At 43.6% G+C, this 72,089-nt stretch overlaps 2 protein-coding genes across 2 annotated transcripts; both read right to left on the bottom strand.

The window, feature by feature from the left end:
* Nucleotides 1–31,349: 31,349 nt before the first annotated feature.
* LOC143818400 (uncharacterized) lies at nucleotides 31,350–35,274 on the bottom strand. Its single transcript, XM_077299722.1, has 2 exons — nucleotides 35,181–35,274; nucleotides 31,350–31,878 (listed from the first exon to the last, which is right to left on the bottom strand). The coding sequence occupies exon 2, from the start codon at nucleotides 31,859–31,861 to the stop codon at nucleotides 31,457–31,459; it is 405 nt and encodes a 134-aa protein (XP_077155837.1). The 5' UTR covers nucleotides 31,862–31,878; nucleotides 35,181–35,274; the 3' UTR covers nucleotides 31,350–31,456.
* Nucleotides 35,275–66,737: 31,463 nt separating this feature from the next.
* On the bottom strand, nucleotides 66,738–70,805 carry KCTD12 (potassium channel tetramerization domain containing 12). The gene has a single exon (XM_077297222.1). The coding sequence runs from the start codon at nucleotides 70,546–70,548 to the stop codon at nucleotides 69,571–69,573; it is 978 nt and encodes a 325-aa protein (XP_077153337.1). The 5' UTR covers nucleotides 70,549–70,805; the 3' UTR covers nucleotides 66,738–69,570.
* Nucleotides 70,806–72,089: the final 1,284 nt, after the last annotated feature.

Genomic DNA, 72,089 nt, shown 5'->3' with positions numbered 1-72,089 from the left:
GACAGGAATGAAAAACTGTATTTTTATCACCTAAATGTCGCTAACTTCTTAACAGGCCGCTGTAGCCGGCAGACTCTAAGGCTGCTATTTGGCCATGAATTGCCATGGCAAACATCAGGACCACACAATCATGATCTTATGGTACCGATGGGGATAAAGAGGAAGCCTACACACTCTGTTAACCATTTATATGATGTAGTTACTATTGACAGCAGCATCTACGGGGTTAAACAGAAATGGACGGTGCCAACACTGATCGTGGCTGATGCAGCAAGTTGTCAGCTATAGTGTACAACCGACAGCTGCTGGACTGTCACCTGTATTGGGATGCTATTCTCTTATATCTCAGGTCAGTAAAAAGATGTATTGGTAGTCATTAAGGGGTTAAAATGCATGAAAAATGGAATGTATTCGAAATCCTCAGGCTGCATTCATACATCAATGTGTCACCCTCTGTAATGCAAGTATCAGCTGCGGGTCTCCTCACCTGAGCTGAACAGCTTCATAGGCAAATATCGGGATGTCGAGTTCGGGTTGGGGGACCTGTACATAGACTTTTTTTTAAACTTGATTTCCCTAGGTAATATTGTGAGTTCATGCATAAGTTCTTGATAGTTTTTGATAAAATGTACATTAATGGAGATCCTCTCCCAGGGCCCTTAACTATAGGGTATAGGGTTTTAGTCGACCCCGGGCCCTGGAGCCAAATATCAATTTGATCCATATGAAAAGACCAATACTACTAAAGACCTGTGATAGTTGTTGGCCCTGTTGGAGATACTGTATTGGGGCCACCCACTTGCTTTAGGTTATGCCATTGCCTTCTAACTCAACAGTTTGGAAAGTGTGCAACATGAGGCCTAGTCATTGTCTTAGGAATTGTCTTAGGCAAAGGTAATGTGTGTTGTGATGTCCAGGGCATACTCAACACTGAAAATCACTGCGCAGAGTGAGGATACAGGAAGAGCCAAAGAGGACAATGCACGCACAGTACCAATGGAATGAATAGGCCTAAAGGGAGTTGCATAGAGAATCAGATGACGTGCTACTTCAGCCGGATATGTGAGCAGTATAGTTCTTTTAACCCTATGTTTACTATGCACTTTGATCTGGAGATATCCAAGAAAATAATAAGAGAGATTCTGTTTGTATTGAAAATTTTTAATGCAAATTGAATTTTCTGGTCAAATTTGAGTAAACTGCTAAATTTAAACTTCAGTAGATTTCCTCAGCATGAGTTAATATTGTTTCAAAAAACTTTGCATACTTAGGGATGCACCGTTGTGCAGTTTTATATGTGAAGTAACATGTGTCTAATGTAATGTGATATAGTGTATTATAGTGATGTACAGGATATAACGTGTTAATGCATAATGTGAATATAGCATAAGGGTAAGCGTAGGACAGCATAGAATATAGCATAAGGATAATACGTTATTGAGTTAAATAGGAAATGGCTAAGGTTAGAATTAGTCTAGTGTGAGATGCTGATAAAAAGGGGACACTTCCTGATTAGAGGAAGTTCAGTGTCAGCCAGTGAAGTGTAAAGTCAGTTTAAGTTCAGGTGTGGCGGTGGGTTGATAGGGACAGCATGAGCCAAATGTTCAGGGCAAATAGAAATCCCTGATGGACTTTCCAACAGAATCTAGAGCCTAGGGCTCAGGCCAGGTCCCATGGAGCAGGCCTGGTATTCCGACATCACCAGATTGGTGGACATGGAGTTACATGGGGGTTGGGTGGCCAGTCCCGGGTGCACTGCCGCAGTGGACATTACATCCCTGAGGCTAATGGAATCTGCAGACCTGGGGGTAGTCTAGAATGAATGTGTGGCAGAACACAGGAGGAGTTGTACTAATGAGGAAGGAAGTCTGCATTGATGTTCCCATTCCCACTTGTACGCACCTGATGAACTTGGACTGTTTTGTAAAATTGTAAAAATTTGACTGTTGCAAAGAACCTTGTGTCCCATGCATTGTGTGCAGCAGCTCCTGAGGACGGAAGCCTGGAGGCGGCGGAGACCTGTAGCCTATAAGTGAGTGTAATGCACCCCAATCCCTACATAAAACTGGGACTGGGACAACCTTTGACTATAAAGTGCCAGAGCGCAACTGGACAGCAGATGGGTCACGACTACTGCTCTGCATCACTTTACACATCACTAGTACACTAGAAACTTTGCAATATACTTTATCAACATAGTTACATAGCTACATAGGTTGAAAAATGACCTATGTCCATCAAATTCAACCTTTCTCCATCAATTGCACATTTCGGCACTAATTTAACTATAGCCTGCAATGTTATGTTGAATAGCAATTTCCATAGAATTCTGAAATTCTTTAACAGAAAATAATTTTCACTTTCTGAACTCAATTTCTCCAGTTCTTAATGTAGATGTTGTTATTTCTTTGCAATGTCTGGGGGCCGGCGATGGTGGAGTGGGGCCAAAGAAGACATGGTTCCTTCCTTAGGAAGCCGACAACAACAGAAGTGGGGCAATGCTGTGGGCCGCGGGTGGGAGGAGGGCTAATCCCAGCGTGCTGGAGGCACGATGTTGGCGGAGAGGCAGAGCAGAGTCCGTTCCTCAGGGAGTCAAAGGCGGTAGAAGTGTGGTGATGCTGCGGGCCCTGTAAAGAACTTTTTCCTATTTAGTTGCCGGAATCGCCTTTCTTCCACCCGTAATGAGTGCCCCCTAGTCCTCAGTATGGTCTTTAGTAGGAATAAGTCATGTGCCAGTATTTTGACTGGCCACACACAAATTTATACATGTAAATGAGATCTCCTCGAGAACATCTTTTTTCTGAGTTAAACAAACCCAACTTTTCCAACCTTTCATCATATGAGAGGCTTTCTATCCCTTGTAATAATCTAGTTGCCCGTCTTTGAACTGCTTCTAACTTCTGAATATCCTTTTAAAATGTGGAGCCCAAAACTGGATCCCGTATTCTAGATGTGGTCTCATCAGTGATTTATAAAGGGGTAACAATACGTTGGGATCATGGGATTTTATCTTTCTTTTTATACATACTAAAATCTTGTTTGCTTTTGTCACTGCTGCTTGACATTGAGTACTGCTGCTCAGCTTACTTGTAACCAGCATACCAAAGTCCTGTTTTGTAGTCCCAAGTCCCATAAGATTACTCTGTACTAGGTGCATTACTCTACATTTATCCTCATTAAATCACATTTGCTAAGTGTTTGCCCATTCAGTCACCTTATTAAGATTGTTTTGCAATATTGTAATGTCAAGGTCAGTTGTTAATATCCTACATAGTTTGGTGTTATCAGCAAAGACTGACACTTTACTCTCAATCCCATCCACAAGGTCATTAATAAACAGGTTAAAAAGAATCAGTCCTAGCACAGATCCCTGCAGTACCGCACTGATGACTATATCCCATTTAGAGAACGTACTATTTATGACAACTCTTTGTTTCCTGTCATTTACCCAATTCCTTACCCATCTGCATATAGTTTCCCCAGTCCTTGCTTCTGTAGCTTCAGTATAAGACTGTTATGTGGTACAGTATCAAATGCCTTTGCAAAGTCCAGATAAATCACATCAGCCACATTACCAACATCCAGATTTGCACTTCCTCATAAAAACCTAACATGTTAGTTAGATACCACTTATTTTTCATGAATCCATGCTGGTTGTCAGTTATTATATTATCTACAATATTATTATTATTATTTCTTCAGGTCATTTCTTATAATACTCTGAAAAACTTTGCACACTACTGATGTCAGGCTTACAGGACGGTAGTTGCCTGGATTCACCTTCTTACCTTTCTTAAATATTGGTACCACGTGAGCCATCCTCCAATCCTGTGGCACCACCCCTGTTACAAGAGAGTGTAAGAATATGAGATACAGTGGTCTGTCAATTATTGAGCTCAATTCCCGCAGTTTCCATGGATGAATGTCATCTGGGCTGGGGAATTTGTCAATGTTTAAATTGTTCGGATGTAGATGTACTTCTTTTTGTGTTAAACTAGTTATATCAAGTTGTGAATATTGATTTTTGACTTGTTGAATGATCCCTGTAACAAACAGTTCATTGGTGAACACAGATGAAAAATGCCTGATTAATATCTCTGCCTTTTCTTTATCCTCTGTAATTTTCTTGTTATTGTCATCTATCTTTTAAGGGGCTGATATCATCAGTTTTTTTTCTTTTTGACATTGATGTATTTATAAAAAATGTTGGGATTTATTTTAATGTCGTGGGCGATTTGTTTCTCTGTAGATAACTTGCTATCTTGATTTCTTTTTTACATTTCTTAGTTAGATCTTTATAGTCCTGAAAGGCTATTTCATTATTCTCGGCTTTCAAGATTTTGAATGCCCTTTGTTTTTGTCTTATTAAACTTTGTACTGTCTTACTCATCCATAATGTTTTCTTTTTATTCCTTTAAATTTTATTACCAGAGGGTATATGTTTTTTGCAGGATTCTAATAGTAGTTCCTTAAAAAAGCCCCTTTTTTGTTCGGTAACCCCAGTTATCATGACGTGGTCAAAGTCTATATGATTAAGCTCTTCCTTAATTTGTTGAAATCGGCTTTCTTAAAGTTCCTTATTTTGGCATTTCCCCTTTTGAAAGTTTGATTGAAAGTTACTTTGAAACTTACCATGCTATGGTCATTGCTTCCCAAATGCTCCCGAACCTGTAGATCTGAAATTGTATGTGGTGTATTTGACAGAACCAGATCCAGCAGATTACCTCCCCTGGTTGGTTCATCAACCAGCTGAAAGAGGTAATTGTCATGAATTGTGGATAAGGAATTGGAGCTTTAAGCACAACTAGAAGATTCTATGTCCCATTGATTGTCTAGATTGTTAAAATCCCCCATTATATGAACCCTATTAATGTTTGCTGCCTTTTTAATTTGTTGCAGCATTTCATCCTCTACCTGTTCAGCTATATTAGGAGGCTTGTAGCAAACTCCATTTAGCAGCTTTCCATTATTGCTATCTCCGTGTACATTTACCCATAGTGACTCTACATCACTGTAACTCCCCCCAATGTCTTCATTGAGATCAGGTTTTAATGTGGATTTTACAAAAATGCACACCCCTCCAATTTTTTTATCTTTCCTGTCCTTTATAAATGTTATGTAATCTCTCTGTTTGCTACCCAGTCATGGCTCTCGTCAAGCCAGGTTTCCGTAATGCCCACCACATCATATTCTCTGACTGTCATAAGAGTCTCCAGTTCATTCATTCTGTTTGTTAGACTTCTTGCATTTGCCAGCAAACATTTAATATTATTAGCACATTTTTACTTCTACTCAGCTCCCTGCTTTCCTTGCATATCTCAGCCCCCTAAGTCCTCATTTACCCCTACTTCCTCCCTCTTTCTGTCTACTCTATCTATCCCCTTATTACCACAACTACCCTTCCACCTCCAAGATCCTAGTTTAAAAGCTCCTCCATCCGTCTGACCATTTTTACCTCAAGCACAGCTGCACCCTCCCCATTGAGGTGCAGAGCATCCCTACGATGGAGCCTGTAGCTGACAGCGAAGTAGGCCCAGTTGTCCTGGAACCCAAACCCTTCCTCTCTGCACCAATTTCTAAGACATTTATTTATCTACCTAAGCTCTTGCTGTCTTTCTAGTGATGCTTGTGGCACTGGCAGTGTTTCTGAAAATGCCACCTTGGTAGGTCCTGGCCTTCAGCTTCTCTACTAGTTCCCTGTAATCATTCTTAAAGATCTTTCACCTCCCTCCAACTTTGTCATTGGTACCAATGTGTAACTTGACTGCTGGGTTTTCCCCAGCCCCACCCAGCAACCTGTCTATCTGATCCACAAAACTGTTCGGCATTAACGGTCTCGGTAGCAGATGATCTGTCTGGCCTTTGTTGCACTAATACTTCCCTCCTTCCTACAGCAGTCGTTTTCCTGGTTGCTAGGAGAAATGTCCTGCTGCAGTGATCCCAGTCCTAGGCTCGCATTCCTAATAAACAGGCATATTTACTAGGTTGTGCCAGATCAGGACTGAGCTCCCTGGCACTTTTCCCCCTACCCCTTCTTGTAACATTTACCCAGCTGCGTACTTCTGTGTCCTGATTTTCCCCACTTCCACCCTCCTCCAAATCACTGGCCCCAGCCAACGTAAGCTCAGTGAGCTCTAAATTCCTCTCCAGGTTTGCAATGATCCTAAGTGTTGTCAGCTGCACATTTAGATCCATTACCTGGGCTTCCAAACATGTAAATCGCTGACATCGAGAGAAGACATATTCACACTCAAACGGCTGTTCAAGGCATGATACATCTGACAAGATGCACATCAGGTAGCATTGCCCATGGAGCACATACTAATGAGGATACACCATACAGATAAAAGAAAAATCAACCACCAAACTCTGCTCTCATGTTAAATTATGATATTGCATTTATCTATGGACTTATCTGCAGCCTCGGACTTAAAGACATCCGTCTTTCCGCTCAGCAGCCCTCGCTTAGAGTATCTGGAATTTGTAGTCCACCCAAAAGCACAGACAGGTGTTTCTGCTAGAAGGTTCTGGAACAAACACCTACCTCACAGATACCCGATCACATGCACCTTTTTTTAAACAAGCATTAACCAGCCCTCTGACAGACAACAACACAGATAATTCCCCAACAAACACCACAGTTACACAGTTATCACAACTATCATATTGCATTTAACTGTGGACTTATCTGCAGCCTCAGACTTAAAGACAGTCCTCTCTCCGCTCAGCAGCCCTCACTTAGAGTATCTGGAACTTGTAGTCCATCCAAAAGCACATACAGGTGTTTCTGCTAAAAAGAAATATTCATTTTTTCCCACTGCTACTTGAATTTTTTTTTTCACTCAGAAAAACAGCTAAAAGAAATCTTGCTCAAGTGGGCTAAGTGGGCTCAAAGGCTATCACTTATCTGACAAATTAGTAATTGCCACTACAGCGCAAGAAACCAGCTATAAAATTGTATCCAGGTGGTATCAGGTTCCCACCATTGGTGCTCTGAAGTCTCAGATCTATGTTGGAGGGGACACGGGGACAACGAAACATATTGGATGGTCCTGTTGAAATCTTTTAGCCTTTTGGGAAGGTGATTATTAGAGTAGGTCAGTAGCCCAAAAGGTGACTGGAACTCAATGGCTATAATAATATACATGGTTCCTATGTCCAGAATTGGATAGAAAAATATTTGCTGCATTACCTCCTTCAGGCAGCCAATAGATTTACTTTTTGTCATTCGAGATCTGTTGATGCAACATTAGCAGAGGGATGGTTTTTGGAAGTGGCACTAACCCAGCATATGTAGAAATTATGCTGTAGGTAGAAATTATGCCATCTGTTGGAGCTTTAAATATATATGTAAATTAATGGTTTCACCTTTCTCTCCTCGGCATCATACAGGAATATGTTAACACGGTAATATAATTTGAACCCCTTTGCATTATACCACAATCTACCACAACTATTTTATTAATTTCCATGATTGTTGGCGCTACTGACTTCTCAAGATTACTAATCATCTTTTCACAGAAGTTCTGTTCCCTTTGCTCTAAGGCCATGTGCACACGTTCAGGATTTTTTGCGGTTTTTTCGCGTTTTTTCGCTATAAAAACGTGAAAAAAAACGCTAACATATGCCTCCCATTATTTTCAGTGTATTCCGCTTTTTTTGTGCAAATGTAGCCTTTTTTTCCGTGAAAAAATTGCATCGCGGAAAAAAAAGCAACATGTTCATTAAAATGCAGAATTGCAGGGGATTCCGCACACCTAGGAGTCCATTGATCTGCTTACTTCCCGCACGGGGCTGTGCACACCATGCGGGAAGTAAGCAGATTATGTGCGGTTGGTACCCAGGGTGGAGGAGAGGAGACTCTCCTCCACGCACTGGGCACCATATAATTGGTCAAAAAAAAAGAATTAAAATAAAAAATAGTCATATACTCACCTTCGATGTCTTCCCGCCTCTTCACTGCACTCTGTCGCTTCGGTTCCTGTAGCTGGTGTGCGGTGAAGGACCTGCCGATGACGTCGCCGTCTTGTGATTGGTCGAGACCGGTCATGTGACCGCTCACGTGACCGCGACGTCATGGAAGGTCCTGCGCGCACACACCATCTATACGGAACGGACGCCGGTGAGGAGATCAGCTGTCTGCGGGTGAGTATAAGCATTTTTTTTATTTTTTTTATTTTTTTTAAACATTCTATCTTTTACTATAGATGCTGCAAAAGCAGCATCTATAGTAAAAAGTTGGTCACACTTGTCAAACGCTATGTTTGACAAGTGTGACCAACCTGTCAGTCAGTTTTCCAAGCGATGCTACAGATCGCTTGGAAAACTTTAGCATTCTGCAAGCTAATTACGCTTGCAGAATGCTAAAAAAAACCGCGAAAAAAACGGAAAAAAAAAAATGCGGATTTCTTGCAGAAAATTTCCGGTTTTCTTCAGGAAATTTCTGCAAGAAATCTGGACGTGTGCACATACCCTAATATTATACCCTTTTTTGCTACGTTGATAATTCTATTTAACATGCAGTCTGTACTTCAATACTATACTCATGACAAGAGAGGTGTGGTGCACTAGTCTTATTGTTCTCACTGTTTATCTCTTGATTTGGAATATCAAGTAGCATTTGCTCTACTATATGACCTATTGACTCTTGTTCTTTTTTAATGTTAATTACCAATATTCAACACTAGTGTATGTAAACCTCAATAACAACATAGATTCAACAAATTCTCAATATGGGAAAGAGAAAAACCGAGGCATCCATAAGATACTTTAAAATCTCTACCTGATGAACAAAAATGAATATCCCATGCTAATTGCAGTAAAATATAAAAACTTGCTGCAGACCTATGACAGTCAAAATGTATGAAATACCAGCAACAAACAATTACATAGGATAAAGTAAAGAGATAGTCATGAACCTTTAGAACTAAAGTCCAGGTTATGAGAAAATGTACATCGCAAAAAAAAAGTGCAAAGTGCTGAAGATCAATGGCCATAAATAGATCTATTGATCACCTTTAAAGCAAAATTGTGAACCTTTTAGTCAGTGAACCTAAGGCCAAACAAAAAATGTACTGATTACATATGACAGCATTAAAGTCCTATTTACAATTGCTCAAACCTAGTTAGATCTATATCAGGTGGATGTAACTTACATGCTATATCAGAAAATGCACATGTTGTGCCTGTGCCGCCACCCCGACAGCGCCGTTTCGCCTACCAGGCTTCTTCCATTTGGCCCTCACACCCCCTGACGAAGGCTGATGCCGAAACGTGCGTCGGAGTCGGGCGCATCCAGGAGATGGTCTTTCATACTACCCACAGGTAATGTTGTTTGTGGCCATAATTATAACATGACATATCAGCAGCATGCATTCTAGTCTTTGAATATTCATTAGCGTTTGCTATCTTTATGTTTAGTAACCCTGCACTTGCCGCATTATTTCCTGTGGATACTAATTTTTCTATTATTAGTGCCATGTATGTATTTATTTATTTATATTGTTGACCTATGCATTATCATGAGGCACCTTAATATATCGTATAAATACTTTTTCCATCTCCTGGTGTAGTGCCCCTCTGTTTGGTATCCCCCTCCCTCACCAGATGGTGTATCATATCTTTAATAAATATATCATTATTCAATTTGGGCATGGTTTCGGTTCCTTTTGTTCTCTTTCTATGTTTAGTTCCTAGTAGCTCTCCCTTTTAAAAGTAACAGCTTGTAAACGCTTTTGTAGCCAGCCAAGAGTCTTTCAATTCTTGTTTGAGGGATTTTCATCCATTCTTCCTTGAAAAATCCTTCTAGTTCTGGGAGATTCCTGAGTCATCTTGCATGCACTGATCTTTTGAGGTCTAGCCACAGATTTTCAATGATGTTCAGATCAAAGGACTGTAAGGGCAATTGTAAGTATGTTTGAGTTTGAGTGTGAGTATGCACCTTTTCACTGTGGATTGTGATGTTTGTTTAGGATCATTTTCCATTTGTAGAAGAAATCCTCTTTTCAACTTTGTGTTTTTTTACAGATGGTTGTTATGTTTGCATTAAGAATTTGATTAAATTTTATTGAGTTCGTTCTTCCCTCTACCCATGAAATATTCTCTGTACCATTGGCTACAGCACAACCCCAAAACATGATTGATCTACCCCCATTCTTAAGCCCTTAAGCCCCGAGGGTGGTTTGCACGTTAATGACAGGGCCAATTTTTACAATTCTGACCACTGTCCCTTTATGAGGTTATAACTCTGGAACGATTCAACGGATCTTGGTGATTCTGTCATGGTTTTCTCGTGACATATTGTACTTCATGATAGCGGTAAAATTTCTTCGATATAATTTGCGTTTATTTGTGAAAAAAACGGAAATTTGACTAAAATTTTGAAAATTTTGCAATTTTACAAATTTGAATTTTTATGCCCTTAAATAACAGAGATATCAGCACAATTTTGGAGCCAAAATTTTTTTTGGTTAGGGAGTTATAAGGGTTAAAAGTTGACCAGCAATTTCTCATTTTTACAACACCATTTTTTTTTAGGGACCACATCTCATTTGAAGTCATTTTGAGGGGTCTATATGATAGAAAATACGCAAGTGTGACACCATTCTAAAAACTGCACCCCTCAAGATGCTCAAAACCACATTCAAGAAGTTCATTAACCTTTCAGGTGTTTCACAGGAATTTTTGGAATGTTTAAATAAAAATGAACATTTAAATTTTTTTCACACAAAATTTGTTTCAGCTCCAATTTGTTTTATTTTACCAAGGGTAACAGGAGAAAATAGACCCCAAAAGTTGTTGTACAATTTGTCCTGAGTACGCTGATACCCCATATGTGGGGGTAAACCACTGTTTGGGCGCATGGCAGAGCTCGGAAGGGAAGGAGCGCCATTTGACTTTTCAATGCAAAATTGACTGGAATTGAGATGGGACGCCATGTGGCGTTTGGAGAGCCCCTGATGTGCCTAAACATTGAAACCCCTACAAGTGACACCATTTTGGAAAGTAGACCCCTTAAGGAACTTATCTAGATGTGTGGTGAGCACTTTGCCCCAACAAGTGCTTCACAGAAGTTTATAATGCAGAGCCATAAAAACAAAAAATCATATTTTTTCACAAAAATGAAATTTTCACCCCCAATTTTTTATTTTCCTAAGGGTAAGAGAAGAAATTGGACCCCAAAAGCTGTTGTGCAATTTGTCCTGAGTACGCTGATACCCCTTATGTGGGGGTAAACCACTGTTTGGGCGCATGGTAGAGCTCGGAAGGGAAGAAGCGACGTTTGACTTTTCAATGCAAAATTGACTGGAATTGAGATGGGACGCCATGTTGCGTTTGGAGAACCCCTGATGTGCCTAAACAATGAAATCTCCCACAAGTGACAGCATTTTGGAAAGTAGACCCCTAAGAACCTTATCTAGATGTGTGGTGTGCACTTTGACCCACCAAGTGCTTCACAGAAGTTTATAATGCAGAGCGGTAAAAATAAAAAATCATATGTTTTCACAAAAATTATTTTTCGTCCCCAATTTTTTGTTTTCCCAAGGGTAAGAGAAGAAATTGGACCCCAAAAATTGTTGTGCAATTAGCTCTGAGTACGCTGATACCCGATATGTGGGGATAAACGACTGTTTGGGCGCATGGCAGAGCTCGGAAGGGAAGGAGCGTTTGACTTTTCAAAGCAAAATTGACTGGAATTGAGATGGGACACCATGTCGCGTTTGGAGAGCTCCTGATGTGCCTAAACATTAAATCCCCCCACAAGTGACACCATTTTGGAAAGTAGACCCCCTAAGGAACTTACCTAGATGTGTTTTGAGAGCTTTGAACCCCCCAGTGTTTCACTACAGTTTATAATGCAGAGCCGTGAAAATAAAAATTATTTTTTTTTCACAAAAATGATTTTTTAGCCACCATTTTCCCAAGGGTAACAGGATAAATTGGACCCCAAAAGTTGTTGTCCAATTTGTCCTGAGTACGCTGGTACCCGATATGTGGGGGGAACCACCGTTTGGGCACATGACAGAGCTCGGAAGGGAAGGAGCGCCATTTGGAATGCAGACTTAGATGGATTTGTCTGCAGGCGTCACGTTGCATTTGCAGAGCTCCTGATGTACCCAAACAGTAGAAACCCCCCACAAGTGACCCCATATTGGAAAATAAACCTCCAAAGGAACTTATCTAGATGTGTTGTGAGAACTTTGATCCCCCAAGTATTTCACTACAGTTTATAACACAGAGCTGTGAAAAAAAAATTTTTTCCACAAAAATTATATTTTAGCCCCCAGTTTTGTATTTTCCCAAGGGTAACAGTTGAAATTGGACCCCAAAAGTTGTTGTCCAATTTGTCCTGAGTATGCTGATACCCCATATGTAGGGGGAACCACTGTTTGGGAGCATGGCAGAGCTTGGAAGGGAAGGAGCGCCATTTGGAATGCAGACTTAGATGGATTGGCCTGCAGGCATCACGTGGCATTTGCAGAGCCCCTGATGTACCCAAACAGTAGAAACCCCCATAAGTGACCCCATATTGGAAACTAGACTTCCCAAGGAACTTATCTAGATGTGTTGTGAGAACTTTGAACCCCCAAGTGTTTCAGTACAGTTTACAACGCAGAGCCGTGAAAATAAAAAATCTTTTTTTCCCACAAAAATGATTTTTAGCCCCCCAAAGTTTTATTTTCCCAAGGGTAACAAAAGAACTTGGACCCCAAAAGTTGTTGTCCAATTTTTCCCGAGTACGCTGATATCCCATATGTTGGAGTAAACCCCTGTTTGTGCATACGGGAGAGCTTGGAAGGGAAGGAGCACTGTTTTACGTTTTCAACGCAGAATTGGCTGGAATTGAGATCGGACGCCATGTCACATTTGGAGAGCCCCTGATGTGCCTAAACAGTGGAAACTCCCCAATTCTAACTGAAACCCTAATCCAAACACGCCCCTAACCCTAATCCCAACCACACCCCCAACCCTGACACACCCCTAACCCTGACACACCCCTAACTCTAATCCCAACCCTAATCCCAGCCGTAAATGTAATCCAAACCCTAACCCTATCTTTAGCCCCAACCCTAACCCTAACTTTAGCCCCAACGCTAACCCTAACTTTAGCCCTAACCCTAACTTTAGCCCCAACCCTAACCCTAACTTTATCCCCAACCCTAGCCCCAACCCTAACTCTAAACCTAGCCCTAACCCTAGCCCTAACCCTAACCCTAGCTCTAACCCTAACCCTAACCCTAGCTCTAACCCTAGCCCTAACCCTAACCCTAGCCCTAACCCTAGCCCTAACCCAAGCCCTAACCCTAGCACTAACGGGAAAATGGAAATAAATACATTTTTTTAATTTTATTATTTTCCCTAACTAAGGGGGTGATGAAGGGGGTTTGATTTACTTTTATAGCGTTTTTTATAGCGGATTTTTATGATTGGTAGCTGTCAAAACACTAAAAGACGCTTTTTATAGCAAAAAAGTTTTTGCGTCTCCACATTTTGAGACCTATAATTTTTCCATATTTTGGTCCACAAAGACATGTGAGGTCTTGTTTTTTGCGGGACGAGTTGATGTTTTTATTGGTAACATTTTCGGGCATGTCACATTTTTTGATCGCTTTTTATTCCAATTTTTGTGAGGCAGTATGACCAAAAACCAGCTATTCATGAATTTCTTTTGGGGGGGCGTTTATACCATTCCACATTTGGTAAAATTGATAAAGCAGTTTTATTCTTTGGGTCAGTACGATTATAGCGATACCTCATTTATATCATTTTTTTATGTTTTGGCGCTTTTATACGATAAAAACTATTTTATAGAAAAAATAATTATTTTGGCATCGCTTTATTCTGAGGACTACAACTTTTTTATTTTTTTGCTGATGATGCTGTATGGCAGCTCGTTTTTTGCGGGACAAGATGACGTTTTCAGCGGTACCATGGTTATTTACATCCATCTTTTTGATTGCGTGTTATTCCGCTTTTTGTTTGGCAGTATGATAATAAAGCGTTGTTTTTTGCCTCGTTTTTTTAACGGTGTTCACTGAAGGGGTTAACTAGTGGGACAGTTTTATAGGTCAGGTCATTACAGACGCAGTGATACTAAATATGTGTACTTTTATTGTTTTTTTTATTTAGATAAAGAAATGTATTTATGGGAATAATATTTTTTTTCTTTATTTAGGAATTTTTTTTATTTTTTTTTTACACATGTGGAAATTTTTTTTTTAACTTTTTTACTTTGTCCCAGGGGGGGAAAACACAGATCGCTGATCTGACAGTTTGAACAGCACTCTGTCAGATCAGCGATCTGACTTACAGCGCTGCAGGCTTACCAGCGCCTGCACTGAGCAGGCGCTTGGTAAGCCACCTCCCTGCAGGACCTGGATGCAGCCCCGCGGCCATTTTGGATCCGGGGCCTGCAGTAAGAGGAGGTAAGAGACGCTCGGAGCAACATGATCACATCACGTTGCTCCGAGGGTCTCAGGGAAGCCCGCAGGGAGCCCCCTCCCTGCGCGATGATTCCCTATACCGCCAAAACACTGCGATCATGTTTGATCACGGTGTGCCTGGGGTTAATGTGCCGGGGTCAGCACATAGTGCCGGATGTCAGCTGCGATAGCTGACACCCGACCGCGATCAGCCACGCTGCCCCATGAGCGCGGCTGATCGCATATGACGGGATAGTACGTCATATGGGATTAAGGGGTTAATAGTCGGTGAGATGCTTTTTTCCAGAAATTCTGTGCCCCTTTTTTTTACCACTAAGATAGTGGTGCTGTATGATGAGTGAGGAGGGGACGTGTTTGATGAGGGAATGAGGTGTGGAGAGATTAGAGGAGAGGCACTCTATTTTTTATTGTTTTCATTTTTTTCCCTTATTTTTATGTGTGTTGATTACAGCAGTGCAGAAAACATCCATAACGTCATGACACAAGATCTTCTGTGATTGGCTGCCAAAGCCACATGTCTGTGGCCATATAAAAAACTTACATCTTGTTTTGCTGGAACAATTTTCCCAGTGCAATAGTGCAGAGAAGCCATTCCTGCTAGTTCTTCAAGTGATCTGGTCAGTTAACTAGATAGGATCCTTGTAGAAAACTTGGCACTCAGGTAAACGATGTAAGCAGATAATTTTATTTTGTGCAGGCAATCCAAAAATAAAGAAACGTTTCGGTCCTACAATGACGTTCATCAGTCAAACAGATTGCAGTGTGCACAGGGTTACAGGCAGAAATGAATGCTCAGGATACCTAGCAGGATGTGCTGCATATCCTGAGTGTTCATTTCTAGCTCTAACCCTGTGCACAGTGCAATCTGTCTGACTGATGAAGGTCATTATAGGATTGAAACGTTTCTTATTTTTATTTGTGCAGGCAATCCAAAAATAATCTGCTTACATCATTTACCTGTGTGCCAAGATTTCTATAAGTTTTACATCAGATAGGATCCTATTTGGGCACAATCCACAGGAGTGCCGTAATTACCATTTTTGTGTTAGATAGGATCCTGTCCTGTGTGAAATCGATCTTCCAGCATCTAACTATATTATGCAAAAATTGTGCTGCAGTCTCAAGAGGCCCCATTTGCTAATCCCAATCAGTTGTGATAAAACTTTGTTTTAGTGAGAAATCAGAACGCCAGATTTCCACTTAAAAATTGTTAGGCCCAATATTGGGGTGCAGCCAGGAGGCCCAATTAGCTAATCCAAATAATTTGTGACAAAACTGTGTTTCAGTGAGAAATCAGAAGGCCAGATTTACACTTAAAAATCTTTAGGCCTAATATTGGGGTGCAGTCAGGGGGGCCAAATAGTTAGTCCAAATTGTTTGTTATTAAACAGTGTTTCAGTGAGAAATCAGAAGGCCAGATTTACACTTAAAAATTGTTAGGTATAACAGGGTTGTTTAGGCACACTATCTAAGAAAGTAAATAGTGATTGTTCATTTAGTGACAGATGACTGACAGCTGTGGGTCTAAGGTTGTGAAAAAGCAGATTACAAGAAGGGAAGGCTATATACAACATGAGTGGAAAAAAGCGAGGTCGTGGTAGAAAGTGGAATAGGCTTGGTGTTTGACGTGTACGTGGGTTAGGTGTTAATGTTAATGAAAGCTCCTCTAAACAAAAACTGTCTTGTCCTATCAAAAGACCATTGACAACATCTGTTACTGTACGGACTACTTTGGCAGTGGTACGCCTTGTAGATGAGGGCCAGAAAAAGCGTGTGCTTCAGTGGAAGGCATCAAGTGACCTCGCCTCCTCATCCTCCACCTTAACCTCACACACAGTACAATTCTCAGAGGTGGCTCCCAAATCACCCTTATTTCCTCCCGAATCAGAAATTTTCAAACGCTCAACTGATTGTGGGGAACCACAGATGAGCAATTCTGCAGAGCTTTTCACACATTCTATTCCATGGGCATCAGAGATCTGCTCCAAAGAATCACAGAATCCAACGGAGGAAAACATCTGCACTGATGCCCAAATTGTTTTCAATTTTGGATCTGGGGCTGGACGCCATAGGGTCCACGCAGAATCCAGACCCTCATCACCAGACATTAACCATCGGGGATGGGGGTGATCCTGATAAGACTCAGGTACCATAGGCGCACATGGACCGTAGTAAATCTCACTTGGTGTGAACCCAGAGGTATGCAGCTGAGTAGCTCAGCAGAGGAGATGGAGAAGGAGGAAGACGAGGAGGTTACATTACGGCTTCCCACACCAATACAATGTGATACAACCACGACAAGCACAGGATTGGTCACAAGTGTGCTGTTCACAGGGGTGGCAAGGGTTGCCTAGCCTGGGCCATTTTTGAAATCGCAAAGGATGTCCCAACTTACGTTATCTGCCAAATTTGCAAAAAAACTCAGTAGAGGCAAAAATTTGACAACTACATGCATGAACTGCCACATGTGAGATCAACATGCCTTAATGTTGGAATCTCACTGCGATAAAATGATTACTAGCAGTACTTACCAACCAGCGGCTGTTCTATCAACCACATCTGCTACTTCTTCCTTCTCCATCACTGTGGAAAGTCTTCTCAGGGATCTCCGGCTGCAGAAACTCTACTTGTTTACCCCTACATGATGAAATGCGGGGGAAGAAGGAGCTTACCACGCTGAGAATGTTTTGCTGGAAATTAGCCTGGAGTTCCTCCTGAGGGTGCCGTCTCCACTGGTGATCACAGGAAAGTTTAATGTTTTAACCACATTTCAATAAAAAATACATTTTATCCCTGGATGGCTGTGCCAGAATCTTTCACCATTTTTCGTTTGTTTACCCCCTACAGTACAGTTGGGGTGAGTAAGAACCTATCAGCTGTTACGGAAGTGAACATGACTGCTGTTTTTGTGTCACCACGCACAACACATCTTTCTCAATCTACCATAACATCTCCACCTGCACTTCAGGTGCAGGTGGAGATGTTATGGTGGATTGAGAAAGATGTGTTGTGCTTGGTGACACTCTTCCATCTTCTATCTGTTGGCCACAGAAATTCTGCCTTTCTGCCTAGTAGATACCGACGGTTTCAGAAAGTTGATAGCCCTCGTAGACACCCAGTACCAGTTGGCCGGTCACCATTACTTCTCTAGGAAAGCTGTGTCTGTGCTACACCTGCATGTCGCAGATAACATCACCTGCTCCCTGAAAAAATCTATGTCTATCCGGGTGATATCTGGACGAGCAAATATTTGCAGAGGCGTTACATCTCACTGACTGGGCACTGGGTGACTCTAGTGGCTGTCGGAGCAGGCAGTTAAGGGGCTGCTCCACAAGTCTTATAATCCCCAAGGCTTGCAGAACAAACCTCTGTATCTAACACTTATTCTATTGCTTCTGACTCCTCTAGCTCCTCTAAAGCCTCCATCTGTGCCCTTCTCCCTAAATCAGACACGCATTCCAACAGTGTAGATAGAATTTCCCCACTTCCATACTGTGCAGCCATGGCTCACCGCTGACAGGCAGTGTTCAATTTAATAAGCCTTTGATATCACAGTCACACAGCTCAAGAGTTGTGGACAGCTACCCAGGCCAAGTTAGAGCAATGGCTGAACTTGGAGCTAGGGAAGGCCGTGTGTGATAACGGTGTGAGCCTGGTGGCAGCACTATACCGGGGCAATTTCACACAGGTGCCTTGCATGGCTCACTTCCTCAACCTGGTGGTACAGCAATTTCCCCATCACAATCCTGGCCTGGATGCGTGGTCACTGTGTGCTCACTTACGATACTCGCACCCTGCAGGTCATCGACTTGCATCGCTAAAATGGTCTTTCAACCTACCGGTTAACTGTTTGATTTGCGATGTTCCAACATAGTGGAATTCCACTCTGCACATGTTGCAGCCACTGTGGCAGCAGTGATGATCCCTGGGTGCAGTGTGTCATTTGCATAGCCTGGGCCAATGCAATATGGACGTGGTGCAAATCACGCTTGCAGAGGGGGCTCAAATGAAGGACCTCTGCACCCTTCTGCACAATTTCAAAATGGAGATGGTTAGCACTGATGCTACCATCATCAGCATCACTATTCCAGTCATCTGCATGCTAGAGCACACTTTGAATAGTCTGGGTGAGGAGGTGGTGGTCCCAGAGGAAGAGGTTGAAGCAGAGAAGGATATAGAAGGGATAAAAATATCTCAAATTTCCGGACTGTCATCACACAGGTGGGTGCCATGGGGGGGGCATGCAGAGGAGCTCAGGATACCAGAAAAATAATTAGTGAAGGTGCAGGAGCTGAGGAACAAATGGAGGAGTAAGGTGTGATGGACGAGCAACACTAAGGAGATCAGGAGATGAAGAGGATATTGATCTTCTCTCTATTGTCCGACGTTAGTGGGAGGGGACAGAGGAAGCAACCTTGAATGTTACCCCACCACCAACACACCATGGACTTGGACCTTATGGAAGCGCCCAACCCATGAGCGCCTTCTTGCTGCACTATCTTCATCATCATGCATGTTTTATTAGAGTTAGAAATAGTGCTGAATATTGGGTTGCTACTCTGTTAGATCCATGGTACAAGAGCAAATTTAGCCAGATGCTTCCCCTCTGGAAAGGGGAGTGCATGCTGAAGTATAGAAACACGCTTGTAGACAATCTGAAGAGTGGTTTTCCCCAAGACAGAAGTAAGGCAGACAGTGTGTATCCCAGTTCTAGGCATCCAACCCCAGGAACATCAAGGCATCATCACAAAACATTAGCAGCAGCAGTAGTGTAAGTGGCATAAGCAATTTCTGCGAGTCATTTCACATATTTTTTAGACCAGCCATGGCACAAGCAGAACAAAGTGCAAGTCTGACACATTGTGAACGACTGGAGAGGATGGTGCAGGAGTATCTGGAGCTCAAAATCAGTGCCATCAGGATTTGGACCCTTTTGCATTTTTGTCTTAAAAAATGGATGACTGGCCTGAGCTCGCCTGTCGCCTTGAATGTTTTGTCATGCCTGGAAGTCAATGTTTTGTCAGAACGTGTCTTCAGCACTGATGGTGGTATCCTGATGGATAAGCATGATCGGCTGTCCCCTGAAAGTGTAGACCACTTAACTTTCATCAAAATGAACAAGTCATGGCTCTCCAATGACTTTTGCACACCGATTGCAATCTGGGCAGACAAGGCTATCATATTGTTTTCAGTGTCATGCATTGATCTTGTGTTATTGCAGTCTGTGACACCTTTGTTGTGGCTTCTGTGCCTTCTGTAGCTGCTGCTGCTGATGTTACAAACAATTTTTTGAAATGTGCAGATTCGAATTTGGGCCTCCATCCGGTGGGTTGCCTGTAGTAGAAGGTGTGTCAGAGGCCTATTATAATGCTTCTACTCTGTGGAAATTGATGCCACTGTTGTGGTGTGTGACAATATTTTTTTGAAATGTGGAGGATCCAGGTTGGTTCTCCATCTGATGGGTTGCCTATGTAAGTAGTGTTCCTAGACAGGCATGCTTATACTTTCTTTCAGTCAACTACCTTTCCTTAAATTTTTATACCAATATTACTGTATGAAACTGATATTTGGGCCATGGGAGAGTGGCTGGAAATAAAACTGGTGGTGTGAAGTATCAGGGATCCCAGGTAAGAAGGCTTACATTACCCCCTTAACCACCAGGTCCTCATTGAAACTTCAATTCCGAGCTGTAAATGCTGGCACAGAACCTGATATCTCATGCGTGGTCCACGGCTGACTGATGCTGTGCCATTTGCAAATTTCTATTTTCGGTCAATTGATGCCACTTTTTATGGTGTCTGCCCCTAATTTTAGCTGGTTGACAAGCTTTTTGTCACCCCTTAAGTTGTTGTGTATTAGTTTGGTTTGGCCTCCCATTGAATCTAATGGGATTCGGGTACGTTCAGTGAACATCTAAACGTTTGGCCAACGGAATCGAACCGAACCTTGAAAGGTTTGCTCATCTCTACACTGCCATGTAATGCTCCCCACATGTTTCTTAAACACAGGAAAGCAGGTATCCCTCATGTCTACGTGTACTGTGTAAATGGAACAACAGCCATATCTTTTAGCTTCACCCTGTAGCTTTTCAACAACTAAAAATCTGAAAAAAGTCTGCAGAGGGAAATACTTAAAAAAATCAAAAGTCTCTGGAAGATACAGATACGCTTTAAAGGGAAGCTGTCAGAACATGATCAAATAAACAGTTTGAAATAATTTACTAAGCACGAGGTAGACACATACTAAGACAAATGCATGGTTCACATTTAAAGTTCAGTAGATATGAAGGATTTTAATGTGATTATGTATGGGATCTTGAAACTGCTAAAAAAAGGAAAAAAAGCAGCAGTAGAGACTTTGATCCCACTTTCTGTGATTTTCAAAACAATAGGACCTTTCATAAATACTAAGTCTGTTCCCTTATTGCAATCAGCATGAAAACAAGATTTCATCCTTTTTGGCAATTTTCATCTGGTGACTTGGCAGAGATCCTTCATTTAATTACTAAACACCCATATGTTATCATTCAGTCCAGAGCAGCAAGCACTTTTTACACAAAGCTTTTTTATTGATTATTTTTTTATGAAACTAATGGTTACATAGCACTAGCACAGAAATTTTTTAAATTTAGCATTTCAATTTTTTTTGAACCAAGACTAAATTTGGAGAAAATTTGTCAGCATTACTTAAAAAGGATCGTTCTGCTCTCTTGACATTTCAGATAATTGTATTCCCATGAAACAACAATCCTGGAGCATATCTGAATTGTGCTCCTCTGTTTTGCTTCCTGAAAATTTATAAATAATTTATTTTTTTTCTCCAAAATTACAAGTTATCAACTGTCTGCCTTCAGATTACACAGGTCAACAAAAAAAAAATTTTTTTCTGGTGTCCAAAATATTTTAATGAATTTGGGGTATTTTTGGGGTGCTGATTCTGAATATGCTATCAGTTTTGCCAGATTGGCTCAAGTTTTTGACATTTTTGGTATCTTATTTATAGCACTTGTTGGTAAATGCGACGCATCATCTCATTAATTTCTTTGGATTAGTACTTGAACTGAGCAGTTCTCAATATAGTTTTGTGTTAATTAGTGTTCTAAAAGTTTGTTCATAGCTTGATTTTTGCACTAACTTTATGTTGTTGTCTGTTTTCCAGTGAAAAGCATGAACTCATCAAGAAGAAGTTGTCTTAACGATCCAGACTCATTCTGTTACATTTGTGGTGAATACACACTGCCAAAACATAGAAGAAACATAACAGACTTCGTAAAAAAAGTGTATTTTGCCTATTTTGGGGTTATGCTTGGGGACCAAGACAAGTTTTGGGCACCACACATAGTGTGCAAAGCATGTATCGAATTATTACGAAAATGGAGCAAAGGACAAAGAAAAAGCTTCAAATTTGGTGTTCCAATGGTGTGGAGAGAGCCAAAAAATCATCATGATGACTGTTATTTCTGTGCAGTGCAAGTGCAAGGATTCAATAAGCATAAGAAACGAAAATGGGAGTAACATGGAATCTGCAAGAAGGCCTGTCCCTCATTGTGAAGATGTGCCTGTACCTGTGTTTACCATAAATAACAGTCATCATGATGATTTTTTGGCTCTCTCCACACCATTGGAACACCAAATTTGAAGCTTTTTCTTTGTCCTTTGCTCCATTTTCGTAATAATTCGATACATGCTTTGCACACTATGTGTGGTGCCCAAAACTTGTCTTGGTCCCCAAGCATAACCCCAAAATAGGCAAAATACACTTTTTTTACGAAGTCTGTTATGTTTCTTCTATGTTTTGGCAGTGTGTATTCACCACAAATGTAACAGAATGAGTCTGGATCGTTAAGACAACTTCTTCTTGATGAGTTCATGCTTTTCACTGGAAAACAGACAACAACATAAAGTTAGTGCAAAAATCAAGCTATGAACAAACTTTTAGAACACTAATTAACACAAAACTATATTGAGAACTGCTCAGTTCAAGTACTAATCCAAAGAAATTAATGAGATGATGCGTCGCATTTACCAACAAGTGCTATAAATAAGATACCAAAAATCTCAAAAACTTGAGCCAATCTGGCAAAACTGATGACATATTCAGAATCAGCACCCCAAAAATACCCTAAATTCGATGAAATATCTTTGGCACCAAAAATGCTGTTGACCAGTGTTATCTATGACATAATGTAGCTATGTTTGACAGTCATATTGGTTTTTCTGGTCACTCAGAAAATTCATAACTAAACAAAATGTTTCTTAGTCTGTCACGGTTGTACCAGAAATATCAGGGTCTTCACTAAATTATCCTTATTTAAGGTTATATTAGTTTTACTTTATTTATTTAAGACTGCGGAGACCCGTGTGTCGTAAACAGTGCCTTACCCCCTCCCACCGGTCCCGTAAAGACAACACAGACAGGCCTAGATGGGTTGCACAGGTCGGTCACAGTTTATTAATTTGGCAAGCTGAGAGAGGCAATTACATTTCGCAACAGGCTCACCGCCGAAGGTCCTGTCTGCGACCAACAGGCAAGCAGCCAATGAGCGGTTACGAACCTTTGCCCCTCTACACTTCCACCAAGGAGAATCTTGTGTATGACCTACACAGGACTCTGACCCCACCCATCAGCATTAAGGCCTGTTCAACTCCATCTTGCAAACCTGACAGAAATATGTCGAGCCCAATGTCCATGAGATGAATACCGTCGGATCTCAATAGCCCTGAATTTTCTCCTTCCAGTTGGTGGTGGCGAACCACAATGCCATATTTTCCTTTTACGAATTTCGCCACTCTCACTTTGACCTTTTTTCTTGATCTCTCTATGGCTTTCGCATCCTTGGCCAGATAGCTCGTGGCACTATCTCTGGCCACACCAATATCATATTCGGTAAAAGACAGAAAAAGGACTCGATGTCTGCTGTCATCGCTGTACAGAGCTCAACACATTTTGGTTTATCCAGATTGTTGCCGACGGCATGTAACACTAATATCACTGGCCCTTTGGCCCACTTAGCGATGTTGACTATTTCCGGGAACATCTTTTGCCATTGTAGTCCTCTGATCCCTCTCCAGTTGACCTCCAGGTTTGGGAAGCCAAAATTTAAACCACCCGGCTGAAGTTCAGACCTTTTTTCAGCCCAGAAGACGTATGAGTGTCCAACTACCCAAACTGCGGGCTTACGGACGCCTGAAAGAGACAAGATGTGTTACTTGAGCAAATCAGGTCTTATATATCTGGTGAAGCATGCGGATTTCCAGCGACCCATTCTCTGCACTTCGGCCTTTGATACACCAGCTCTAGCTGCTTCGGTGGCAGCCCCTATTCGGAAGGATTGTGTCCCGTACTACTTTGGTTTACGCCGACTACTTCTAAGCACTGTTAAAAAAAATTCAGTGAAACTGATATATTTAATAAGAGGGGACCCGTCCGAGTGTGAGAGAAAGAATCTGCTTGTGTGTCTTATTACCATGTAGCGTCTGACTATGTTTAGTGGGCATAAGAGACCATCTGATGAATTCACGAGGACCCACATCCCTCTACCGTTGTGGTCACATATGGATTTACTCACTCTAATGCGCAGAGCGTCGCTGCTTATGACAAGGTCTTCATTGATTAAGCCACCTTCCGATGATGTTTTTGACCAAGGCACCAGTTCGCTAATACGAAGTACCTAGAAAAAAGCTATAGCACATGCAGCAAATACTAGGATTGACTCGCATTGCGACTTGCACACCGATAGAGAAATTGCGATAATATCCTGCAATAGACTCAATAAAATGGGGCAACGACATTCCTCACTAGGTTGAAGCCTTTTCCAGCCTTTAATGGCTTGTTTGATGAAAAAATATTTAGTTACGTCCACCCACCCCATTAGCTGGAAGAAAAAGGCTATTCCAGATAGATGTCGAGACGCCGATGTACCCGACGCTCTTCTCTGCTTGAGCCAATTCAAGAGCTCTACCGACACCTCGCATCTCGCCTGATCACACCTATCAACTGGCAGGGCCGGCGTCAGCACCCAGCGTGCCGGGGCCCTGAGCAGGCAGGGGTCCCACTTGCCTGCTCCGGGCCCCTGCACTTGCGATACTTACCTCTCCCAGTTCCAGCGCTGCAGCGTCTTGCATCCTCTGACGGTGACGTTCAGGTCAGAGGGTGCGATGATGTCACCAGTGCGTGCCCTCTGCCTGAGCAGTCACAGCACAGAGAGCAGGAAGACGCCGACGGTGAGGAGTCCAGAGCAGAGCAGCGTCAAGCAACGAGAGGTGAGTATTTCATTTTTTTAAATATCTGGAGCAATATATGGGGACCATCAGAAGGGGCCCATATATGGAGCATTATATGGGGCTAATTCTATATGGAGTATCTTATGGGGCCAATAATATAGGGAGCATCTTATGAAGCCAATTCTATAGGGAGCATTATATGGGGCCAATTTAATATGGAGACAATTTAATATGGAGCATCTTATGGGGCCAATTCAATATGGAGCAGTATATGGGGACAATTACATATGAAGCAGTGTATGGGGCCAAAAATATATGAAGCATCTTATGGGACTAATTATATATGGAGCATTTTATAAGGCGATTTATATATGGAGCATTATATGGGGCCCATTATACATGGAGCATCTTATGGGGCCAATTATTTTTGGAGCATTATATGGGACCCATTCTGTATGGAGCAATATATGGGGCTCAATATACTGTATGGGGCCGATCATATACTGTATGGAGCATTATATGAGGCCCATTATATATGGAGCAATAGATGGGGCCCATCATATACTGTATGGAGAATTATATGTGGCTCACTGTACTGTATGGAGCATTATATGGGGTCAATTTCGTATGGAGCAATATATGCGACTCATTCTGTATGGAGCACTCTGTGGTGCCCATTATACTGTATGGAGCAATATATGAGGCTCATTATTCTGTATGAAGCATAATATTGGGCTCATTATTCTGTTTGGAGCAATATATGGGGCTTATTATTCTGTATAGAGGACTATGTGGTGCCAATTATACTGTATGGAGCACTATATGGGGCCATTATACTGTATGGGGCAATATATGGGGCTCATTATTCTGTTTGGAGCAATATATGGGGCTCATTATTCTGTATAGAGGACTATACTGTCCGGTTTCTGAGCTAATGTAGAATGTACAATAGATATCACTCATGTAATGTAAGAAGTAAGTGAAATCTTTGGCATTGTACTATAGCTATATTTCTCTGCCGTATCGGTGCATTATGAATTGTGGTATGTGTTAAAGGGGCCCACCGGGACTCTTTCGCCCAGGGCCCATGAAAGCCTGGAGCTGGCCCTGTCAACTGGTATTCCCTGAATTAATGAGCACCACTCTTCCTACGCCTTACCATAAACCTGCCAGGTTGCCAGTGTAACCGAAGCGCGGGTTAATGGCATCAGTGATTGGCCACCATGTCCCAAATGGATGCTTGACACTGGACGCCCGATGGTTGTGCGTTGGAGAGGACTTTGAAGGCCTGCCAATCGGAAGATAACAGAGAGTTAACAAGATTATCATCTATGTCCGATGTTAATCTGGCATGACACCAGATGTTATGTTTTAGGCATAGTAATGCTAGGCGGCACAAAAGAGCGAGTAAAGGCGGGAATGCGGAAGACATGCTGCTTAAGCTCTTTGCGGTCAAAAATTTCTAGCAGGGCTGGGGTCCATAATGCGACCAATCACAAAGCCGGAACGTAATTTTAAAATCCTGAAGGACCTAAAATTACGTCACGGCTTGCTGTGATTGGTCACGTCGCGGCCACATGGGCGACGCGACCAATCACAAGCCGTGACGTCACGGGAGGCAGGACACGCGCGCATTTTAAAATGCGCGCGTGTCCAGCCTCCCGTGACGTCACGGCTTGTGATTGGTCGCGTCGCCCATGTGACCGCAACGCGACCAATCACAAAGCCGGAACGTAATTTTAAAATCCTGAAGGACCTGAAATTACGTCACGGCTTGCTGTGATTGGTCGCGTCGCGGCCACATGGGCGGCACGCGACCAATCACAAGCCGGGACTTCACGTAAGGAAGGAAACGCGCGAATTTTAAGCAAACAACGCTGCCGGTTCCCTCGGTGAGGTCCAGGCTGCGTCGGAGAGGTGAGTATAGCAATATTTTTTATTTTAATTCTTTATTTTACACATTAATGTTGTTTCGATACCGATACCCGATACCACAAAAATATCGGATCTCGGTATCGGAATTCCGATACAGCAAATATCGGCCGATACCCGATACTTGCGGTATCGGAATGCTCAACACTAGTTATAATGCTTGAATTATTTTACAGCTAAAAACACTGCTCTCAAAACATACAATATGTGATCATGAACTAAAATGCAAAGCTGTAGGCAATGCCTCTCAGATAATCCATCAGGCTTCTGTTATTGAAATCTTGCATGATACGTTTAACCCTTGCTGAAATTGCAGCATACTTTTTGTTTCTTGCAGCAATGGGATTTCCTGCTATTATCTGAATAATTTCAAAACTATGGAGCTCTTGCTGATGTTTCAGACAGTTAATGAACCGGTATATATTTTGGAAAAGAGTACCACATGTTTCTCGAAAGCTACGGTGCCATCCTTCGACATCATTATTTGTTCGCTGTTGATCATTCAATGTTCGTTCATACACATTCCAGAATTGAACTGGAAACAAAGGTGCTTGACGTCCTCTGCGATTCATTCGACCGATATAGCTGTCTTCAAAATAGTTGGCAATAGGTATTGCTTCTTGTGGAAAGTCAGGATCTTCCACCAATTCTTCAAATGATTGCACAACACAGTGGCGTATCCAGGGGGGGCAGCCAGGGCATGTGCCCCAGGCGCAGCCGACAGGGGGCACCAGCGGGCCGCCTGATGATGCAGCGGTCCAAGGAGGGGGTTGGCAGGGCCAGGGAGCGGGGGCTGTCTAATTATACTCACCTACTCCTGGCGCGGTCCCTGCAGGTCCCTGGCTGCCCGGCGCCCCGGCTTCTTCCTGTACTGATCGGTCACATGGTACCGCTCATTACAGTAATGAATATGCGGCTCCACCTCCCATAGGGGTGGAGCCACATATTCATTACTGTAATGAGCAGTAACAGTGACCGCTCAGTACAGGAAGAAGCAGCAGCTCTGGGGAAGCAGGGACTGCACCGTGCCAGGAGCAAGTGAGTATAACGGGGAGGGGAGCACTGCGCGATATTCACCTGCTCCTCGTTCCAGTCGCCGGTCCGTGTTCTACAGTGACGCTGAGGTCAGAGGGCGCGATTACGTAGTTAGTGCGCGCCCTCTGCCTAAACATCAATGCAGAGGAGGGGGGAGATGGAGTGGCGGCAGGAACGGAGTCAGGTGAATATTGAAAGTGCCGGGGGCCTGAGCAAGGTGAGTATGTGATTTTTTTTTAATCGCAGTAACAGCAAATGGGGCAAATATCTGTATGGGGCATCTTATGGGGCCATAACATTTGTGCAGCACTATATGGGGGCCATAATGTTTGTGCAGCACTATATGGGGGCTATAATGTTTGTGCAGCACTATATGGGGGCTATAATGTTTGTGAAGCACTATATGGGGGCCATAATAATAATAATATAATAATTTTTATTTATATAGCGCCAACATATTCCGCAGCGCTTTCCAACTTATAGAGGGGACTTGTACAGACAATAGACATTACAGCATAACAGAAATCACAGTTCAAAACAGATACCAGTAGGAATGAGGGCCCTGCTCGCAAGCTTACAAACTATGAGGAAAAGGGGAGACACGAGAGGTGGATGGTAACAATTGCTTTAGTTATTTGGACCAGCCATAGTGTAAGGCTCGGGTGTTCATGTAAAGCTGCATGAACCAGTTAACTGCCTAAGTATGTAGCAGTACAGACACAGAGTGCTATGAACTGCATAAAGTGTATGAGAACATGATGCGAGGAACTTGATTATGGTTTTTTTTTTGTTTGTTTTTTTTTTGTTTGTTTTTTAATAGGCCACACAGGGATAGTTAGGTTAATGCGTTGAGGCGGTAGGCCAGTCTGAACAAATGCGTTTTTAGGGCACGCTTAAAACTGTGGGGATTGGGGATTAATCGTATTAACCTGGGTAGTGCATTCCAAAGAATCGGCGCAGCACGTGTAAAGTCTTGGAGACGGGAGTGGGAGGTTCTGATTATTGAGGATGTTAACCTCAGGTCATTAGCAGAGCGGAGGGCACGGGTAGGGTGGTAGACTGAGACCAGAGAGGAGATGTAGGGTGGTGCTGAGCCATGGAGTGCTTTGTGGATGAGGGTAGTAGTTTTGTACTGGATTCTGGAATGGATGGGTAGCCAGTGTAATGACTGGCACAAGGTAGAGGCATCGGTGTAACGGTTGGTGAGGAATATGATCCTGGCAGCAGCATTCAGGACAGATTGGAGCGGGGAGAGTTTGGTAAGAGGGAGGCCGATTAGTAGAGAGTTACAATAGTCCAGACGAGAATGAATGTGAGACAGTAAGAGTTTTTGCAGAGTCGAAAGTAAGAAAAGGGCGATTTCTAGAAATGTTTTTGAGATGCAGATAAGAAGAGCGAGCCAATGATCGGATGTGGGGGGTGAATGAAAGCTCGGAATCAAGGATGACCCCAAGGCAGCGGGCATGTTGCTTTGGAGTAATGGTGGAACCGCACACGGAGATGGCAATGTCAGGCAAAGGTAGGTTAGTAGAGGGAGAGAACACGAGGAGTTCAGTTTTTGACAGGTTCAGTTTCAGATAGAGGGAGGACATGATGTTAGAGACAGCGGTAAGACAATCACTGGTGTTTTCTAAGAAGGTCGGCGTGAAAGCAGGAGAAGAGGTGTATAATTGGGTGTCGTCAGCATAGAGATGGTACTGGAAACCAAATCTACTGATTGTTTGTCCAATAGGGGCAGTATACAAAGAGAAGAGGAGGGGGCCTAGGACTGATCCTTGAGGAACCCCAACAGTAAAGGGAAGGTGAGAGGAGGAGGAACCAGCAAAACATACAGTGAAGGATCGGTCAGAGAGATAGGAGGAGAACCAAAAGAGAACGGTGTCCTTGATGCCGATGGAGCGGAGCATAGTGAGGAGGAGCTGATGATCCACAGTGTCGAATGCTGCGGAGAGACCCAAAAGAATTAGCATGGAGTAGTGACCATTAGATTTAGCTGTTAGTAGGTCATTAGAGAGTTTAGTGAGGGCAGTTTCAGTAGAGTGTAAAGAGTGGAAGCCAGATTGAAGAGGGTCGAGAAGAGAGTTATCTGAGAGATAGCAGGTAAGACGGGAGTGGACCAGGCATTCGAGGAGTTTAGAGATGAAGGGAAGATTAGAGACAGGTCTATAATTAGCGGCACAATTTTGGTCGAGGGAGGGTTTTTTAAGTAATGGATGTATGATAGCATGCTTAAATGAGGAGGGAAAAGTACCGGAAGTGAGGGTAAGGTTAAATATTTTTGTTAGGTGAGAGGTGACAGCCAGGGAAAGGGACTGGAGGAGATGTGACGGAATGGGGTCACTGGTGCAAGTGGTCGGGCGAGAAGTTGCAAGGAGCCTGCTTACTTCTTCTTCTGTAACTGGTTCAAAGTCAGAGAGTGAACTAGATGCAGTGGGGGAGGGAGGACAGTGCACATAGGCCGGTTTCCCACTTGCGTTTGGAGCAGCTGCGGAGGGCTGCGGACTTCCTCCGTGAAGCCCCGCCCTCCGCCGCTAGCTCCGCCTACTTCTGCATGCGGCCGGCATGCGGCCTGTGTACCTATATTTAACATTAGGTACGCAGGTCGTGCGGCTGTATGCGGAGGCTGCCGTATGCGTCGTTTTGACGCTGCGGAGACCAGCGTAGGAAGCTGCCTGTAGCATTTTTTTTTTTATCTGCAGCGTCAAAACGACGCATGCGGCAGCCTCCGCATACAGCCGCATGACCTGCGTACCTAATGTTAAAGATAGGTACGCAGGCCACATGCGGGCGGCATGCAGAAGTATGCGGAGCTAGCGGCGGAGGTCGGGGCTTCACGGAGGAAGTCCGCAGCCCTCCGCAGCTGCTCCAAACGCAAGTGGGAAACCGGCAATACACATACACATAATGCACATAATGTTTGTGCAGCACTATATGGGGGCCATAATGTTTGTGCAGCACTATATGGGGGCCATAATGTTTGTGCAGCACTATATGGGGGCCATAATGTTTGTGCAGCACTATATGGGGCCATAATGTTTGTGCAGCACTATATGGGGGCCATAACCTTTGTGCAGCACTATATGGGGCCATAATGTTTGTGCAGCACTATATGGGGGCCATAATGTTTGTGCAGCACTATATGGGGGCCATAATGTTTGTGCAGCACTATATGGGGCCATAATGTTTGTGCAGCACTGTATGGGGGCCATAACCTTTGTGCAGCACTATATGGGGCTATAATGTTTGTGCAGCACTATATGGGGCTATAATGTTTGTGTAGCACTATATGGGGCCATAATGTTTATGCAGCACTATATGGGGGCCATAACCTTTGTGCAGCACTATATGGGGCCATAATGTTTGTGCAGCACTATATGGGGGCCATAATGTTTGTGCAGCACTATATGGGGGCCATAACCTTTGTGCAGCACTATAACGGGGCAAGTGTCTGTATGGAACATCTTATGGGGCCATAACGTTTGTGCAGCACTATATGGGGCAAATGTCTCTATGGAGCATCTTATGGGGCCATTATTAACCTTTATGCAGAATTATATGAGGCTCCTGATTCAATATGGATATTCAAAACACTTAACCTACTGATGTCTCAATTAATTTTACTTTTATTGGTATCTATTTTAACATTATGGAGATTCAGGAATGTACCTTGGCTTGGTCATACAGTTTCAATAGAGTTAAGGTTCAAATTGGGGAGGGTTTGGGGGGGGGGGGCACCAAGCTGATCCTTTGCCCCGGGTGCTGGAAAGGCTAGATACACCTCTGCCACAACATTCTATGGTGGTAGAAAGGCCAGGGCAGGTATCATGCGGCAAATTCATGGTCACCTTGGTATTGCATCTTGAGTCCTTCATTTTGAACTTTACGCCAAACCGACTGTGATAGGTGGAAAAAGCAAACAGTCTTCACAAGGTTGGGGAATTCACTTTCAAATGCCTGTATTGCAGCTAGTTCAAAATCCAACATCAGGTTGTCTGGCTGCAGTCCAGGCTGCAAGTTCTTCAGCTCTTGCAGCAACCTCTGGTATGTAGAACGTCTCTTGTCTGTCAGCAAGGTGTACACTAGTGGAACAACAAGGCCACTGTGGACTACGTGGATTCTGTAAAGCTGCTTAAACAAGGCTGGTGTAGTGAAAAACATGCCATCAGCAAACCACTCTTTACTTTGTGCCAGTAGATGGAGATTGTCTCTTGTTCCAAATATCAACATACGGCTGTGTCCATTTCCTAATTTAAAATGAAAGTATTAGTAGAGAAAATAACAGAAAAAGTGTAACAAGCAGCAGACAGAGAATTTTGGGATAAATTCACAAAAAAAAATATCCTAATCAGAAGCCTCTGTTCATATCTAACATTAAAAACTCACATTTTGCTCCAAATTTTCTGATTTCATAATAAAAAAAACTGAAGCAAAATCTGGTGTGAAGGGGCCAACCAATAGTTTTTTACAACATACATTGTCCCAGTGGAAAATGATATATTTTTGTTTAAAATTAAAATTACTTCCAAACTTGAAATAGGTCACATTTTTAAGGTACCTTTAGACCCTTCAACTAGACGGCCGTTCAGCACGGCCGATCGCCGCCATGCTGAACGGCCGTCTAGTTGACAGCCGCATCCAGATGCGGCATGCGGCTGGACGTCTGAATGAACGACTGAGCGGGCCGCCCGCCTGAATGAGGGGTTCCATTCAGGTGGATGGGCGCGCTAGTCGTCGGGTGGGCAGCGCGGACGTTCTTGACGTCCGCGCTGCCTATGCTGTCTCATTGAGAGGATTGTGCAGGACGCAAAAAACGCCAGTAAAATCACCAGTGTGCTTTTGGCCTAAGGCATAACTGAATGGTCCATTAGGCTGGGGTCATATGCAGCATTAATGTGTAAATCCCATCCACATGCTGATGAAAAAATTTTGTTTACAAAAAAAAACCATGCAGTGCAGCATGTCAATGTATGCTGCCATTATACAAAGAAAATTCCAGCCATTCAGACATCCTGCACTAAAACCTGCACCTAAATCCATAGAGCTAAGATTGTGATACAGAATTAGGGTACCACAATAGTGGCCACAATTGCAGGCACAAATAGATTCCTGTGGGATCTGCAATTGCTACCACAATTACAGCTGCTGCGGAGATGCCGCTCCGCAATCCCCTTACGTCAGTGGGCACGAGGCCTCAGGCTTTATCCAGACAAGCTGGATTTACAGGCGTATTCCGTGCTGTGTTTCCTGCCTGAAACCCGCCCTTTCATGTCTATGGTGCAGGTTACGGGCGGATTCCGGCCGGGGCTGGAAAACGCCCCACCGGAAAATAGTTTCAAAGCTATTTTCCGGCGGATCCCGTGCTTAACTCGCCCATTCAAGGGAATGGGCAAGAGGGAAATCTCCCGAAAAATGCTTGCAAACCTCGGGAAATACGCTCGGTTTAGGCCATAGCAGGGCATGGCCACGCCCATAGCAGAGCTTGGCCAAGTCCCCTATTTGCAGAAGCGTTTTGCCAAAGCGCTTGCAAAGTTCTTAAAAAGTGCTTGCAAGCAGCATGCAAAACGCCTCTGCAAATCCTGGCGTTATCTCACCTGAGCTCCGGAGTTCAGAATCCTCCGTAATCTGAAAATACTGTCCAGGCATACACACCCGAACAGTGTGCGTATATATATATATACACACACACACACACACACTGTACGGATGTACAGCGTGTGTGCATATTTAGCTTTAGTAAATGGCTACAGGCTGCGCTGTTAAAAAATAAACCCAGTTACTCGCCTCTTTCTCCAGTGTCCAGTACTGGCTCCGGCTCTTAGCCCAGCAGTGCAGGGAATCCCGAAATCCGGGCGGCACATTGCCGCCTCTGTGCCTGCCGTACTATAACTACAATGGAGAGTGATCCCAGGACCGCTCACTAGACGGTCCTGGGAAAGCACCACATCACGTCACAGAACAGCCTGGCACATGTGCTGAGGTGGTGATGCACAACCCAGAATGCATAGCGTTGGGATTTTGGAATTCCCTGCACAACCGGAGACAGCGCTGGACACCGGAGAGAGAGTTGAATAACTGGGTTTGTTTATTTTTTAACAGCGCAGCTTGGGGCCATTATATATATGCAAGAAAGCTGGAAGAAGACTGGCTCAACTGAGATTGTTGCTGAGGACTCAGTGTGCTGCTAGAGCAGGGGTTGGCTTCCGCCCGTACTAAACATGCATCCATGAAGAAAGACCTCCACGCTGCTGAAGTCCTATACAAATCCTTTATTGCATTACAAAGTTCCAAAAGTGCCAGACCACCATCACCCACATACAGTATATACATATATATACACACACACTGTTCAGGCGTACAGTGTGCATATATACACTTTATTAGGTACACCTGTCCAACTTCTTGTTAACACTTAATTTCTAATCAGCCAATCACATGGCGGCAACTCAGTGCATTTAGGCATGTAGACATGGTCAAGACAATCTCCTGCAGTTCAAACCGAGCATCAGTATGGGGAAGAAAGGTGATTTGAGTGCCTTTGAACGTGGCATGGTTGTTGGTGCCAGAAGGGCTGGTCTGAGTATTTCAGAAACTGCTGATCTACTGGGATTTTCATGCACAACCATCTCTAGGGTTTACAGAGAATGGTCCGAAAAAGAAAAAAAATCCAGTGAGCGGCAGTTCTGTGGGCGGAAATGCCTTGTTGATGCCAGAGGTCAGAGGAGAATGGGCAGACTGGTTCGAGCTGATAGAAAGGCAACAGTGACTCAAATCGCCACCCGTTACAACCAAGGTAGGCCTAAGAGCATCTCTGAACGCACAGTGCGTCGAACTTTGAGGCAGATGGGCTACAGCAGCAGAAGACCACACCGGGTACCACTCTTTTCAGCTAAGAACAGGAAACTGAGGCTACAATTTGTACAAGCTCATCGAAATTGGACAGTAGAAGATTGGAAAAACGTTGCTTGGTCTGATGAGTCTCGATTTCTGCTGCGACATTTGGATGGTAGGGTCAGAATTTGGCGTAAACAACATGAAAGCATGGATCCATCCTGCCTTGTATGGAGCATCTTTGGGATGTGCAGCCGACAAATCTGCGGCAACTGTGTGATGCCATCATGTCAATATGGACCAAAATCTCTGAGGAATGCTTCCAGCACCTTGTTGAATCTATGCCACGAAGAATTGAGGCAGTTCTGAAGGCAAAAGGGGGTCCAACCCGTTACTAGCATGGTGTACCTAATAAAGTGGCCGGTGAGTGTATATTTATATATATATATATATCTAGCTCTGGAGATTGGATCGGAATTAATTCCAATCTTTCGGTATCTGATCCTATCTTTCCAGTGATCGGCCAACACTAGTTGGAATGAGTAGGCCTCACTACATTATATTACCCTCAAAGTTTCCCTTGAAGGCAAAAATCACATAGTATTTTATATCAGCACCTTATAGTCTAGCATTTTTCACATTTGTGCAAAATAAACTTTGCAATAATTATGCATAATGGAATTGTTTTAATACAATGTTAAATGGTTAAGTAGCTTACCAGAGTCATGCAGAAGGAACTGCTGCTGGACACCATCAATACTGATCTCCTGGAACTCCAGGGGGATAACAAGTTGATCAAGGGTTTGAGGTAACCTTGGGATATTGTTGCCTTGCTAATCGTATTGTCTTCTTCAGTGATGCTTTCCTTGGGAGAAGTGCCGCAACATTAGAATGGGCTCCTGAAATGACGTCTGTGAGAATCTGTTGTGGTGTCTCCTGTGTTGTCCTTGCCCTGGTGACTGCCCCATTAACAAGTCGGATTGCTTTAGGTCTTGCAGCTTGTGCTGCGTGACTATGAAGATTGACTACTTTCACAACTTTGCCAGATTCTTCATTGGTCCAAACACGTCCCTTGCAAGTCGACCATTTTTCACATATCCAGATGGAATGGACATCATCAGCGGTTCATTTGGAAAATAAGTAAATGTTTGGACAGAACTGAATTCATAGTTGTAGAAAGTGAATTGCTGTGGAAGCTGACTGATTTTTTGTGGCAGTACACTTCTCTCTTTGTGGAGATTTCAGACACTGCTATATTCTGATGTACAGATGGAATAAAAGCTAGTCTAATGTAACTTGCAGGACATGTGACCTGATACTTGTTACATCTGCAACAAAACTTGCAACAAAGCAGGTCAGTGCTGGGTCAGGTAAAAGTTCAAAATTGTTTAGATTTTAGGCCTCTTGCACACTGTAATTTTAGAGTGGTTTCACACTTGTGTTTGTGGCCGCCAGAGGTCGATCCGCTCTGGATCTGACATCCAGCTGACCCCGGGGCAATGCTGGCATTCCGCTTGCATTGCCCATAGAAGAGAACGGCTGGGTTCCGCGATCTGCAGCCGCCCGTTCGCTTTCGTAATGCTGCATTCCGCTATCAGTGTCAGAACAAAAAGAAGAGCATTTTCTTCTTTTCGTTCCGCTGCAGGTTAGCGGAATGCGGCATTACAGAAGCAAACCGGCGGCCTGTAGTGCATATGTAGTGGAAGTGTGAAAGCACCCTTATGCTGCCACTGTTTTAGAACTCCAAAGCACGTGCTTTACTGGCATTTTTCAGAGCGCTTTTGTGAGCGCTCTCGGTAATGACCCATAAGATACAGGCTATTGATGAATGCTAAGTGCTCAAAAATAGCTCCTGTAATAAAATAAAAAGAGCTGGCCGAAACAACACCTCGCTTTTCCAGCCATTGACTTATCTACTATATAATTGTCTAAGGGTCACTTTCGTCTTTCTGTCTGTAATGTTTTATTCGTATATTCATTGGTCGCAGCGTCTGTCTGTCATGTAAATCCAAGTCGCTGATTGGTCATAGCAAAACACCCACGACCATTGCCACGACCAATCAGCGACGGTCACAGTCTGCCAGAAAAATGGCCGCTGCTTCACTGCCCTGCACTCACCGCTGACCGCTCACAAAGGGTTAATGCCAGCATTAATGGATCGCGGTGTACCGCACTCCGTTAACGCTGCTATTAACCCTGTGTGACCAACTTTTTGCTATTGATGGTGCCTATGCAGCATCAATAGTGAAAAGATGTAATGTTAAAAATAATTTTAAAAAAGTTATTCTCACCCCCTCTGACATCACGCGGTCCTCCGCGCCTCTCTCCGGTGCACGCCATGCCTTCCGGTCCGAACGAAGCTATGCGTCCAGGACCTGCGATGACATCACGGTCATGTGACCGTGACATCATCGCAGGTCCTACGCTCAGACCGGAAGCCACCGCCAGCACTGCAGAGAGGCGCGAGGACTTCAGGGCCCATGGCTGAGGTGAGTGTATCTTTATTATTTTTTTTTTTAACACGAATATAGTGCCCACATTCCTAGACTACGTGGCCAGTGCAATATACTACGTGACCAGTGCAATATACTATGTCGGCTGGCAATTTACTACGTGGACTGTGCAATTTACTACGTACGCTGTGCAATTTACTACGTGGACTGTGCAATTTACTACGTGCGCTGTCCAAAATACTACGTAGGCTGTCCAATATACTACGTGGCCTGTGCAATGTATTACGTGGACTGTCCAATATACTACATAACCTGTGCAACATACCACGTGGCTGCGCCTTCTAGAATACCTGATACGTTAGAATCAGGCCACCATCTAGTATATTCAAAATTGGTAATCTTCTTAGCGATTTTCCAGTGCTTAGCACTTGGGAAAGTGGCTACTGTGAAAGAGGTCTTAGGGCTAAAATACAAGGCTGAAATTCCCTGCCTAATTTGTGGCCGAAACGTCTGGGGGAAAAAAGCTGGTGCGAAACATCCGGAGGTGAACTGCTGGGGGCGAAACATCTGGGGGCGAATTGCTGGGGCCAAAACATCTGGGAGCGAACTGCTGAGGGCGAAACATCCGGGGGTGAAACATCCGGGGCGAACTGCTGAGAGCGAAACATCCAGGGCGAACTGCTGGGGTCAAAACATCCGGGGGCAAACTGCTGGGGGCAAAACATCCGGGGGTGAAACATCCGGGGGCAAACTGCTGGGGGCAAAACATCCGGGGGCGAAACATCCAGGGGCGAACTGCTGGGTGCGAAACATCCGGGGGTGAACTGCTGGGAGCGAAACATCCGGGGCGAACTGCTGGGGGCGAAACATCCGGGGGCAAAACATCCGGGGGTGAACTGCTGGGAGCGAAACATCCGGGGCGAACTGCTGGGGCGAAACATCTGGGGGCGAACTGCTGGGGGCAAAACATCCGGGGGCGAACTGCTGGGGGCGAAACATCTGGGTGCGAAACATCTGGGGGCGAACTTCTGGGGGCGAAACATCCGGAGGAGAACTGCTGGGGGCAAAACATCTGGGGGCGAACTGCTGGGGGCAAAACATCCGGGCGCGAACTGCTGGGGGTGAAACATCCGGGCGCGAAACATCTGTGGGCAAACTGCTGAGAGCGAAACATCCGGGGCAAACTGCTGGGGGCAAAACATCCGGGGGCAAACTGCTGGGGGCAAAACATCTGGGGGTGAAACATCCAGGGGCGAACTGCTGGGGGCAAAACATCCGGGGGCGAAACATCCAGGGGCGAACTGCTGGGGGCAAAACATCCGGGGGCGAACTGCTGGGGGTGAAACATCCAGGGGCGAAACATCCGGGGCAAACTGCTGAGAGCGAAACATCCGGGGCGAACTGCTGGGGGCGGAACATCCGGGGGCAAACTGCTGGGGGCAAAACATCCGGGGGCAAACTGCTGGGGGCAAAACATCCGGGGGTGAAACATCCGGGGGCGAACTGCTGGGAGCAAAACATTCAGGGGCAAAACATCCAGGGGCGAACTGCTGGGGGCAAAACATCTGGGGGCAAAACATCCGGGGGTGAACTGCTGGGGGCAAAACATCTGGGGGCAAAACATCCGGGGGTGAACTACTGGGAGCGAAACATCCGGGGCGAACTGCTGAGGGCGAAACATCTGGGGGCGAAACATCCGGGGGTGAACTACTGGGAGCGAAACATCTGGGGCGAACTGCTGGGGGCGAAACATCCGGGGGCGAACTGCTGGGGGCAAAACATCCGGGTGCGAAACATCTGGGGGCGAACTGCTGGGGGTGAAACATCCGGGGTGAACTGCTGGGGGTGAAACATCCGGGGGCGAAATGTCTGGGGGCGAACTTCTGGGGGCGAAACATCCGGGGGCGAACTGCTGGGGGCAAAACATCCGGGGGAGAACTGCTGGGGGCAAAACATCCAGGGGCGTACTGCTGGGTGCGAAACATCCGGGGTCGAAACATCCGGGGGTGAACTGCTGGGAGCGAAACATCCGGGGCGAACTGCTGGGGGTGAAACATCCGGGGGCGAACTGCTGGGGGCAAAACATCCGGGCGTGAAACATCCGGGGGCGAACTGCTGGGGGCAAAACATCCGGGGGTGAAACATCCGGGGGCGAACTGCTGGGGGCGAAACATCCGGGGGCGAAACATCCGGGGGCGAACTGCTGGGTGCGAAACATCCGGGGGTGAACTGCTGGGGGCAAAACATCAGGGGGCGAAACATCCGGTGGCGAACTGCTGGGAGCGAAACATCCGGGGCGAACTGCTGGGGGCGAAACATCCGGGGGCGAACTGCTGGACGCGAAACATCCGGGACGAACTGCTGGGGGCGAAACATCCGGGGGCGAACTGCTGGGCGCAAAACATCCGGGGGCAAAATATCCGGGGGCGAACTGTTGGGGGCGAAACATCTGGGGGCGAACTGCTGGGGGCGAAACATCCGGGGGTGAAACATCCGGGGGCGAATTGCTGGGTGCGAAACATCTGGGGGCAAACTGCTGGGGGCGAAACATCCGGGGGCCAACTGCTGGGCGCGAAACATCCGGGGGTGAAATATCTGGGGGCGAACATCCGGGGGTGAAACATCCGGGGGCGAACTGCTGGGTGCGAAACATCCAGGGGCGAACTGCTGGGGGCGAAACATCCAGGGGCGAAACATCCGGGGGCGAACTGCTGGGGGCGAAATGTGCGGGGGGGCGAAATGTGCGGGGGCAAACTGCTGGGGGCAAAACTTCCTAAAACCGATTTTGCCAGCAATGCCCCGAGCCCAGCTGTGCGCACGAGTTCAACTGCCCTGTCAAATGAAGCGTAAGTTATGGATGCTTCTTCTGGGAGTATTGTGTCTTTAACCGAGTCACCTTTAGGGTATGAGAGGCGATGTATCAGCCAATATTTTCCCAGCTCTTTTTTAGGAACGATGCCTAACGGTGAAATTCTGAAATTCCTGAATGGCAAAGATTTAAAAGGGCCCGCCATCCTGCTTACTTCTGCCTCTTTTTTATTTCTTTATGTAAAATCTCAGGGAATTCAATTGTCCATTTTAGGTTATTCACCAATGTTGGTATCTGACTAAATTTGAAAGGGATAAAAAAAAGCCGAATTTAAAGCCGTGGCATAGCTGCTGCGCCGCTTCTTTATTGAGGTAAAGGCTTAGCCAGGGGCCCATCGCGGTAACGTTTACTGGGGGCACTCTGTTTGCTTGGTGGGTACACCTTACTGCTGGGTGTCCATCTTTGCAGGCTGAGCAGTCGTGCCTATATTTACAGGATGCGTGGAAGGGGCAGTATCTCTAGCTAAACAGCAAGCAGGCCCCTGGTCTCCGTACGTCCACTGAATTTTGGCCTGCGGCTGCTAGGTGATTGGTGGCCGTTGACGAAAAGGGGAGCTGTTTTTGGGATAGCATCAGTCGTACCCATACGTCTGTCACTTTTACGCCCCAACCTAGATCGTGTTGCATGGCCAGCTGCCTTCGGAACTCTTCATCATACCATCTACATGCGGAACCGCCGTGGGACTTGTATGAACTATATATTAGGTACTGATAGATAATTAGTTCAGAACAGCGTTCTGGATGGTTTTGGCCCATAATGATGCCTAGGACTGCGAAGGCCAATTGTTTGCGCTATTTTGGGTCTATTTCTATCATATAACAGTTCTCCTGTCCTCCCTTCCTTATCTATGATCTGTTGGCCTGCTGATAATCGTTATCCAATATTTTCTGTTTTGTCTCTAGGTCTACGTGTGCACCTAGCGGGCTAATTCCATAGAAAAACTAGTCTTAATGAAGGCTAGCTAATTGAGGTGTTGTCTTAATGTCAGTTGACCCAGCTGAGCGAGTCAAATGGTGAACTAGCGCCCTGATAGTAGATGCTAATTAGGTTTCCTACTATCTAGTAAGCGGACCTCAATTTGCTAAACCTATCTTCATACTTCGTATGTCATTTTCCTCTAAAATCACCGACAATATATGTGGGGGCTACTGTCTGCCTTTTGGGGAAAATTTCTCTAGAGGTAAGCCAGGTCTGTATTTTCCTCTGCTAGGGTCAGTCAGTTCTCCGGCTAGAACCTAGAATTCCTTTACCTGAATTTTTCTCCGGGGATAGATCTCGCTTCCAGAATTTCAAACATAATTGTAAATTATTTTTGTCTCTGAGATCTCGCTCCGCTGGAGATCCTGCACAGCAGGTCAGGATTGTAATTTCCTTGCTCCGGGGCGACCCTCAGGATTGGGCATTTGCTTTGGCACCAGGGGATCCTGCGTTGCTCAATGTGGATGCGTTTTTCCTGGCTTTGGGGTTGCTTTATGAGGAACCTCATTTAGAGATTCAGGCTGAAAAAGCCTTGATGGCCCTGTCTCAAGGGCAAGATGAGGTTGAAATATACTGCCAAAAATTTCGTAAGTGGTCTGTGCTTACTCAGTGGAATGAGTGCGCCCTGGCGGCGAATTTCAGAGAGGGTCTCTCTGATGCCATTAAAGATGTTATGGTGGGGTTCCCTGTGCCTACAGGTCTGAATGAGTCCATGACAATGGCTATTCAGATTGATCGGCGTTTGCGGGAGCGCAAACCTGTGCACCATTTGGCGGTGTCTACTGAGAAGGCGCCAGAGATTATGCAATGTGATAGAATTCTGTCCAGAAGCGAACGACAGAATTTTAGGCGAAAAAATGGGTTATGCTTCTATTGTGGTGATGCAACTCATGTTATATCAGCATGCTCTAAACGTACTAAGAAGGTTGATAAGTCTGTTTCAATTGGCACTTTACAGTCTAAGTTTATTCTATCTGTGACCCTGATTTGCTCTTTATCGTCTATTACCGCGGACGCCTATGTCGACTCTGGCGCCGCTTTGGGTCTTATGGATTGGTCCTTTGCCAAACGCTGTGGGTTTAATTTAGAGCCTCTGGAAGTTCCTATACCTCTGAAGGGTATTGATTCCACGCCATTGGCTAGTAATAAACCACAATACTGGACACAAGTAACTATGCGTATTAATCCGGATCACCAGGAGATTATTCGCTTCCTTGTGTTGTATAATCTACATGATGTGTTGGTGCTTGGATTGCCATGGCTGCAATCTCATAACCCAGTCCTCGACTGGAAAGCAATGTCTGTGTTAAGCTGGGGATGTCAGGGGACTCATGGGGACGTACCTTTGGTTTCCATTTCGTCATCTATTCCCTCTGAGATTCCGGAATTTTTATCTGATTATCGTGACGTTTTTGAGGAGCCTAAACTTGGTTCACTACCTCCGCACAGAGATTGCGATTGTACTATAGATCTGATTCCGGGCAGTAAGTTTCCAAAGGGTCGTTTATTTAATCTATCTGTGCCTGAACATGCTGCTATGCGGGAATATATTAAGGAGTCCTTGGAAAAGGGACATATTCGTCCTTCGTCATCTCCCTTAGGAGCCGGTTTTTTCTTTGTATCTAAAAAAGATGGCTCTTTGAGGCCGTGTATTGATTATCGGCTTTTGAATAAAATCACGGTTAAATATCAGTATCCTTTGCCACTGCTTACTGATTTGTTTGCTCGAATAAAGGGGGCCAAGTGGTTCTCTAAGATTGATCTTCGTGGGGCGTATAATTTGGTGCGAATTAAGCAGGGGGATGAGTGGAAAACCGCATTTAATACGCCTGAGGGCCATTTTGAGTATTTAGTAATGCCTTTTGGTCTTTCAAATGCCCCTTCAGTCTTTCAGTCTTTTATGCATGACATTTTCCGTGAATATTTGGATAAATTTATGATTGTGTATCTGGATGATATTTTGATTTTTTCGGATGACTGGGACTCTCATGTCCAACAGGTCAGGAGGGTTTTTCAGGTTTTGCGCTCTAATTCCTTGTGTGTAAAGGGTTCTAAGTGTGTTTTTGGGGTTCAAAAGATTTCGTTTTTGGGGTACATTTTTTCCCCCTCTTCCATTGAGATGGACCCTGTCAAGGTTCAGGCTATTTGTGATTGGACGCAACCCTCTTCTCTTAAGAGTCTTCAGAAGTTTTTGGGCTTTGCTAATTTTTATCGTCGATTTATAACTGGTTTTTCTGATGTTGCTAAGCCGTTGACTGATTTGACTAAGAAGGGTGCTGATGTTGCTGATTGGTCCCCTGCTGCTGTGGAGGCCTTTCGGGAGCTTAAGCGCCGCTTTTCTTCCGCCCCTGTATTGCGTCAGCCTGATGTTACTCTTCCTTTTCAGGTTGAGGTCGACGCTTCAGAAATCGGAGCTGGGGCGGTTTTGTCGCAGAAAAGTTCCGACTGCTCCGTGATGAGACCTTGCGCGTTCTTTTCTCGTAAATTTTCGCCCGCTGAGCGAAATTATGATATTGGTAATCGGGAGCTCTTGGCTATGAAGTGGGCTTTTGAGGAGTGGCGTCATTGGCTTGAGGGGGCTAGACATCAGGTGGTGGTATTGACCGACCACAAGAATTTGATTTATCTTGAGTCTGCCAGGCGCCTGAATCCTAGACAGGCGCGCTGGTCGTTATTTTTCTCTCGGTTTAATTTTGTGGTTTCTTACCTACCGGGTTCTAAAAATGTGAAGGCGGATGCCCTTTCTAGGAGTTTTGAGCCTGATTCCCCTGGTAATTCTGAACCTACAGGTATCCTTAAGGATGGAGTGATATTATCTGCTGTTTCCCCAGACTTGCGACGGGTCTTGCAGGAGTTTCAGGCGGATAGACCTGATCGTTGCCCGCCTGGTAGACTGTTTGTTCCGGATGATTGGACCAGTAGAGTCATCTCGGAGGTCCATTCTTCTGCGTTAGCTGGTCATCCTGGAATCTTTGGTACCAGGGATTTGGTGGCTAGGTCCTTCTGGTGGCCTTCCCTGTCGCGAGATGTGCGAGGTTTTGTGCAGTCTTGTGATGTTTGTGCTCGGGCCAAGCCTTGTTGTTCTCGGGCTAGTGGATTGTTGTTATCTTTGCCTATTCCGAAGAGGCCTTGGACTCACATCTCCATGGATTTTATTTCTGATCTCCCTGTTTCTCAGAAGATGTCTGTCATCTGGGTGGTGTGTGACCGTTTCTCTAAGATCGTCCATTTGGTCCCCTTGCCTAAATTGCCTTCCTCATCCGAGCTGGTTCCTCTATTTTTTCAAAATGTGGTTCGCTTGCATGGTATTCCGGAGAATATCGTTTCTGACAGGGGAACCCAATTCGTGTCTAGATTTTGGCGAGCGTTCTGTGCTAGGATGGGCATTGATTTGTCTTTTTCGTCTGCTTTCCATCCTCAGACTAATGGCCAGACCGAGCGAACTAATCAGACCTTGGAGACTTATTTGAGGTGTTTTGTGTCTGCGGATCAGGATGATTGGGTTGCCTTTTTGCCCTTGGCGGAGTTTGCCCTCAATAACCGGGCTAGTTCTGCCACCTTGGTTTCTCCTTTCTTCTGTAATTCGGGGTTTCATCCTCGTTTCTCTTCCGGTCAGGTGGAGTCTTCGGATTGTCCTGGAGTGGATGCTGTGGTGGAGAGGTTGCATCAGATTTGGGGGCATGTGGTGGACAATTTGAAGTTGTCCCAGGAGAAGACTCAGCAGTTTGCCAACCGCCGTCGTCGTGCTGGTCCTCGTCTTGGTGTTGGGGACTTGGTGTGGTTGTCTTCTCGTTTTGTCCCTATGAAGGTTTCTTCTCCTAAGTTTAAGCCTCGGTTCATCGGCCCGTACAAGATATTGGAGATTCTTAACCCTGTGTCCTTTCGTTTGGACCTCCCTGCATCTTTTTCTATTCATAATGTCTTCCATCGGTCATTGTTGCGCAGGTATGAGGTACCGGTTGTGCCTTCCGTTGAGCCTCCTGCTCCGGTGTTGGTTGAGGGTGAGTTGGAGTACGTTGTCGAGAAGATCTTGGACTCCCGTGTTTCCAGACGGAGACTTCAGTATTTGGTCAAGTGGAAGGGCTACGGTCAGGAGGATAATTCTTGGGTGACTGCCTCTGATGTTCATGCCTCCGATTTGGTCCGTGCCTTTCATAGGGCTCATCCTGATCGCCCTGGTGGTTCTGGTGAGGGTTCGGTGCCCCCTCCTTGAGGGGGGGTACTGTTGTGAATTTGGTTTCTGGGCTCCCCCGGTGGTTACTGGTGGTACTGAACTTGTGTGCTTCATCTCCTCTGTTCACCTGTTTCCATCAGGATGTGGGAGTTTCTATTTAGCCTTGCTCCTCAGTCATTTCTATGCCGGCCAACAATGTTACCAGAAGCCTTTCTGTTGCATGTTCCTGCTCCTAGACTACTATCAGCTAAGTTGGACTTGTAGTCCTAAGATTGTTTTGCATTTTTGTTCCAGTTCTCTGTTTTTGAATATTTCTGAGGCTGGAAGCTCTTGTGAGCTGAAATTGCCACTCTGGTGTCATGAGTTGATATTAGAGTCTTAAAGTAATTTCAGGATGGTGTATTGAAAGGGTTTTCAGCTGACTGTGAAGTTCCCTTTTCTGTCTTCCTACTATCTAGTAAGCGGACCTCAATTTGCTAAACCTATCTTCATACTTCGTATGTCATTTTCCTCTAAAATCACCGACAATATATGTGGGGGCTACTGTCTGCCTTTTGGGGAAAATTTCTCTAGAGGTAAGCCAGGTCTGTATTTTCCTCTGCTAGGGTCAGTCAGTTCTCCGGCTGGTGCTGGGCGTCTAGGGATAAAACGTAGGCACGCTACCCGGCCACTGTTAGTTGTGCGGTAGGTTTAGCTCACAGTCAGCTCGAGTTCCCATCTTCCAAGAGCTAGTCCTTTTGTATGCTTTACTATGGTCTCTTGCCATTGAGAACCATGACAGTATCCCCCTTCTGACAGCGATGGATAAAGGGGGTGACCACCATCTTCTGTTGTTCGCATGGTACAGCCTATTGTGGCTCTCAGATGCGTCAGACCATCCAGATGTGGATGGGGAGCGCCGTCTAGAGGAACAAGATCTGTGGCGGCACCTGTGTGAGCTGCGTCTGTGTTGGTAGGGGGAATAGCAAGAATTAGAGGGACAGCGAAGATGATGGCGGGAATCTTCGGAGGAGGATGGGGAGGGTCTGAGGTGTATATGCCTGCGACTGTCGTGGTTAGAGAATGTGTTGGGGACGCTTGTTTTGAGGCTAAGGGGGTCGTTATGCTGGCTATGGGAGTTGTGAGAGGGCAAAGGGAGGTGAGCACCTAGGTCAGACATAAGGGCTTGTAGTTCACCTTCCTGTGCTGCTTCCTACCACAGGGCCTTAATCATGGCTTCGGACATAGCTGCAGGGGGAGATCCGACACAACAGCTTCAAGGGTCAGCCGGGGAGAAAGAGGAAGGCACTAACCCCGGGCACCTGAATTTAACCCTTGGGGGTGTGGCCGGATGCCCCATCCTCCTTCTTCCCATCAGTCAGCTGGGCGTCCAAAATTACTGCATCACCTGGGGAGTAGTGGGAGGGGGGAATTGGGCACTAAACAGAGTTTCCTTCTAACTTTCCCATATGGGCTCTGCAGTCAGAGGCACGCTACTTAGTTAGTACCGTGCCTGCCATTACAGCTGTAAGGTTGCATTTCAGTAGTTGCACACTGTAGATGAAGGGGGAGCCTTAGCTAAATTTTTTGCTTTAACAAAATCAATGTAACGAGGAACATTACTACAAAATAGTATATAAATAAAAAAATCTATTTTATTATTTACAGTGGGAGAAATAAGTATTTGATCCCTTGGTGATTTTGTAAGTTTGGCCCACTGACAAAGACATGATCAGACTATAATTTTAAGGGTAGATTAATTTTAGCATTGAGAGATAGAATATCAAAAATAAAATCCAGAAAATCACTTTGTATAAAGTATATAAATTTATTTGCATTTTGCAGTGAGAAATAAGTATTTGATCCCCTACAAGCCATTAAGAGTTGTGGCTCCTACAGACCAGTTATACGCTCCTAATCAACTCGTTGGCTGCACTAAAGACAGCTGTCTTACATAGACAACTTTATAAAAGACTCCTGTCCACAAACTCAATGAGGCTAGGTTCACATTGCGTTAATGCAGCCCGTTCAACACATGCGTTAACGCAAGTGCCGACTTGCCATCGCAATAGCTCAGATAGAGCTAGCAGATGCTCTATCTGCACTAGCGATAACGGACCCGGAAACGCTGCAGCCCGCGTCTCAGGGTCCGTCACTCAATGACGGCACATCGGTAGCGCACGCCCATTATGGGCGTGCGCTAGCAATGCGCCCGAAATAGAGCTCAATGGCAGCGTTAACGGACTGCGGTACACTGCATTATGCCACGGTGTAACGCAGTCCGTGTAATGGACTGCCAGAACGCAATATGAACCTAGCCTTAATCAGTCAGGCTCTAACCTCTACAATATGGGTGTAACGGGGGCCAGGGTGGTAGCCGTACGGAGGGATTGCTGCTGCTTCCTCATCACACCCCGACGCTCCGCTACAGAAATATCATGTCCTGTCATGATCTCTGCAGGCAGAGATCATAGCAAGCCTATAGAGGGACAAGCTCTCGGAAGATGGAACTATACTGACCATGAACTAAGCCTGCCGCGCAACTAGAAATAGCCAGGTAGCATTTCCTATTTATCGCTAGATGCCCAGCTCTGGCCTAAGACCTAAATAGCTAGCAGAGGGAAATATAAGACCTGGCTCACCTCTAGAGAAATATTCCAAAGAAGACAGTAGCCCCCCACATATAATGACGGTGAGTTCAGATGAAACAACAAACGCAGCAGGAAAATAGTTTTAGCAAATTTGAGGTCCACTTACTAGATAGCAGAAGACAGATAGTATACTTTCATGGTCAGCAGAAAAACACTAACAAAACACCATCCAGAGATTACCTTAAACTCTGGCATTAACTCATAACGCCAGAGTAGCAATCCCTGATCAACGAGAGCTTTCCAGACACAGTAACAAAACTTCAGCTGTGAACTGGAACAAATAGGCAAAACAAAACATGGACAAAAGTCCAACTTATCTAGTAGTTGTCTAGAAGCAGGAACAAGCACTGAGAGGCATCAGATAACATTGTTGACCGGCAAGAAACCACCAGAGAAATGAGCTTAAATAGCGACACCCACTACTGATGGAACCAGGTGAAACAGGAAAGAGGATGACAAGTCCAATTCCACAAGCGGCCACCGGGGGAGCCCAGAATCCAAATTCACAACAGTACCCCCCCCTCAAGGAGGGGGCACCGAACCCTCACCAGATCCACCAGGGCGACCAGGATGAGCCCTATGGAAGGCACGAACAAGATCAGAAGCATGAACATCAGATGCATTGACCCAAGAATTATCCTCCTGGCCGTAACCCTTCCAGTTGACCAGATACTGGAGTTTCCGTCTGGAAACACGAGAGTCCAAAATTTTCTCCACAACGTACTCCAACTCACCCTCAACCAACACCGGAGCAGGAGGCTCAACTGAAGGTACAACAGGTACCTCATACCTGCGCAATAACGACCGATGAAAAACGTTATGAATGGAAAAGGACGCAGGGAGGTCCAAACGGAAAGAAACAGGATTAAGAATCTCCAATATTCTATAAGGGCCGATGAACCGAGGTTTAAACTTAGGAGAAGAGACCCTCATAGGGACAAAACGAGAAGACAACCACACTAAATCTCCAACACAAAGCCGAGAACCAACACGACGATGACGGTTGGCAAAACGCTGAGTCTTCTCCTGGGACAACTTCAAATTGTCCATAACCTGCCCCCAGATGTGATGCAATCTCTCCACCACCGCATCCACTCCAGGACAATCCGAGGATTCCACCTGACCGGAGGAAAATCGAGGGTGAAACCCCGAATTACAGAAAAACGGGGACACCAAGGTGGAAGAACTGGCCCGATTATTGAGGGCGAACTCTGCCAATGGCAAAAAAGCAACCCAATCATCCTGGTCAGCAGAGACAAAACACCTCAGATATGTCTCAAGGGTCTGATTAGTCCGCTCGGTCTGGCCATTAGTCTGAGGGTGAAAAGCAGATGAAAAAGACAAATCTATGCCCATCCTAGCACAGAATGCCCGCCAAAATCTAGACACAAATTGGGTACCTCTGTCAGAAACAATATTCTCAGGAATACCGTGCAATCGGACAACATTCTGAAAAAACAGAGGAACCAACTCAGAAGAAGAAGGCAACTTGGGCAGAGGAACCAAATGGACCATTTTAGAGAAACGGTCACAGACCACCCAGATGACAGACATCTTCTGGGAAACAGGCAGATCTGAAATAAAATCCATCGAGATGTGTGTCCAAGGCCTCTTAGGAATAGGCAAGGGCAACAGCAGTCCGCTAGCCCGAGAACTACAAGACTTGGCCCGAGCACAAACGTCACATGACTGCACAAAGACTCGCACATCTCGTGACAGGGAAGGCCACCAGAAGGATCTTGCCACCAAATCCCTGGTACCAAAAATTCCGGGATGACCTGCCAATGCAGAAGAATGTACCTCAGAGATGACTCTGCTGGTCCAATCATCCGGAACAAACAGTCTATCAGGCGGACAACGATCCGGTCTATCCGCCTGAAACTCTTGCAAGGACCGCCGCAGATCAGGAGAAACGGCCGACAAAATTACTCCCTCCCTAAGGATACCTGTGGGTTCAGAATTACCAGGAGAGTCCGGGTCAAAACTCCTAGAAAGGGCATCTGCCTTAACATTCTTAGAACCCGGTAGGTATGACACCACAAAATTAAAGCGAGAAAAAAATAAAGACCAGCGCGCCTGTCTAGGATTCAGGCGTCTGGCAGTCTCAAGATAAATCAAATTTTTGTGGTCAGTCAATACCACCACCTGATGCCTAGCCCCCTCGAGCCAATGGCGCCACTCCTCAAACGCCCACTTCATGGCCAAAAGCTCCCGATTCCCAACATCATAATTCCGCTCTGCGGGCGAAAATTTGCGAGAAAAGAAGGCACAAGGCCTAATGACGGAGCAGTCGGAACCTTTCTGCGACAACACTGCCCCAGCTCCGATCTCCGAAGCGTCAACCTCAACCTGAAAAGGCAGATTCACATCAGGCTGACGCAACACAGGGGCAGAGGCAAAACGGCGCTTAAGCTCCTGAAAGGCCTCTACAGCATGAGGGGACCAATTAGCAACATCAGCGCCTTGTCTGGTCAAATCAGTCAGTGGTTTAACGACATCCGAAAAACCAGCAATAAATCGGCGGTAAAAGTTGGCAAAGCCCAAAAATCTCTGAAGACCCTTAAGAGAGGAGGGCTGAGTCCAGTCACAAATAGCTTGCACCTTGACGGGATCCATCTCAATGGAAGAGGGAGAAAAAATATACCCCAAAAAGGAAATTTTCTGGACCCCAAAAACGCACTTAGACCCCTTCACACATAAAGAATTAGACCGCAGAACCTGAAAAACTCTCCTGACCTGCTGGACATGAGAGTCCCAGTCATCAGAAAAAATCAGAATATCATCCAGATATATTATCATAAATTTATCCAGAAAATCGCGGAAAATATCATGCATAAAAGACTGGAAAACTGAAGGGGCATTAGAAAGACCAAAAGGCATGACCAAATACTCAAAGTGGCCCTCGGGCGTATTAAATGCGGTCTTCCACTCATCCCCCTGCCTGATCCGCACCAAATTATACGCCCCACGAAGATCAATTTTAGAGAACCACTTAGCACCCTCTATACGAGCAAACAAATCAGTAAGCAATGGCAATGGGTATTGATACTTAACAGTGATCTTATTCAGAAGCCGATAATCAATACATGGTCTCAAAGAGCCGTCTTTTTTTGAGACAAAGAAAAACCCAGCTCCCAAGGGAGAAGAAGATGGACGAATATGTCCCTTTTCCAAAGACTCCTTTATATATTCCCGCATAGCAGCATGTTCCGGCACAGACAAATTAAACAAACGACCCTTTGGATATTTACAACCCGGTATCAAATCTATGGCACAATCGCACTCACGGTGCGGAGGTAACGACCCAAGCTTGGGTTCGTCAAAGACGTCTTGATAATCAGAGAGGAACTCAGGGACTTCAGAGGGAATGGACGACGAAATAGAAACCAAAGGTACGTCCCCATGAATACCCTTACATCCCCAGCTCAACACAGACATTGCTCTCCAGTCCAAGACTGGGTTGTGAGACTGCAACCATGGCAATCCCAGTACCAAATCGTCATGTAAATTATACAGCACCAGGAAACGAATAATCTCCTGGTGATCCGGATTGATACGCATGGTTACTTGTGTCCAGTATTGTGGTTTATTATTAGCCAATGGGGTGGAGTCAATCCCCTTCAGAGGAATAAGAGTCTCCAAAGGCTCTAAATCAAAACCACAACGATTGGCAAAGGACCAATCCATAAGACTCAGAGCGGCGCCAGAGTCAACATAGGCGTCCGTGGCAATGGATGACAAAGAACAAATCAGGGTTACAGACAAAATAAACTTAGACTGAATGGTGCCAATGGAAACAGACTTATCAAGCTTCTTTGTACGCCTAGAGCATGCTGATATAACATGAGTAGAATCCCCACAATAGAAACACAATCCATTCTTCCGTCTAAAATTCTGTCGCTCGCTCCTGGACAGAATTCTATCACACTGCATACTTTCTGGCGTCTTTTCCATAGACACCGCCAGATGGTGCACCGGTTTGCGCTCCCGCAGACGCCTATCAATCTGTATAGCCATTGTCATGGACTCATTCAGACCTGCAGGCAAAGGGAACCCCACCATAACATCCTTAACGGCATCAGAGAGACCTTCTCTGAAAGTTGCCGCCAAGGCGCACTCATTCCACTGAGTAAGCACAGACCATTTACGGAATTTTTGGCAGAAAACTTCAGCTTCGTCTTGCCCCTGAGATAGTGCCATCAAAGTTTTTTCTGCCTGAAGTTCCAAATGAGGTTCCTCATAAAGCAAGCCCAAGGCCAGAAAAAACGCATCCACATCGCGTAACGCAGGATCCCCTGCTGGCAATGAGAAGGCCCAATCTTGAGGGTCACCCCTGAGCAAGGAAATCACAATCCTAACCTGCTGAGCAGGGTCTCCAGCTAAACGAGACTTCAGGGACAAATAAAGCTTACAATTATTTCGGAAATTCTGGAAGCTAGCTCTATTCCCTGTGAAGAACTCCGGCAAAGGAATTCTCGGCTCAGATACCGGAGCATGTACCACAAAATCTTGTAAATTTTGTACTTTCGTGATGAGATTATTCAAACCCGCAGTTACACTCTGGAGATCCATTATTGTCAGGTGCACACAGAGATTAGGAGGAGAGAGAGAAAAAAGACTGCAGCAAGGCAGACTGGAGGAAAAAAAAAAAAAAAAAAAAAAAAAAAAAAATTCCAGCAGACTTCTTATAACTCTCCTTTCTCAACCTGGGTCTTTAACACTTTATGGGCCGGTCAAACTGTCATGATCTCTGCAGGCAGAGATCATAGCAAGCCTATAGAGGGACAAGCTCTCGGAAGATGGAACTATACTGACCATGAACTAAGCCTGCCGCGCAACTAGAAATAGCCAGGTAGCATTTCCTATTTATCGCTAGATGCCCAGCTCTGGCCTAAGACCTAAATAGCTAGCAGAGGGAAATATAAGACCTGGCTCACCTCTAGAGAAATATTCCAAAGAAGACAGTAGCCCCCCACATATAATGACGGTTAGTTCAGATGAAACAACAAACGCAGCAGGAAAATAGTTTTAGCAAATTTGAGGTCCACTTACTAGATAGCAGAAGACAGATAGTATACTTTCATGGTCAGCAGAAAAACACTAACAAAACACCATCCAGAGATTACCTTAAACTCTGGCATTAACTCATAACGCCAGAGTAGCAATCCCTGATCAACGAGAGCTTTCCAGACACAGTAACAAAACTTCAGCTGTGAACTGGAACAAATAGGCAAAACAAAACATGGACAAAAGTCCAACTTATCTAGTAGTTGTCTAGAAGCAGGAACAAGCACTGAGAGGCATCAGATAACATTGTTGACCGGCAAGAAACCACCAGAGAAATGAGCTTAAATAGCGACACCCACTACTGATGGAACCAGGTGAAACAGGAAAGAGGATGACAAGTCCAATTCCACAAGCGGCCACCGGGGGAGCCCAGAATCCAAATTCACAACAATGTCCATTATGTGGTGTGCTGTGTGTGTCACGTGTTTCACCAACCTGTGGGTCAGAATCCTTCACAGCATACAGGGCTCCAATCCGTCGCAGACACACACAAATGTTCTCAAAGTTCGAGTTCATTTTCAATAAAACTTTACTTAACTCGTGCATCTTCATAACAGTTACAGTCCATCCATTTTCCCAATACATGAGTAATCCATCTCCTGCGTTTTCCCTGGACTGCTCCCTCAGCTTTTCTTCCTGCACCGTGGCTCCCAGGCCCGCAGCTTCCTGAACCATGCAGCTAGCTGATACTGAGTGCTTCCCGTCCACTTTCCCCATCTTGGGTGAAAATTCAGGTTGCCTCTGCAATTCCTGTTCGGACCGTAAGTCCCGGACGTCACGGGAGGTAACCCACAGACTAGCCCCTGATTCTTCCAGGCTGCCTCGCTCTCTTAACTCTACACTGTTGCGCTCTTCAGCTTTCTGTCCCAACTCCTTCTAGAACAATTCTCTTCACACAGCTTTAGCTCCTCCCACTACCTGAAAATTACCTCAGAAAGGCCCTCTCCCTGCCACTACACTGGCTCCGCCCCTTTCTCAACTGTCACTACTCTGACTGAAACCAGTTCTCAACACAATCTAATCTCCTACTCTACAGCGCCCCCTTAACACTAACCTGTAACTACAATGCCATAACCCTTAACAATGCTGACCTACCACTGCCACTGACTGTCTCTATTCCTGTCCCTAACACACAGATATCGGAACAGTGTCAGCCATTATCATATTAAACAGTGTCAAATATCATAAACTACACAGGGAACACAGCAAACACAAAAAGTACCCAGTTTCATTAGGTAGGCATGCACAGGAATGCAGGGCTCAAACCAGCTGCCTGCACACCCCCTTACATACCTCCCTCCTAAAATCATGGTCGTCCCCGACCATATGATACCGGTAGGATATACACATCACAATAAGTACAATGTAATGTAATGGTATCTTTTTAAAACATCAATAACTTTAACAACTATTATACGTTACAATAAAAGAACTTTGCTCCAGTCCACCACGTTTGACCCGTTTCAGGTCAGGACTGGCACCGATCCCACTTACTTGGGACCCCGGAGCAAACAGTTCAGTTCTTTTAACAGTATGGCCCAACTTTGGCCAACAGTTCTCACCAGCTCACCATCACGTGGGCACAATCCTGGCATAACCAAGCTCGACCCTCAGGTTGTCCAGACACCAATATAGATCCATTTGACCCCGGTCTCCTCTTCCTGAGTCCCGGACAGACAGACAGTTCTCCATAGGCCTCTCCAGGTCCACTGACCAGTCCTAAACTGACATGAATGTCCACACTCTTCTTCATGGCCCACATGACCAAATTACTACAGCTCCAACCATTCAGGAGCATGCAGTCCATTCTCTTCTGACCCGGCTCACTCATCAGGTCATCCTTTATATGTTTCCTCCCCCTCCCTCCTATTTCCAGACCACTGTCCCTTTAAAACATGTGTGCTGCTCAGTTTATCTACTGCAAACAAAATTCAGGTTAAACAAGGACATTACACAGATCTCATTACAGTCCCCAGAGCAGCCACACACAGAACACCAGCAGTCCATAGGGCACCGTCTCTTCATAAGTTCTGTGTCCAGCAATCCAGCAGAAGGGGCGCAACAGGCGCAACAAAACTTGGAGGGGGGAAAACAGTTCAAAACAATTCTTTAACAGCAGCCATTCTCACCGCACTGTCTTCTGGGCTCCTGCCCACGGGACGCAGAACAGTCCCTCACAGCATTACAGGGCTCTTGCCCTCAGGGACACAGAACAGTCCCACTTTTTCACATCTGGTGCAACTAGCACAACTTTCGGATCCGGGGTGCAGTTACAGTAACTGTCCCCACTTATCATCAAAGGGGATACCGGAGGAGCATCCACTAGCTTCTGCTCCACTTCCCCTCCAGTCCCGTACATCATCTAAAGGGCTCCATGCCTGTGCTCCAGTGGTCACCGGTGACTCCAGAGCTGCAGCTGATGGATCATCCTCCCATTCTCCAGGAATCTGCTGCTGGGGATGAGGTTTCTTTTTCTTTCGCTGAGCCCACCGCGAGCGGGCACCGCCCACAGTGGGATCTACCCTGGCCTCAGGCCACAGTCTCTGCCCGACAGATTTTCGTGCCATTTTCAGTTTAGAACGCCCACGATGGTCGGAGCTATCTCCTGCTTCTGCACCATCATCCGCCATTTTAAAGTCTTTAACGACTGCCATCTTTGCCGTTTCAGGGGTTTCTCCATTTTTCAAATGCAAGGTATCTGGATCCTGCCGACTACGCCACTTTGTTGCGGGGGCCAGGGTGGTAGCCGTACGGAGGGATTGCTGCTGCTTCCTCATCACACCCCGACGCTCCGCTACAGAAATATCATGTCCATTATGTGGTGTGCTGTGTGTGTCACGTGTTTCACCAACCTGTGGGTCAGAATCCTTCACAGCATACAGGGCTCCAATCCGTCGCAGACACACACAAATGTTCTCAAAGTTCGAGTTCATTTTCAATAAAACTTTACTTAACTCGTGCATCTTCATAACAGTTACAGTCCATCCATTTTCCCAATACATGAGTAATCCATCTCCTGCGTTTTCCCTGGACTGCTCCCTCAGCTTTTCTTCCTGCACCGTGGCTCCCAGGCCCGCAGCTTCCTGAACCATGCAGCTAGCTGATACTGAGTGCTTCCCGTCCACTTTCCCCATCTTGGGTGAAAATTCAGGTTGCCTCTGCAATTCCTGTTCGGACCGTAAGTCCCGGACGTCACGGGAGGTAACCCACAGACTAGCCCCTGATTCTTCCAGGCTGCCTCGCTCTCTTAACTCTACACTGTTGCGCTCTTCAGCTTTCTGTCCCAACTCCTTCTAGAACAATTCTCTTCACACAGCTTTAGCTCCTCCCACTACCTGAAAATTACCTCAGAAAGGCCCTCTCCCTGCCACTACACTGGCTCCGCCCCTTTCTCAACTGTCACTACTCTGACTGAAACCAGTTCTCAACACAATCTAATCTCCTACTCTACAGCGCCCCCTTAACACTAACCTGTAACTACAATGCCATAACCCTTAACAATGCTGACCTACCACTGCCACTGACTGTCTCTATTCCTGTCCCTAACACACAGATATCGGAACAGTGTCAGCCATTATCATATTAAACAGTGTCAAATATCATAAACTACACAGGGAACACAGCAAACACAAAAAGTACCCAGTTTCATTAGGTAGGCATGCACAGGAATGCAGGGCTCAAACCAGCTGCCTGCACACCCCCTTACATAGGCAAGACCAAATAGCTTCATAGGATGTCACGGACAAGATCATAGACCTACACAAAGCTGGAAAGGGCTACAAAACCATAAATAAGATGCTGGGTTAGAAGGAGACAACTGTTGGTGCAATAGTAAGAAAATGGAAGAAATGCTAAATGACTGTCAATCGACATCGATCTGAGGCACCATGCAAAATCTCACCTCCTGGGGTATCCTTGATCATGACGAAGGTGAGAGATCAGCCTAAAACTACACAGGGGAACTTGTTAATGATCTCAAGGCAGCTGGGACCACAGTCACCAAGAAATGCATTGGTAACACATTACGCCATAAAGGTTTAAAATCCTGCACTTCCCGCAAGGTCCCCCTGCTCAAGAAGGCACATGTGCAGGCCCATCTGAAGTTTGCCAATGAACACTTGGATGATTCTATGAGTGATTGGGAGAAGGTGCTGTGGTCAGAGGAGACAAAAATTGAGACCTTTGGAATTAACTCACCATGTTTGGAGAAAGAGAAATGCTGCCTATGACCCAAAGAACACCATCTCCACTGTCAAGCATGGAGGTGGAAAGATTATGTTTTGGGGGTGTTTCTCTGCTAAGGGCACAAGACTACTTCACCACATCAATGGGAGAATGAAAGGAGCCATGTACTGTAAAATCCTGAGTGACAACCTCCTTTCCTCCACCAGGACATTAAAAATGGGTCATGGCTGGGTCTTCCAGCAAGACAATAACCCAAAACATACATCCAAGGCAACAAAGGAGTGGCTCAAAAACAAGCACATTAAGGTCATGGAATGGCCTAGTCAGTCTCCAGACCTTAATCCCATAGAAAACTTGAAGCTCAGAGTTGCCAAGTGACAGCCTCAAATCTTAATGATTTAGAGATGATCTGCAAATTGGAGTGGACCAAAATTCCTCCTGACATGTACGCAAACCTCATCGTCAACTACAAAAAAAATCTGACTGCTGTGCTTGCCAACAAGGGTTTTGCCATGAAGTATTAAGATGTGTTTGCCAGAGGAATCAAATACTTGTTTCTCACTGCAAACTGCAAATAAATACACTACCATTCCCAATTTTGGGGGCACCCAAACGCTGTCCAATATTTTCAGAAGCCCATAGACTTGCATTGGGATCACACACTCAGATCAATTTTGGACATATCTCCGCCATTTAGAGCAGACTTCTCAGTCTGTGAAAAATCACAGACACCCGAACAGCCCCATTTACTATTGTAAGTATGAGTGCTACCTGTGAAAAACACGGATAATGCTCAAACAGAAAAAACAGATGTCTGAAAGAACCCAAACTCATATATCAAAAAATCAAGACACAGATTAGGACCATCCCAGTGGGTACAAATTGACATGGTGGAATGACTTTTAGGCTTTTTTGATCAAAATATAGTTAACTAAGTTTCCCTATGTTATTTACATGTACTATTACCATTTACCGATTTACTTGCTGTATTGTATATGTTCTTCTTTTTTTTTTTCTTTTATCTTGGATATTGTCTGCAAAAATGACCACAGTGTGAACATGCTCTTACACTTTGCACAAATACCAGCTAATAGTCCAGCTCAGTTTTTTTGTTTTTCTGTTATCACTCCCTGAGCTAAGTATTTTATCTTTATAGTTTCCCATGAAGGTTGTCTCAGTCTGGCCCTATCCTGCTTTGCCCTTATTCACATTGATTTAGTTTGACACATGGTAAGGTTTTCATACTAGAGACAGTTAGGACTGTCCCAATAGTGTAGTGGGGTGGCTTTTATGCTTATTTCTATCAAAATAACAAAATAATATTAAGTACCCAATGTTATTGATATGTACTATTGACATTTACTTATTTATTGGTTGAAGGGTACAGTTGTGTGAAAAAGTGTTTGCTCCCTTCCTGATTTCATATTCTTTTGCATGCTTGTCACAGTTAAATGTTTCAGATCACCAAACAAATGTAAATATTAAAATACAAATAAAGTGGCAAACTCCTTAAAAGTAGTTGTAAATGATTTTCATAAGATCCAGCTTCCAGGAGAATTTTAAAAATAAAAACACTAACCTGATGAGTTCATATAAGCAACAAATTCATTTTTCCTATGCACCAGTTTTTTTAAATATTTTATTGTAAACAAATATTTGGGAGTTCTCAGGTTTTAAGCTGTTTTTAAAGAATAATTTGTATTAATGTACACTGTGTTTTCATACATCAATCTCACCAGCATTTTACATTGCTAGTTGTTAATAAATCCTCTAGACATAACATTTAAGACAACATAGTCATACCATCATGGAATTACTATTGACCTCTTATTTGACATTAAGGAGATAAGAAACCTCTGCAAGGCAGTAGCCTTGGCATCTTCAATAAAAAACAAGTATGTTTACCAGTCCTTAAAGAAAATCCAGTCAGAACTGAAAACCAGAGTAATGCATGCTGTCCCTTTTTGTTATTTAACCATTGTGGAGATTTTTCTTTGGGAAGACATACTGTAGGTGAGGGATACTGAAGAAGCAAGAGGGACACAAGTAAAGTGTGCTTCGGGCTGTATTTGGTGGGCAGACTATGTAGAACAGGGGTGGGAAACCTCCAGCCCTTGGTCAGATTTCTGCTGGGCTGCAGTGCTTGGGCCCATTTTAATGGCTGCTAGCCCTATAATTCTTCCCTAGGGTGTGCAAATATGCATTCATTATCCACTACTGAACACCATAGCGGATGCAACGCTGGTTAGTGCCAGTGTCAAGATGTTCTTTGTGGAGCAAAGTTAGCATGCTCTGTGCTCCTGTCCTTCTCCTTCCTGTAATGAGTGTAGCTGTAGTATGCTCTCCTTTGTAATATCTGCAGCAGTCAAATTGTTTGCTATGTGATGTATTTAACAGACTCAGTGTCTCCTATGTGATGTATTCAGCAGTCTCAGTGGACCCTATGTGATGTATATACTAGAGTTTCAGTGTATCTTTTGTGATTTATTCATCAGTCTCAGTATATCCCATGTGATGTATACAGCAGTCTTAGTATACTACAGTACATGTGATGTATACAGCAGTCTCAGTGTCTCTTATGTGTGACTTATGTGTGACTTATTGTGTGCTTTCAAATACATGTTGTTTCCTGTGATGGGACACGGTGCCAACCCTGACACTTTTTTTGATGCACTGTCTTCTTTATGGGTGTGGCATCACACCAACAGAGGCAACTTCTTATACCACAATGCAACCAATCAGCTGAAAAGTGCACATCAGGTTATAATTAACCAACTTAGATGAACTAGGATGTGATTGGAGTAAATGTTTATTTACATATAGTGTACTCTGCGTATTTGTAAAGGACACAATGGCTAGCGTGGTTCACATCCCTCAAGGTGGAGTTACCAATCCATAGTTGACAAGAAAATATCTATCCATATTAATATATACATACGTACCAGCCAGGTCACCCATTGAGACCTACTCAGCATGCTGCCTAATGATGATGCAAAGATTGCGCGCATCACAACTTTACGGTATAAGAATGAAACAGAAACACATGAGCCGTGCACACAGTGAACAGGCCTGTAGGGACACTGTTCACACCACCAGGAGACAAACCACACAAAAAAAGGCACAGTAAAACAAAAAAAATACTATATTGCAAAAAATAACAGTAAACAGCAAGTGCTAATAAAAAGATAGAAAAACACAGGGTATTTGGTGAATACGTTTTTTGCAAAAAATGTATATTAAGCCGCTCTACCAAACGTCAAGGTATACCCGTATTAGAGCATTCCTAACTAATGTATGCAATCCCTATCTGATGTATTTAAAAACCTGGTCATATGTGTAATACCTGTATGAGCAGCATTCAGAAAGGTAATGTCCAATGTGGACACGCAGCATAGAACAGCTTTTATGTGCACAGCTCCCATTGAGATCTACTCAGCGCATTGCCTAATGACGATCCAAAGTTAGTGCGCATCACAACTTTACGGTATAAGATGTTGCCTTTGTTGGTGGGATGCCAACCAAAAAGAAGGCAGTGCGACGAAATGCGAGTCTGGGTTGGCAATATAGAGACGCAATATAGATTTATGGTTTGTTGTTACATGCTACCTTTGGGATTCAGGAATCTTGTGGTTTCCTACTTTTTAACATGTTTTTATAAATTCTTTAGTATTGTTGTATTTAATAAAATTGTATATACATTTTTTGCAACGTACAGTTCTGGTATAAATGTTCTTGCATAATTGTATGTGATGTATTCAGCAGAGTCTCAGTGCATCCTATGTGATGTTTACAGAAGTCTGTGTATCTTACAGTGGCACCCTTGGAGATTTGTGCATGCAGATAACTTTGACCAAGATTTCAGACCTTAATTAGCCTATTAGGGTTATGGCTTGTTCACTATCATCGTTAGGAAAGTCCAAGTGATGCAAACTTCCCAGCTTTAAAAAAAAAACAGCTTCCTATAAGCTTGTGCCAAAAAAACAGCAACCATGGGTTCTTTTATACAGCTGATTAGCACTCTGAAAATAAAAATGGTGGAGGACCACAAAGCAGGAGAAGGATATAAGAATAAAGCAAAGCATTTTCAAGTTGCCCTTATCTCAGTTCGAAATGTAATTAATCAATGTCAGTTAACAGGAGCAGTGGAGATCAAGATAAGGTCTGAAAGACTGAGATAACGTCTGACGACTATGAGTTGTAGTACATTGTTCTACTGTTCAGACACATGCACACATAAGGCCTTCATGGAAGAGTCATCAGTAGTAAACCTCTCCATCCTCACCATAAAATTCTGAGTTATAAGTATGCAAAAGAACATCTAAACAAGCCTGACACATTTTGGAAACAAGTAATGTGGACTGATGAGGTTAAAATAGAAATCTTTGGCCACAATGATCAAAGGTGTGAATGAAGAAAACAGGGCACAGAAGTGGGAGTGGATCAATCATGCTTTGGGGTTGTGTTGCAGGATTCAATGAATTTTCAACAAATTCTTGGTGCACACATAACACCATCTGTAAAAAAGCTGAAGTTGAAAAGAGGATGGCTCCTACAAATGGATAATGATCCTAAACACACATGAAAATCCACAATAGACTACCTCAAAAGGAGCAAGCTCAAGGTTTTACAATAGCCCTCACAGTCCCCTGATCTGAACATCATTGAAAATCTATGCCTAGACCTCAAAATAGCAGTGCATGCAAGATGATCCAGGAATCTCACAAAACTGGAAGAATTTTCCAAGATAGAATGGATGAAAATCCCTCAAACAAGAACTGAAAGACTCTTGGTTGGCTAGTTAAAGCATTTCCAAGCTGTGATACTTTCAAAAGGGAGTGCTACTGGGTACTAACCATTCAAGGTGCCCAAACTTTTGCATCGGCCCATTTTTTTTTCGTTATTTTTAAAATATAAAAGATGAAAACATTTTTATTTGCCTAAAATACAAAAGAAGTGTGTCATCTTTAACTTAAGGTGTTTAGAGATCATTTCATCTTCAACTTGTCCAACTGTTTACAATAAGAGTAATTTTGACTAGGGGTGCCCAACCTTTCTGTATATATTGCAGTATCATTATACTCCACCTGATGCATACAGGAGTCTCAGTGTATCCTATGTGATATATAAAGCAGAGTCAAGGTGTCTCCTATGTGATGTATGTATAGCAGTCTCAATGTACCCTATGTGATGTATATAGAGCAATTGCAATGTCTCCTATGTGATGTATACAACAGCCTCAGTGCATCCTAAGGTATCCTACATCTGACATAATTCTGGAAAAGCAGTTTCGAGTTTGTTTGACCGAATATAGTAGGATCATTTATTATAAGTTTGTAATTTTGCATGGTCTGCAAGAGAATTATAAATATCCAAATGGCCGTTGGCAGAAAAAAAAGTTCCCCACACCTAATATAGTACATCATACTATGGAGAAGATTGGCCAATAATATATAATAATATACTTAATAATACTTCATTTATATATTTGACTGTGCTATGGTAACTTTGGGCTAATAAGCGTAATACTTATGTCCCATATGTAATTGATGTCCATACTACTCTCTCACTATCTGGTATAATGCCATACCTCTTACATTTGCTAGCCATGGGTCTATTTTTATCACGTATAATAAAATTGATTTATGTTTTAATAAGCTCTATGACTCACCTTTGGGCCTTTCTTTCTGAACATGTATTTAGGAGGTTGCTAATAGTGATTTTTGTATGGAATAGTAGAAAGAGATTTGATATTTTTCATATATGCCTAGATGTTGATTTGACTATGTAGCAAGTGTATCAGATTTTTCCAGTAGATGTATTAATGTATTTACCCAAGATTTCTGAAAAATACATAAGGAAAAATAAGTCCAATGCCATATTTATGAAGTTCTGCTCTGTAGGAGACCCCGGCTCTACATGGTGTGCTGGTAGTGATAGATTGTCCCCATAGACCTTTCTGTATGTGGTGCTTGAGTACAGCTTTTACATTCTGGCAGCTGATGACAAATTTTCCTACTTTAACAGACATGTCAGATTCCACCCCGTTATGTTATTTTGCTAACCCTTTAAGGGGCCTTCCCACACAGCAAAAAAAAAATGCTGGTTTTATGGCAGCTTTTCAGTCAGTTATTAAGCAATGTTGGAAGTGGCAGCAAATGAAGACATTCTTGCTTTATAGCTCCTCCTAGTCATTTAGAAACCACTTTTTAGTTAAAATCAAAAAGTTTATGAAAAAACACCACAAAAACTGAGCTTTTTTTATGTACGTGTGCACACCAACATGTGTCAAACTCTTTGCTGGGGGATAGTAGAGTAGCACATCACGGGACCTATCTAAAACTAGGCCTCAAAAGCAAAATGTTTAAGTCTGAACATCATTGGCAACATACATAATAATAACATTATGTGATGTCTGGAGTTTTTTTTAAGATAATTATTTACTTTAAGTGCTGACTTCTCTGACATGTGTAACATATACTGTAAGTGCTTGCGTAATGCCAGCCTTTTGCAAACATTGCTATGAAAACAGGAACATTGGTTTTGTAAACCATCTCACAGTTTAAACCGACATAGAAATACCGTAGGACTTCTAGCATGTTACATGTTCCTGAATATAAATGCGTTTATAGGAAGGTCTCGATGATCCATAGGAATTGTTGGCAAATTTACAAGTGTGCAGAAAGCAACAGGTAGCCTTCTGTATGGTAAAAGGCTCTATTCAGACTTTGCAGTTTTGACGCAGCTTTTGGGGGCATTATGTCAGCCAGATATGCTGTTGTTGTTATGACACAACTTTTTGTCTCATTAACATAGAAAAATTAAAAATGCTACATTTCTAACATGTGTCTTTTTTTTATATTGTCACAAGAACACTTATGATTTGAAGGGGTTGTCCGGCCTTAAGCTACAAGTCAGCAGGCACTATATTTGATTGCAGAGATGTGAATCCTCATGTTGCTCACATTGCGCACTCTGTGGATTCTCTGGTGCTGATGCATGGAGCAGTGGACACATGATTGCAAGCATGCGATTTGCATACTTCCGGTCACATGCCGACTAGACGTACGTAGCCTCACTCAATGCAACTGTATTCAGCAAGGCCAAACACGTTTAGTTGGAATGTGATTGGAAGTATGTAAATCGCTTATTTGCAGTCAAAAGACCTCCCTCTCCCACTGCTGGCACTGGGCAGGTTGCCCACTTGAACAAAACCTTCTGAATCCCAATGTTTCCCCCCAGTAAAATAATAACACTTATTCTCACCTCTCACATGACATTGTTATGTCATGTGATCACTGCATCCTATCAGTGCTGGCTTCACTCTCCCCTCCTTTGGACAAATCAAGACAGCAATAGAAAGTGAGAGGGCAACCACAACTCTTATTCCCACCAGATGTCAATTACTAACGTAGGAGAGGACAGTGAAACCAGCGCCGATTGGTTGCTGGGATCGCCTGACATAACACCTGCAGTGGCATTAGATGTGAGTATAAGTGCTTTTATTTTACTGGGGGGAAACATAGGGATTCAGAAGGGGTTGTCCAAGTAGTGAAAAACCCTCTTAAGTTTAGGGGAATCAAAACTTTTCTGTGATTCAGGAGCTGTAATTGAAAGCTTTCTGATTTTTCGTTTTACATTTACTTTTAGATTTAGTAAAAAAAAAAAACCATTTAAATGCAAGGTGTGAAGTAGGCATTAGAGGAAGCAACCAATCTTTAAAAAAACTGTGTAGAAATAGTTAAACTCCAATAGGAATAGCTTTTCACTTTCTAATCTCTCTTCACTGGCCTAGACCAGCAGCGCTCATCATAGTGCATTAATGCCCCCTTTACCCTCACAAAGTAAAAGTACCCTTTAGTACCCTTACACAGCAATGATGTTTGCTTAGCATTCCTCACAGAGTAGCAGTGTTCCCTTAGCACCCCTCCTCCTACAAGGATTAGGAATTGGGTGCCTCTTTAATATAATGTATACTCCCCTAGCTCCTTTCCCACAATGACTGGAGCAGACTAGTCTGCAGGCCTCTTCTACATTATGCAGACAGCGGCTCAACATAGATAAAATGATTATATACGTTGGTGTCCTTTCCCTATAAGAGTGTACAAGACACTAAAACAGGGCCCTAAGGCAGGCGGGCACAATATGACTTCATTACACCTGCCTGCACTGCTCTGCGCTCCAACCCCATTGTTTATTTTTACTTATATTCTGAGGACTTTGAGACTCCCCTGGGAAACTGGGGCAGCAAGTAAAAAATCCGGTCCTCTTGTCTGAAATTCTCCTGTCCACTGTGCTTTTTTTATGTAGCATAAACTGATCTGCGGTTCATGTTTGAAATCTGCAACATGGCAATTTCTCTTGTAAGTACACTGAGTTTTATGTGTGTATTCTCACGCAGAATGGCATCGAATGTGGAAAATCCACAGGCAAAAGAAAAGTATCTGCGCTTTTAGTGCATTTCCACTGCAGAAACTTACTAAAAACATATGCAATCTGCCCATGACTGTATCACTTAAGTTTTATCAAAGCCAAATACCATGAAGTAACAAAAACAATGCAGCTTTATGTAAAACATTATATATCAAAAAGACTAAAAACAGTGTCAAAAATGCAATAAAAACACGTGTCTATATTCCTGAATGGTCAGACACAGTCATTACACAGTACACAGCTGGGGCACATTTATAAGATTATCTCTGCGCAGGAATATTTTTTTAAACATCTAATTGTGGAAGTTATTTTTATTCCAAGATCTATTAATTAAAATGTACTTTGTGTGTAGGAAAACCTCTTTAAAGGGTAGGATCAGTAGGATCAATCCTCCTACCTGGATATGTAGGTCATAGAAAGCTGAATAACATGATACCTTCGTATCTGCAATCCGATGTCTTGTTCCAGAGAAATCCATGTTTTTCTTAATATATAAATGAGCTGTTAAGATCTATGGGCCGGATGCTGATCTGCTTGAGAACCTGACTACAGAGCTTATTTTAAATGAAAGGTAGAGATACCAGTGTGATATATGTAGATCCAAAGAGCAGACAGTTAGGTATTACATGTCTCACACTGGTAACTGCCCTTTTCATTTACAATAATCTTTGGAGGCAGATTCTCATGTAGATCAGTGTTCGCCCCATAGTCCTGAACAGCTCATGTTCATATAAGAAAAAATGTGGATTTCTCTGGAATAATACATCAAATCACAGATACCAAGGTACCATTTTATTCAGCTTCCTATGAAATGCATGTCCATGTAGATGGCTTAGGATGGTGGATCCTAAATACAGCTTTTCTTTAAAGTAAATTTCCTCCTTTAAAAAAGAAAAAGGTGGTTAATATGTGAAATTAAAAGGCATTTCATAATTGACATCGTTAATTTCACATGAACGATTGCCAGCACAATTACTGCTTGCTTACAGTGTGAAATAGCCTATTAACATAAAATCGCGCTCGATCTCTAGGGAAGCCTTACCATGCAGTGCTTTGTGTGCTGTCTGACCTACTTCTAATAACCTACAGCACGGCCCCGTCACACACAGCACAGTGGATCCAAGTCTTCAGTATTACAGCTACACCAAATGTTAAATGTAAAGAGCAGAAGAAGCTGTGACGCACAGTTATGACTGTCACGTATCACACATGACATAGTCTGTCCTAAATGACGGCTTCATGTGTGCCCTATAGACCTTTTTCTTGTACAGGAAATTGATATGATAATGTAGAGTTGTGTAAAGTTGCCATCCATTATGATTTTTTTTTTTTTTTAGGGCTTTTTTTGCAAACTTTGACCCATTTTAGAGGCTCCTAGCAGAAGCACACAACCAGTAACTCATTAGGGAGTCCATAGTAAGGGAAGGGGGTTGTCCAAACCCAACAATCTTTTCCACCAACACTAGACTCATAAAATAAGAAGCAAATGTATTTACTAAACATTGGTACTTTATTAAAATTAGCAAGAGGACAAAAAAAGTCAGCACTGACATATTGTATTAGGCCCATTTTTAAAACATACTATAACCCTACAGTTGATAGCAGAAACATGTCCTTGTGCTATAGCAAAAGCAACATTTATTGGTATACATACAAGAATAAGTAGGATACTTTTTATTTTATGCTTTCCAACATTTCAGTCTATATATGAGAAAGAAATTAGATACATCGTCTATTTTCCATGTGTATACTGTATTGTGCAAGTCCTTTAAGCTAGTTATGTTACTTCAGAGCACTAATATTATTAAAAAACTAAAATGTTTTCTCTATATATGTATATGGATATTTTATCTATTTACATACAGGTTATTCCACCCTTTAATGCCTTTACTGCCAAAGAGGCACTCGATACAGAAAGTGTGGTGTCATAGCAATGTACAAAGCAATGTATTATTAGCACAGATTTTACACAATTCTACATTTCTAAGACTGGTTATTATGAGGGAATTGTATCTGTCTGATCCCACGATTGGGCCTTGTAGGGGACACGTTGAGTTTCTCAACAAATCAATTGCAAAAATTTTGATATGCAAGTGATTCAACTCCTCGCACTCCTAAAACTAATGGAGTTGTTTAGTAGACGGTAAGTGGTGTCAGTAAGGCACCTAGACATCTATGACCATCTTTATGAATATTCAACGAAAGGACGATCTAGTACATCCCAAATTTTCAGGATTAGAACATTGATCTTATAAAGGTAGCCATATTTGGCCTATAATTATTTGGCATGTACAGTATATGAACTACAAGTCTAATCGTGACAAAAATCCAAAGCAAACGCCTAAAAAGAAAGAGATCTTAATATTCATCAAATTGGGACTCATTTTAAAATATTCTATTATTATGTGACATTCAAGTGACATTGATTATACAGGATCATTCTAAAATATTCCATCTATTGTAGCCATTGATCCTTTTATTATTTTCACCTGTGCGGTTAATTGTAATGAAATGTTTGCTAGCACTAATATAAATGATGTAATACACTGGTTCCATTAAGCTTAAAATTATGAAAAGGCTGAAATGGATAAAGCGCCTGTTGAAAGCATGTGATATCATTTTTATTGCTTCTTTGAATGTTTCGTATTCTGAAAGAAAATGAGACTAAATATAGAGGAAATGCATTCCTAGCGATCAGATGACCCAGCATACTACATAATGCAAAAGTGTCACATTTACACTGCTCAGCAGCTGGAATGAAGGGATAAATGTATTCTTATATATTATTATTGCCCAAAAAAATATTTAAAAAAAAAATTAATTAATATGAGCAAAATCTTTGGTAAAGCCATTGTTATCTGATGTCTAATAATCAAGTAACGAATAATTGTACATATACTGTAGGATAATAGCTGATTAATAGACTATGTGCTTCTGCGGGCAACAGGGAATCCGAGAGCATATCAAGTCAAGCTCAATGCGAATCAAGAGCTGCTGCAGTAAAAGGATTATAAATCATTTCTACTCCACTGCCTGAGAGTGTGCATGTGTGTGTGTCTATGAGCAATGAAGCCTCAGCCCAAAATGCACCTAGTCGTACATAAACCGATTCATTTCCACATTATTACCTCTCAAAACTACCAGAATGTGTTCGTAGATAAATGTCAAATGTATTATGATGTATCATTCTACAGTGGCCAATGCAGCTCCTGCTCTGTATAGTGGCTTTGTCCTTGTTAATTGGCTTCATGCACAATATCGTCTATGTGAATGGAGCATATAAGGTGCACAACGCGTTTCACATCAGATATGGCACAGGTCTTATGAAATATATTACTCACGGCGAGTTTTTTTTTTTTATTTAGTCCAGCAGCTACTCTGTAAATAAGCCCTTTAATGATTTAATAATTAACTTGATCACAAAGCGAGAATATACTGAACTCATTTCCAGCAACACAAAGGACGTAACACTTACAAGCCTATTATGGAATAACACCAGGTAATTTCCATGAAATGTTACTATGGCCTTACTGAACATAGAAAAGAAAATAATGAAAACACAATAAATCTAGTCATAATAAAAATAATGAAAAACCTCCTGCACTATAAGGATAGGGCTGATACAATTCTAATCCCTATTGTCTTTCGCAGTGAAGCCAGTGGAGTTAGTACGTGGTATAAAAAAAAGAAAAAGTTGCTGGATTAATAAATGATAGAAAAGAGAAAATGAATTATTACTTCATTATGATATTGAGAAAATGAAATGTTTCTATACAATGTAATGTGAGATTATCTGTGTATTTCATATAAGTACACACGTATTCATGTTAGTATTAAATACAGAGTATGATGTGTAAAAAGCTGTTCATACTTACACATTCCTTACAGTCTCTGTCCTGTCCCCGCCTCCCCCTTAGAAAAATATGGAGCAGTCAAGTGGTATTTTCTCCCCCCTGACCTACCTAACCCTAAAGATCTTATGGTTGGCTGAGACATTTCAGCAGTTAGCAGTTAAGAAATGTTACTTCATATTTTACTGCCTCTCGTCTCTAACACAAGGAGACAGCTTATCTCAGACATGAGAAACAATCTTCTGAGAATACTTCAATACACCTAGAAAACTAGAAATGCATGTACGACTGCTGTGCTGACCAGAAAGAGTGCTTGTATCAGTAATGTTCTTTTTTTTTTAGAAGTTGATGCATCAGGTCCACTTCTGTTTTTTGGATAGTCTTTGTAGCTTCTGAAGAATAGACATAATTTCGGTGGTAAAGTTTACTCAGATGAATTTTCTGTGTATCTTGAATTTTACTCAAAAGGTTTCAGTCTCTGCAAAAGACATATTCGGTGTAGCTGGTCCACACTTTGTCCTCACTCTGGTCATTGCTGGCAAAGGCACATGTTCCAGTGGAACTACATGCCACCATATGAAAACCAGCTTCAGACAACTTGTCAAAAGCTTGTTCTAGAAAGTTAAACTTGAGGTAATACCTAGAAGTGTACCTCTCTGGGGGTCTATCAGGATCACGGCTTTCATTTAAGGTTTCTCCAAAAACTTCTTTAGCCAGAGATGTTTTACCACAAACAGTGATACGGGCAACTCTACGAAATTTGGCATCAGCTTGTGCTTCACGGCCTATAGTGTATGAACCTCGATAGCCCACTGTAATATATCCAGATCTTCTTCCTTCAAGGGATTGAGAAGGAGTAAGTCTAGGAACTGAGGCAGGGCTGCAGGAAGAGGAGGCATTGAAGCGATATGGATCTAATGTTGGGGAGGGCACACCAGCTGCAGGAGAAGATGAGGCTGGAATGATTGCAGTGTCCAGATCAGAATCTTGAGTGGCTGCAGGAGTCAGAAGCAAAGGTGGTTCTTCACCACCTATGGAGCTGTCCTTACTAATACGTAGGGGATTGAGACGTTTCACTAGTTCGGGAAGCTGGAAATGTTCTGCTTCTCTTTGTAGACGACTTCTTTCAGGAAAATAATCAGGCAAAACAAGCTGCAGGTCCCGTAGATAATCCAAAATATACCGAAACAGGAAACCATCCCTATCCAGGAAGAAGCGTCCCTTGCTGTCCCGAGCCAGCTCTCCTGGTTTCTGTTGGGAAAACATACGCCAGAGTAGAGAGTCTGGAACTGACACAAGAGTCGTGTGTCTAGTTACATAAACCTGTCCCCCAACATTTAGTTCCACTATTTCTGGAAACAAAGGATCCAAGGGTTTGCCCCCTGTGCAGCTGCCACCTCCTCCTCCTCCTCCATTTGGTAATCCACGTGCACTGTCCGGTAAAGCCATGAAGGCTGGAAGGAGATAAATGTCTTAGAAATTTCTGTTCCTTTCCCTAAAAAAAAAGAATTCAAAGTAGATGAAATGGAAACAAGGAAGGAGAAAACGAAGTCCTTGCTCCAGCAGTTAGGTTTGGAGCTTAGTGCATTTAGTGTCTCCTCTCTGCAGGTTAGGTGCAAAGACTGCAAGAAGCAGCAATAGCTTAGCACATACTGCCTTGTTTTCCTTTCTCTTCTCTCTGGGTTTCTGATTGAGGGAGCTGGCAGGATCCGTGTTTTTATGTAGAATTGCACACTGGAGGCGTGGGAGGGAGGAAGGGAGGGAGATAGAGGAAGCACAGGCACAGCTGATCTCATATATACAGAAAGGGGATGTGTGCACACAATTTGCATGCTTTGCAGATGTAACTGATGTTTTCTGTGCAGAAACATGCACAGCTTTGCTGCTGTGGTGCTGAGCTGTGTACACATTGAGACAATCAATGCTAGCCACTAGGCACTAGAAATCATTTTTTGGGGGGATATGCAACAAAACACATCTAAAAATCTTTCAAATAATTGCATCATCAAGCTAGATTAGAGTTTTATTAACCTCAGATTAATGATCATAAATACAGAAAATTGTTACAAGCATACACGTGTTTCCACTATGACAATCATATTTATGAGGACCGATTTCTAACAATTTTTATAAGCAACACAGTTCAATAGTTCAATTATCAGAAGAAAACTTTATAATCACAAGATGAAAATAATAGGCTTCAAAATATATATATTAGAAAAATGTAAATTTTACCTTGTCTATGTACAAACAAAGTAACATTTAATAGTACTGTATATACCGTATGACTTGGGGGAGCTATGATATGAGGGTTATGGGCGGCAAATAGACTGTGCATCACTGGTGGTATTTTGTGGTCACTTTACTGATACTATAGATAGAAAATGGCCTCTTCATAGAGCAAAAGCACAGGAACTTTATTGTTGCTTATTGTGGTAGAAATCCTAAAACTCAATATCGACCCTTGGTCATTTCACCAATTGTTTTTATGCTAGCCTGAACACACATGAAGAAAATGTGGCTGCAAAGCAGAATTAAAACTTTTTTTTATTTTCAATGTTGCGAAGATATTAGCAATCAAAGTATTTGGCACCTAATGAGTTATTATTATTATTTATTTATATAGCACCATTGATTCCATGGTGCTGTACATAAGGAGGGGTTACATACAAATTACATACATCACTTACAGTAAGCAAACTAACAATCACAGACTGATACAGAGGGGTGAGGACCCTGCCCTTGCGGGCTTACATTGTACAGAATGATAGGGAAGGAGACAACAGGTTGGGGGTTGCGGCAGCTCCGGTGTTGGTGAGGGGGTAGCTCCGGTGGATGGTGAGGAGGCATTGGGGTCATTGCAGGCTGTAGTGTCTCTTGAAGAGGTGAAGATAGTCGTATGTGTTGGGGCACAGAATTCCAGAGGATGGCGAATATTTGGGAGAAGTCTTGGAGGCAATTAGGTGAGGAACGAATAAGTGTGGAGGAGA

This window comes from Ranitomeya variabilis, chromosome 3 (genome assembly GCF_051348905.1).
Source record: "Ranitomeya variabilis isolate aRanVar5 chromosome 3, aRanVar5.hap1, whole genome shotgun sequence".
Classification (NCBI taxonomy): Eukaryota; Metazoa; Chordata; class Amphibia; order Anura; family Dendrobatidae; genus Ranitomeya; species Ranitomeya variabilis.
This window is presented reverse-complemented; position numbering and strand designations above follow the sequence as displayed.

Bases quoted from the DNA above. Each gene is read 5' to 3' on its own strand.
- KCTD12 (XM_077297222.1), bottom strand. From the start codon at position 70,548: ATGGCTTTACCGGACAGTGCACGTGGATTACCAAATGGAGGAGGAGGA.
- LOC143818400 (XM_077299722.1), bottom strand. From the start codon at position 31,861: ATGTTGATATTTGGAACAAGAGACAATCTCCATCTACTGGCACAAAGT.